The sequence below is a fragment of the Nicotiana tabacum genome, chromosome 1, assembly GCF_000715075.1.
Source record: "Nicotiana tabacum cultivar K326 chromosome 1, ASM71507v2, whole genome shotgun sequence".
NCBI classification, from domain to species: Eukaryota; Viridiplantae; Streptophyta; class Magnoliopsida; order Solanales; family Solanaceae; genus Nicotiana; species Nicotiana tabacum.
Genome location: NC_134080.1, coordinates 89,984,245 through 90,056,333, shown reverse-complemented (window position 1 = coordinate 90,056,333; position 72,089 = coordinate 89,984,245). Strand labels below are relative to the sequence as shown.

At 40.5% G+C, this 72,089-nt stretch overlaps 1 protein-coding gene across 1 annotated transcript; it reads left to right on the top strand.

Annotated features, from left to right (window-relative positions):
* The first annotated feature begins 32,260 nt into the window (after positions 1 to 32,260).
* LOC107763639 (uncharacterized) lies at positions 32,261 to 32,900 on the top strand. Its single transcript, XM_016582127.2, has 2 exons — positions 32,261 to 32,686; positions 32,793 to 32,900. Exons 1-2 carry the CDS (start codon positions 32,261 to 32,263, stop codon positions 32,898 to 32,900), a joined length of 534 nt encoding a protein of 177 aa, XP_016437613.2.
* The last annotated feature ends 39,189 nt before the right edge of the window (positions 32,901 to 72,089 follow it).

The window sequence follows — 72,089 nt, the reverse complement described above, 5'->3', positions numbered from 1 at the left end:
AATCTCAATATTCCTTCCGGATAAATTTTTCCAACTGCGTATTATTTTGAGACCCATGAACAGAAGGAAATAATAATTCTCATGGGGAATCAAGAATATAGTCACCCCTACTATTTCTATGAATAGAATAATTTATAGAAACCGTGTATCTGCTCGTTTCTTTCGCATAATCTAAACCATGCCAAAAGAAAGAAGGGACAGCCTTAACATACCTATTCCTGGAATTATTTAAACGAATCTGCTTCTCCGAAATTTACATTTGGATTCCTTGAATTCTTGGACGAATTTGTTCTGCTCCTAGCGTTTTTTGTACTGGGTTTAATCTCAGTTGTGGAACTTTAAAAGATTGCTTGTCCTTGTGTATTAAAGGCAGAAGCTTAAGACTTGTGACCAAATCTTGGACGTACTACTCATTTCTTGCCCACAAGAGACCAAGCACTTAAATGTTGAGCAAGCTTTTAGAAGATGACTCATTCTTATGAGTTATGTAATTTACACGTTAGTTAGTATGAAGCATATATGACCATGAGTCATATGCTTAAGTGGTAGTCTACTGCCACGTTTTTAGAGTAAGTTTTTGTTAATTTTTTTTATCCACTTATTAGTTAACCGAGTAATGTTTCGTTACTAAATAATTAATCTATTACCCGCATCATTTAAGAATTATCACAAATTACTTAAAATTCTATTTATTTTCAAAATACTTCATATATATACATTATATATTACACTACCGTGGTCATATGGTACCTTGCATGGTACTAGTTTATAATTTTCGGGTATTATCGCTCGACCCGTATTTTATTCCAAATTGTCCACTTTCAACGAAACTTGTTTTCGTTAATCCGTGTACCCGTTTATCCCTCATAACACTTATTTATTGCTTGTTAATACGTTAACTTCAAGATGATCTCCTCCCCGATTCTACGTTAGTTGGCCGAAGACGAAACTTTTAACGTACGAAAATGCGAGATGTAACAAACAGCAATTGCAAAACCAAGACCAAAATCTCCAAGATTTCAGAGCACAAATCCATGATTTGGCCGTTTTTACTTCTCAAAGTTATGTGAACTGCCAGGGGATGGATTATGAAAGGTTCTTGGAGCATGCGCCTACTTTTGCCCGTCATCTTGTAGTAGAGTTAGAGAGGATGTACTGTACATTAGGGGGTCAGCCGGGTCAAGCTCCACCGTGAGCAGATGTTCCAGTGATTGAAATCAAAAGATTGTGGAGTGAAGCATAGTCATAGTTGTTGAAACTTTTCATATAATAGTCATATTTTAGTTTGAGTACATGTCAAGTCTTTTAAACCATTTTCTTAAAGTGTTTTCCAAATGTAATGTCATTTTTGTCTTTGTACTATTTTGTTTGTTAAAATAAATAAAAATAATAATAATAATTGTTTCCACCAGAACTACGCTCGGTCTGATTCATGCAGGGTCATGATACATACACAATCTTCATAAGATTCGACCACAACCAAAAGAAAGAATAAAATAAAAAAGGGAAGGGAATAAAAGATAGGCGTGAGTGACAATAAAAGGGAAAGGTCAGGAAAAGCTGGGATGACACAAGCAACCGAGCAAATACATGGTAGAAATGACTAATTGCCTAGGTGCATTTCATCCCTATGTGTGGTTGTTTATTTGTTAAAACTCTAATCACTAACAAGTTTGGTTGTTGTTCCAGAATTCAAGCAGTTAGTACACCTAAGCATACTGGCAACCCACCCCTACCAAACCAGATCCAAGGAAGAAATAATCATGTCTATCCCAGATGTAGACACCAGTGTCATTGAAGGAGAAGAGTTGGACATTAACGCCATAAATGAAGAGATGTACAAACTAAAATAACAAATGGTCGAAATGTATCAGGCCTGGGCTAAAGGACAACCGCCATCCGCCTACCTGGCTAACCTTACCTTCACTCCACCACCGGCTCAAACTCAGGATCATCCTGCCACCGATTTATCCCTGAGCTTTCCCATTTACCAACACTACCGGGGCACCACTTCTCATACACCACAATCTCCACCCCCTAAACCAATTCCATACCCTCATCCACCAGTAACTCCTGTCTTCGTAGCACCTCCACCAGCTACAGTCCACAAATCTCCTAGCGAGCCTATATTCCAGGCCCAGGACAACCAATACTACCCCTCGGAGCCCACTTTCAAAGCTCCAGAAACCCATTCCTATACTCCTCGCTTTGACCTCCCGATAGAAGCTGATAAACCAGTCAAAAATACCGAACAAGAGGAGATGTTCGGGAAAGTTAAAAGCTTAGAACAATCATTAAGAGACATTCAGGGGTTGGGAGGGCAAGTCAGCGTGGCCTACAAGGACCTATGTCTGTTCCCGAATGTGCAATTACCAGCAGGTTTCAAGATGCCCAAGTTCGATCTATACAACGGGCACGGTGATCCAGTAGCCCACTTGAGGGGTTTTTGCAGCAAGATGAGGGGAGCTGGAGGAAAAGATGAACTGTTAATGGCTTACTTCAGTCAGAGTTTGAGTGGATCAGCATTGGAATGGTATACCCGCCAAGACCATGGAAGATGGTACACATGGGATGATCTGGCGCAAGCATTTGCTTGTCACTTCCAATACAATCTTGAGATCATTCCAGATCGATTGTCCTTGACTAAACTGGAGAATAAGCACAGTGAAAGCTTCAAAGAATATGGTTTCCGATGGAGAGAGCAAGCAGCAAGAGTAGATCCCCCAATGAAGGAAAGTGAGATGGTAGATTATTTCCTACAGGCTTTGGAACCTACTTACTATGGTCATTTGGTCTCATCTGTAGGAAAGTCATTCAACGAAGTGGTAAAGATGGGGGGCCATGGTAGAAGAAGGCCTCAAGTCGAATAAAATCATGAGCTATTCGGCTATCAAAGCGACTACTTAGGCTATTCAGGGCGGCATAGAAGGGATTGGGAAGAAGAAGAGAGAGGAAGCAGCAATGGTTGATTCAGGAACTTGGTCCGGATCCAGAGGTTTACCTTACCACTAAAATCAACCTCGACCCCACCAACAAACTTATCACCACAATCCACCCCAACACTACTATCCCCCACCAGAACCTCATTTTTCCGTCCACCATGCACAAGAATACAACCAACCTCCTTCCCACACTCTATGGCGTACTCCCATCCTACAAAATACTTATCCGCATCCACGAGCCTACCAAAGCACTCCCGAACCAAGTTTCCGGCCTAGTCAAGCATTTAAGGGTGAAAGGTTGCAGAAAAAGAAAACCTTTGCTCCATTGGAGAATCATACACTAGTCTGTTCCACAGGCTAAAACAGCTAGATATGCTAAGGCCAATACAATCCAAACTGCCAAATCCTCCTCCAAAGAATCTTGACTATACTGTTAGCTGTGAGTATTGTTCTGGTACTCCGGGTCATGATACAAAAAAGTGCTGGCACTTGAAAAGTGCGATACAGGAGCTTATTGATACCAATAGAATTGAAGTTCAAGTTCCCGAGGCGCCCAATATTAACAGGAATCCAATGCCAGCCCACCAGGAGGAAAATATGATCAAAATAGTGCATGCGGAGGGAGAGCCCAAGAAGCCATCACAGACCGTCATGATGATTCACTCTAGTGGAGTCAAGATAGATGAACAATCAACAGGTGAGAAGTTGGTGATCAAGCCGAGCAAAAAGAGTGTTGAGCCATCTGTGGCAGTTGAGAAGGGGTCTTTAAGAAAAGTTGCAACAAAACAGGAAGGGGTGAAGGTGATTGTACCAGAAGCGTCCAACAAACCCGTCATAATCGTGGAAGGTGCCCGCACAGATTAGGTTATTATCAAGCCGGTAACACAGTTACCAATAATCAACAACAAGGCTATTCCATGGAATTACGAACGGGTAACAGTGATGTACAAAGTCAAGGAAGTCAAAGAAGAAATATGTGAAGTACAGGGTTTGACTCGCTCGGGAAGGTGTTTTACTCCCGATGAGTTAAGAAGAGTTAAAGATAATCCAGCGCTAGTGAAGAAAGCCGTAACTAAAGAAGAAACAGAAGAATTCTTGAGGAAGATGAAGCTACAAGACTACTCTATTGTGGAACAATTAAGAAAGACGCCTGCTCAAATTTCCCTATTGTCATTATTGATCTATTCAGATGAGCACCGTCAAGCTTTAATGAAGATCTTGAATGAGGCGCACATTCCTGATAAGATCTCCATGAATCACTTGGAAAAAATAACCAACAAAATCTTCGAAGCAAACAGAGTCACGTTTTCCGATGATGAATTGCCTGTAGAAGGTACTGAGCACAACAGAGCTCTTTACCTCACAGTAAAATGTGAGAACTCTGTGGTGACCCGGGTATTGGTTGACAACGGGTCAAGCGCAAACATCTGTCCCCTCTCCACTCTAAGCAAGTTGAAAATAGAAGATGAGAGGATCTATAAGAACAATATTTGCATGCGGGAATTTGACGGCGGAGGTAAAGATTCAGTTGGGGACATAGTGCTGGAGCTAACGATAGGGCCAGTTGAGTTCACAATGGAGTTTCAGGTGCTAGATATAGTTGTTTCCTATAATTTGCTGTTGGGTCGACCGTGGATCCACGCCACTAAAGCAGTCCCATCAACACTACACCAGGTAGTCAAATTTGAATGGGGTAGACTAGAAATAGTTGTGCATGAGGAAGACAGTTTATGTGCTCGCAGCAATGCCATTGTACCGGTCATTGAAGTGGAAGATGACCAGGGACCATGGGTCTACCAGGTTTCTGACACGATGTTGGTAGAGAAAGTTCCTAAGGGGAAATACATTCCAAATCCAAAGATAACTGCCGCATAAGTCATGGTAGCCTATGAGATGTTGAAGAATGGTTTTGTACTTGGTAAAGGTTTGGGATCATCTTTGCAAGGCATCATACAGCCGGTGTCCCTTCCTGAAAACTTGGGAACATTTGGTTTGGGATTTAAGCCCACTGCCACAGACATAAGAAATGCCAGAAAGTTAAAATAGAAGGCATGGGTCCTTTCAAATCCAGTCTCACGTCTTTCCAAATCATTTGTCAAGTCCGATACCAGAAGTCGCCCAGTAACAACAATTCCCAGTTCTGTGATTGATCCTGACAAGGAGTTAATTGAAAGATTTCAGAAGTTGTTCGACAGTGTGAACATGGTGGAAATTGGAGAGGGTTCTAGCAACGTGGAAGTGCAATTTGTCGGGCCAAAAACAAAGCTTAACAATTGGAAGGCTACTCCTCTCCCCACTCGGAAGGAGTCTTGGTAGTTTATTTTGAGTTTTCTTTAGTTTGTCTGGGTTATTCCAGGGTTGTAATCCAGATTGTTTATCTTTCAGTCTGTTTAAAGTGTGCAAACCTTGTTATCTTTTATCATTCAATGAAATGAAGTTTCCCTTTCTTTATCATTCCTGATAATTTTCTTTTTGTCTTTCTTTTCTTTTCTGTACAGTTCTTTTTACGCTGGCTCCAATGACATGGCATGCATAAGGAATCCTCAGCCCAGTCTTAAAAATCAATCTGATTCTGAAATAATAGTTTAAGAAGTAGATTGTGACTATGAATCAGAATACGATGAGGATGAAGCCTTCGTAGAGATTAGTAAGGAGTTAATTCATTTCGAAGAAAAACCCAAACCCAACCTGAATGAAACAGAAGTCGTCAATTTAGGGGACACAGATAATATCAAAGAGACTAAAATAAGTGTCCATCTCGAGCCAAAGATCCGGGAAGAGTTAATCAAAGCACTCATCGAATACAAAGATGTTTTTGCATGGTCGTATGACGACATGTCGGGTTTGAACACTGATTTAGTGGTCCACAAATTGCCCACTGATCCAGCATTTCCTCCCGTCAAGCAAACGTTGAGGAAATTCAAAACTGATATGAGTGTGAAGATTAAAGAAGAAATCACCAAGCAGTTGGATGCAAAGGTTATTCGGGTCACTCGATATCCTGTTTGGTTGTCTAATGTTGTGCCTGTGCCGAAGAAGGACGGCAAGATCTGAGTATGCGTCGATTACCGCAATCTCAACAAAGCAAGTCCGAAGGATAACTTCCCACTACCCAATATCCACATTTTGATCGATAATTGTGCCAAGCATGAGATTGGATCTTTTGTGGATTGCTATGCAGGGTATCATCAGATTCTAATGGATGAAGAAGATGCAGAAAAGATGGCATTCATCACACCATGGGGGACTTACTGCTATCGGGTAATGCCATTTGGTTTGAAGAACGCCGGGGCAACTTACATGAGAGCAATGACTACTGTGTTTCATGATATGATACACAAAGAGATTGAGTATACGTGGATGATGTGATCATAAAATCAAAGCATCAGGACGACCACGTTGGGGATTTGAGGAAATCTTCCTGAGACTTCGCAGGTACAACCTCAAGCTTAACCCTGCCAAGTGTGCATTTGGTGTTCCATTCGAAAAGTTGTTGGGATTCATAGTCAGCCAGCGAGACATAGAGTTGGACCCATCAAAAATCAAAGACATACAAGAATTGCCACCTCCGAGGAACAAGACTGAAGTGATGAGTCTGTTAGGGAGGTTGAACTACATCAGCAGGTTTAATGCTCAGCTCACAACAACTTATGAGCCTATTTTCAAATTGCTGAAGAAGGATGCTGCGGTCAAATGGACTGATGAGTGTCAAGAAGCATTCGATAAGATAAAAGGATACTTGTCAAACCCACATGTGCTGGTTCAGCCAAAACTAGTGAGACCTTTGATTCTTTACTTGACAGTCTTGGAAAATTCATTTGGCTGTGTACTGGGGCAGCATGATATCACCGGCAGAAAGGAACAGGCCATCTACTTACCTCATTTCGCGCTTGGATCCATTGAAGTATATCTTTCAAAAGCCTATGCCGACAGGGAGACTTGCAAAGTGGCAGATCTTGTTCACAGAGTTTGACATCATCTATGTGACTCGGACTGCGATGAAAGCCCAAGCATTGGCCGATAATTTAGCCGAGAACCCGGTTGATGAAGATTACGAGCCATTTAGAACTTATTTTCCCGATGAAGAAGTGATGCATATTGATGAACTGGAACAAATTGAAAAACCAGGCTGGAAACTTTTCTTTGATGGGGCTGCCAACATGAAAGGAGTCGGAATAGGAGCTGTGCTTATTTCTAAAACAAGGCATCACTATCCTGTTACGGCTCAACTTCGATTTTATTGCACCAACAATATGGCTGAGTATGAAGCCTATATTTTGGGTCTAAGGCTAGCTGAAGACATGGATATCCAGGAAGTCTTGGTCTAGGGAGACTCAAATCTTCTGGTACATCAAATTCAAGAGAATGGGAAACATGAGATTTGAAGCTCATACCGTACAGACAATGTTTGCATGGGATTTGTCAACGGTTTCGATCAGTGGAGTTCAGGCATATTCCCAGGGTCCATAATGAGGTCGCCGATGCTTTGGCTACCATGGCGTCAATGTTGCACCATCTGAACAAAGCTTATGTCGATCCTCTGCATATTCAAGTCCGAGATCAGCATGCTTATTGTAACATGATTGAAGAGGAACTTGATGGCAAACCATGGTTCCATGATATCAAGGAGTACATCAGAATGGGGATATATCCAGTGCAAGCCATGGGGGATCAAAAGAGAACAATTCGACGGTTGGCAAGTGGATGCTTCTTAAGTGGATGAGTTTTGTATAAAAGAACACCAGACCTTGGATTATTAAGATGTATAGATTCTAGACAAGCTACAGATGTCATGTCCGAAGTACATTCGGGTGTCTGCGGACCACATATGAGCGGATATGTGCTGGCAAAGAAAATTCTCCAAGAAGGTTATTATTGGTTCACCATGGAGCGAGATTGTATTAGTTTTGTGCGCAAATGTCATTAGTTCCAAGTACATGGAGATTTGATTCATTCTCCACCATCGGAATTGCACACAATGTCAGCACCATGGCCCTTTGTTGCTTGGGGCATGGATGTCATTGGACCAATTAAGCCAGCAACATCTAACGGACACAGGTTCATTCTGGTAGCCATTGATTATTTCACCAAGTGGGTTGAGGCCAAAACTTTCAAATCGGTGACCAAGAAAGTAGTGGTCGATTTTGTTCACTCAAATATCATCTGTCAATTCGGAATCCCAAAGGTGATCATCACAGATAATGGTGCTAATCTTAACAGTAACTTGATGGTAGAGGTATGTCAACAGTTTAAGATTACACATCGCAATTCTACCCCATATCGTCCCAAGGCAAATGAAGCAGTCAAGGCAACCAACAAAAACATAAATAAGATACTTCGGAAAATGGTAGAAGGTTCGAGGCAATGGTACGAAAAATTACCATTTACATTGTTGGGATATCGCACTACTGTCCGTACTTCGGTAGGTACAACTCCTTATTTGTTGGTATATGGAACTGAAGCAGTAATACCTGCAGAAGTTGAAATCCCTTCCCTTCAGATTGTCGCTGCGGTTGAGATTGCTGATGATGAGTGGGTCAAAACCTGTTTGGAGCAGTTGAACTTGATTGATGAAAAAAGATTGGCAGCAGTATGTCATGGCCAGTTATATCAAAAGAGAATGGCAAGAGCATATGACAAAAGGGTGCCTCCCCAAAAGTTTGAAGTGGGTCAGCTAGTACTGAAACGTATCCTTCCACATCAGGTTGAAGAAAAAGGCAAGTTCGCCCCGAATTGGCAAGGGCCATTTATTGTAACCAGAGTATTGTCCAATGGTGCTTTATGTTTAACAGATATCGAAGGAAAATGCATAGACATGGCTATCAATTCCGATGCAGTCAAGAGATATTATGTATGATTTCTTTGTTATAATTGTTGATTGTCTGTACTTGGCATTGTTTCGAAGAATGAAATGACGAAGATAATTTGTTCCGCTATCTAAACACTCTACCCTTTTTTGTTCCCCTTTTTGAGCCTCATTTATTTCTTTCATACCCCTCTTTTGGAATCAATAACGAAAAAGAGAGAAAAGAAATAAAAGAAAAAAGAGAAAAGAAAAGAAGTGAAAAAGAGAAAGCACAAGAAAACAAAGAAATTCAGGTGTGAACTACGTTTGACCTGATTACTATTAAGGATATGTAGGCAGCCTCACGGCTCGGTCATAGTAAAATAAAAGCCAAAAGATCCCCAAGCAAGAAGCTGGGACAGAAGTTGTGATTGTAATAAGAAATGTGATTCCAAAAGTTGTAATTCTAACCCATTTTGAAGTGGTTTTGAGCCCGTTTTATACCCTTTTCTTTCCAAACACATTCCAAGAACCCATAATGCTGTCCAAAGAAAGATCTTCCGATTAGTCTTCGAGAGATGCCAAGTCAAGCAATGTAAAAAGAATTCATATCAGGGGCAACACTCCAGTTTAAGCAAGAGAAATCAAAAAATGAGAGAGTCTTATTGGTAAAAACCCTCAAGGGCACCATGAGGCAACGAAAGCCGAGAGAAAATAAATGAGAGAGTCTTATTGGTGAAAACCTTTGCGGGCACCATAAGGCGACATGGAATTGAGAAACAAACAAATGAGAGAGGTTTGTCGGTGAAAACCCTTCAGGGCACTGCAAGTCGAACAAGGTCCGTAAGTTGGCAGAAAGTAAAATTGGGTTGTGGAAATCTTGGAGAACAAAGTAAAACAATTGGAAAGGAGATTAGTTAAATAGACTGGGCTGATTAATCCAAAATGCATACCATGATCATTGGTGCCAGTGAATCCACTCAGATAAGTTTCTTTTCTTATCTCCAACAGTCATCCAAATTTGGATTTTCCTCTTTATTCTTAATTCTCAAAATCGTTGCATTTCATTATTGTTAATTTTACTCCGCTAAAGCTCTTCCAAGGTTAGCCTTGTTTCAACAAATAAGAAGGAATGTCAGAGTGTACTACCAGATTCAAAATTGCACTAAGCAAAATGCGGCTAAAACATGCCGAAGATAATATGATGAAAAGTGGGACATAGGGTGTAAGCAAAGGTTATATCGGTGGAATGATTCAGTAATGTCGTGGGAGATGTACGGGTTCAGGCAGAAAGGTCAGGAGGGGAGAATAACAGTTGGGGGATCCTGCAATCAAGGATCAGTCAGAAGGTCAAAACAGTCTTTTCGACCAGTTCAAGGCAGACGAAGCAAAGCATGGCAAAGAGAAAACCACCCCCAGCAAGAATGCCACAACTAACTGCCACATTTTAAACTGACGAGATTTTCTTTGATTTGAAACAGGAGAAAAGATGGCATTTGTTTTAGGAAGCACCCTGTAAGGAAAACAAGTACCATGTAGGTTTGATCGCAGAATTCTCAGGACCCTCCTGGAAAATGGGACTTAGCTTTAATTCAAAACATGCATGAGTATAAGATCTAGCATAAGCTCTACTTCGTGAAAATATAAATTGGTATGAAGTTTTCATTCTTAAGACAAGACTCAATTCGAAATCTCAGGACCCTCCTAGAAAATGGGACCTAAGTTAAAATCCAAAACAAACATAAGTAGTGAATACCGGACAAATGTGCACCAAAAGGAATAAGTTGTCTTCAAAGTTCGCATAAGAGTTTTCAGGACGCACCTGAATAATGGGACGTAAGATTAAGCATTCCATTAGATAAGTAAGTGTTGTTATAAGAGAGTACAATTTAGCGTTGAAATTGTCATTCGTAAGATAAGCTTTAAATTGAAATTTTAGGACCCTCCTGGATAATGGGAAGTAGTTTAAGACCTTCTTAGATGACAAGATTCAGCGGAAGCCATACCTTTAAAAGGTATAGCTTAGATTTAAAATTGTCATTTAGTTAAGAGTTGTCAGGCCCCCCTGGATAATGGGACCTAACTTTCAAATTCTTAGTAATATTTGATAATATGGTTCAGTTTAACAATCACAGATGCGCCCAGCTACAAAACTGGGGCAGAAAGTTTTCTTTTGTTTTGTCTATTTTTGTTGAAGTCAGGTGCCCATATAAAGAACAGGGAGAACAACACGGATGTTAAAGACAAGAGTGTGACCAAGTACTAGAAATCAGGTGTCCACCTGGAGAACAAGGAAAGACAGTTGAAGTATCAGCAATCAGGCGTCCACCTGGAGAACAAGGAAGAACAGTTGAAGTATTAGCAATCAGGCGTCCACCTGGAGAAGAAGGAACGACAGTTGAAGTATCAGCAATCAGGCGTCCACCTGGATAATAAGGAACGACAGTTGAAGTATCAGCAATCAGGCGTCCACTTGAAGAACAAGGAACAACAGTTGAAGTATCAACAATCAGGCGTCCACCTGGAGAACAAGGAACGGCAGTTGAAGTATCAGCAATCAGGCGTCCACCTGGAGAACAAGGAAGAACAGTTGAAGTATCAGCAATAAGGCGTCCACCTGGAGAACAAGGAACAACAGTTCAAGTTTCAGCAATCAGGCTCCCACCCGGAGAGCAAGGGAATACACTTCAAGTTTCGGCAATCAGGCGCCCACCTGGAGAGCAAGGGAATACAATTCAAATTTCAAGTAATCAGGCGCCCGCCTGGAGAATAGAGGAAAGGAAATAATATTTAAAGGAAGACATTTAAAAGGTTCAGCAATCAGGTACCCGCCTGGAAGAGAGGAAAAGCATCTCAAAAATACAATTCAAGTCAGCAACAAAGGAACTTTTGAAGAAAATACAAGTCAACAAGGCAACAACAGTCACAAGACCAAGTTTGAAAATAAATCTTTGTAAAGCATATATTATAGCTTAGTCTAGCTTCTTCATTTTGTCATGGTGTAATAAGGAGATCAGTAAGCAGTATCAGCAGCAACATCAGTAATAGTGAAATCACAGCTTCATGGTAGTCCCAGCTACCGAAACTTCCCGAACTACATTGACCTGATTCCTTTATAGCCAAGGATATGTAGGAAACCTTTGAAGCAGATGTTCGGTCAAATCTTTCAAAAAATGCTTCCCACGGAGTATTCAAACGGGCAAAAATCGCTCGTATCCGCACACTTTATCTTTGCACGAAAACTCTTCATGTTTCCGGGCAAAGAGGGAAGCTGTGAGCACGTGATTTTTGCCTCACACGAATTACTCCAAAAGAATTCCCAAAATAAGGTTTTTTTCTTTAATTATGTGTTATTCTAGGAATTAATATGCGATTTTCCTGATTGTTTGCATATCTTTGTGTGCATATTTAATTTTATTAATGAATTAAAAAATACAAATAACAAATATAGTATCTGCACTTAGGATTTTATTTTAATTTTTTTTTTGGTTAATTTAGTATAATGTTGTTTTACAAAAATAAAAAATTTCACAAAAAAATAACGTATTTTTGCATTTTTAGTGTTTAATGTCAAAATTTTGCGATTTTTCTTCTAATTTGGTATTAATTATGTGTAATAATTATTATTTAGAATTAATTAGTATTTTTGATAGGATGATTTGGTTTTATAATTTAATTTAGGATTTTAGTCTTAATTTTCTGAAAAAAAGGAAGAAAAGAAAAGAAAAAGAATTAAAGAGAAGGAAATCAGAAGTTGGGCCAATTTAATTTAAAATCCCAGGCCCAAATCAAATACACCTGAAACCCGCCCCAGTCCAGCCCAAACACGTCCCAACCCGGTCCAGCCCTGTTGTCACCTAAACAACGTCGTTTGGATAAGTTTTGATCAGGACCGTCGATCTCCTATGATCGAACGGTCCCGAGCTTCACCCTTTAGCCGACCCAACACGTCTTCTCCAACCTGGTCCGCCCCAGTTGCTACACCAAACGACCCCGTTTCATTAAAGGATCAATCATGGCCGTTGGATTCTCATCATCCAACGGCCCTAATCTAATTACCCCTTTAATATACCCAAAACCCCTTACCCCTCTCAGAACCCCCCCTCCTCTTTCGTCTCTCTTTAGAGACCAACCGACACACCACCATCTTCCGCCCGTCGGAAATTGCCCACGGCGGTGGACGGTGCCCAAACAACCCCAAATTAACACCATCGACTCTCCTTCATCTCCCCGTCCCGAATCCACAAACCTTATCCCTGGAATCCCTCGAATTTCGGATCAAAGGGATGAACCCTAGCGCCGCCTTAACTTTCTCCGGTGGCAGCACCAGCTCCTACCCACCTGAAAATAACACCCCAAGACCCTCTACGTCCCCTCGTCCCCAAACTGTAGTTAGTTTCCCTCGAATCACCCTAGTACTTCTCGAATCTTCAATCGAAGCAGTCCGGTCCCAAAATCCCCGAACCCTAGCTCACCCAATCGGCCCCAAACTCACACTGTAGAACCCCCTCACTCCTCTCTTCCCTAATCCATAACCAGTTTCCTTCGAATGAGGCCCAATCTACTCCAATCTTAAATTGAAGAGCCAAACCTGAACTCAAGACTGATGATAATTTTAGAGCTGAGTTCATCACAAAATAGTGTTACTCACTTTTTTTGACAAAGAACAAGTGACTAACATTATTTGGCGATGGAATCGGAAAGTCAGGGTACCAAGCTTTTCCAGTTTAATCGGTAAGTTCTTTCATATTTTTGTGTTTGTTTGATTAATTTTATTCCAATGGTCATTTACCTCTTCTCATTTTCTTTGGTCAATTTCAATTGAAATTCGATCAGTACTCTGGTATAATTATTTCTGTTCACTGGTTATTTCTTTAAGATTGGTTTTGTGGATTTGTTTCGTATAATTAGGACATCAGCTTGTTTTAAGACTGTGAAATTGTATCTCGTTTAATCACTTAGTCAGAATAATTAGGATTAGTTCAATAGTTTGGCTTAACTTTTTGTTTAATTATATTGATAAGAACTGATTAATATAAGTATAATTTAAGTGTTTACCTACTTAAGAAGCTTCTAATAGTGGTAGGGTTGGGATTGCAATAGCTGTTTAAATTACGAAAGCACTAAGCTAGTGAGTAGTTAAAAATGAAAAGATGAATTGATAATGGAGGATACACTAAAATGAATGCCTATAAAAAGGCTAAACTTGAGAGGTGTTAAAAGACGGACAAGAGAACATTTTGAGAATACTGAAAAATACAGAGTGGAAAGAAAGGAAGAATTTCTGAAAATATTGAAAAAGACAGAGATTTTAAGATTGAAACACGCAGAGATAGATATAGAGAGAAATTCTGAAAAAAAATACCAGGCAGCTGTAGAAATTACTATTTCATTAAGTTACCTTGGCGATTTCTTAGATTTCGAATTCCTGAAATGAATCCTAGTTTACTGTTTCATTGATCTCTCTTGTTTCGATTTTCAAATTTTCAATATGTCAAATCTATTTTGGTTCATTTGAGTGTTTGAAGTGGATTGGATTTGGTTTTGAGTGGGGTGTGAAGTTTGCTGAACAAGTCAATACTCTACTGGTTTCTGGGTTGATCTCAACACTTGGTTGTTTGAATCTGAGGCTTATTTGTTGTATTGCTGTCGCTTGAGCTTGCTGAATCTCATTTCTTCTTTGTTTATCCTCTTTTCCAGGTATATGATCCTGAACTCTATTGTTTTTGTGAAGTAAATTTGAAGAAATGAAATGAGAATGAGATCTAAAGCATGACTCTCATTTAGTTATTTAACAGCACTGTTTCAATTTGTCTCTTTTCAATAGGTTCTTCATTTAACCTTAGTTTGAATAAGTTAATTTTTCATTCTGTATCAGCTTTGGGACTGTTACAAAGCTTGGAAAACAAATTGTCAATTGAATTAGACCCTAGATTAGGTGTTTGAATATAAGTAAACTTGTATTGTGAATAGTATTGGGTCTAGTTAATTCGGTAGTTCATTCGAGCTTTGATAGCATGATCCGTTATCTGGGATGATTATATATTCAGGTGATGGTTTGAGTTGAATGTGTACTAACTGTGGCAAGAATGAATGAACCCCAATAGAATAGAGTGAAGGCAATTAAGTTTTGTTTTGTGTTTGTAAATGGTCCTTAAGTTTATTGTTAAACTTGCTGTAAAAAATACTTAGAATTGATATGGCTTGGGTGTTTGCCTTTATTCTTACTTGAAATGGCCTTTTGAGTGTACAATAGTACTAATTTCTGGAATTTGCTAGTATAAGAACTAGAATGGGGTTGAATCAAACTATGGTTCAAATGGATTATAGAATCTGTCTTTAATGTAATAGGAAATTCAGGCTATGTTACATATATCTCTTATATTATGGAATCAGTGTTTGCATTTCCTGTTTTGTGTTAAATTTGTTGGAATTATTGCCCAAGCATGTAATCAGAATGGTCTTGTGGGGATATCTATATTAGCAAAGGCTTGTCCTTTACTTGGGGAATCCTGATTACTGTGGTGTCCTTTGCTAGATTCCAGGAGTTAAAATCATTGTGTTAAAATGGATGTGATTAAGAACTGCATTAGATAAATTTAGCACCATGAATAGGCTTGTTTGAAATTGTAATTATATTGTTAAACATGTTGATCAGCAAAAATTTCCTTTTTTAAAGGTGATTTGGACTCATTTACTAAAACTGGGTTGTGGTTTCAGCCCAGCTATTAAAGGTCGTTTTGTGTGCTATGGGATGGTTTGGGCTTCACTCGACCCCAATGGTTTATTCCAAGGTTAAGATGTTAAGTGTCCCATGTAGGCAGTTGGATCAATTTTGTGGTTTGTTCACTCGCATATATAAGCTAAAAATTTCATTCTCTTAGACTCCTCCGCTAAAATTTCATAAAATTGGAATTGTGGAGCCTCTTAGATAAGTTATCATTCTTGGGCTTTTCCTTTATTTCTATGCAAATGTTGTCATGGGCCCAAGTCGTTTTCTTTAAGCATTAAAAATAAAAATAAAAAATTTTGAATTCCGCTTAAGGTTCAAGTAATTAGATTGCTTAAAATAAGTTGGATGAGCGCCATGTTAGATCATATAAATAGTTTACAGTCCTCCGAAGATTAGTTTGAATACCCTTTTATATTATAATTGATGTGTGCCATGCCAAAATCACAATTGCATGGCCTTCATTTAATTAATTTTAGTCTTATCCTTAGAACTCAGGGCGAGCCATTCAGCGAAATTTCCCTGGCCTTCAAAGATGTGGTTTTTTTTTATGAATCAAATAATCATAGTTTGCTTTAGGCCCGATTTAGATTAGTATTGTGATTATGTATACGTTCGCGTAACACAATTACAAATTAAATTCTTAAAAGATTTGAGGTATGCGTTCGCGCAACTTCAACCAAAATTTTAATAATAATAAAGCATTGTTAATTGTGAAAAAATATATATAGTATCCCTAAGTCATAAATAGGTTAACTTTTTCTAATTATCCTTGCGAATAGACCTTAAACTATAATAAATTTTCTTTATAAGATTATAGTAAGTTTCTTTTACATAAAGAAAAGATTTCCTCTCTGAGTGTACAATTTTTAAACTGCTTAGCCATGAAAGTTGAAAATTTCTAAGTAGGAATATTTTTTTTAAAAAAAGGAGAGAAGAAAGATTATGTGTTTAAGATATATAATTCATAAAGTGCGTTAGGTAGCTTGTTTGAAGTTTTATTTTAATATCAGAAGACTATAAAGTATCATTTTTTTTATGTTTTGCTTAGTTTTCTATATTAGCCAGATTTGTTGCTTTGTGTGATAATATTTTTTGTTTTCTATAAACTTAGTTCTTAAGAATGCAAATATTTAATTTTGAAATTTTAATCCTAAAATGCGAGAGTGAGGAAGGCTCACTGTTGAGCCATGAAAATCTTGCTTCCATATATTTACCTCAAAACCAAATCGATAGTATGCTTTTAGGTATGTTCTTAACAAATCAATCATCGTGATTGTGTACACGTTCGCGTGACATAATTACGATTTTCAAAATAAATCAAGTTACGCGTCCGCGCGACTTTGACCAAACTTTTTCTTAAATAAACTAAGTGTTGTGAATTGTGTACACATACACGTGACATGACTCTTGACACGCCAAACCATACGAGTATACGTACGCGTAACACGATAATTTTTTAAGTACGAATAAATCACGCAATTAAAAACGGTAAAGGTAAAATGCATGTAGGTTCTAAACACGTAATTAAATAATTTAAGCCAAGTATAAATTGTTAAGCGACCGTGCTAGAACCACGGAATTCGGGAGTGCCTAACACCTTCTCACAGGTTAACAGAATTCCTTACCTGAATTTCTGGCTCGCTGACTGTAATACAGAGTCAATATTTTCCTCGATTCGGAATTGTAACCGGTGACTTGGGACACCATAAATTATCCCAAGCGGCGACTCTGATTTTAAATAAAATAATCCCGTTTTGATTGTTACTTAAATTGGAAAAAACTCTCATATACCCCTCGGGGTGTAGGTAAAAAAGAGGTGTGACAAATGTGTATAGCTCGTTACTAGACTGAGACTTCCCAGTCTTGACGGGAAGATTCAGAAACTTGTGGAAATGTAACCTGAAAAGCTATGCTCTGGCTTGGAACCTTCTCTACTGCAACTCATTTTTTTGGATATAGTTATATGCTGCCCATGACAAGGTGAAATACAGAACGCTTGACTTGATTATACTGTTAATTGACAATTGTTTTATGGTTCGTGGTTGACTGCTAATAACTACTTGTGAATTTTCTGATGCGATTTTGACAATATATATCAAGCAAAACTGCAAAACGCATATGAACTTGCATTAAGAACAAATGTGCAACTACTCCAGGATGAGTATTAGGGTCTGAATTGTTGTGCCTAGGTACAAAAGGTTACTGATTTAGGAGCTGTCTCTGCCACCTCCAGAGTATCGTGTCCCAACTGATAACGCTTCCCCTTCTTCACCTCCTCGAGGAGATAATTACTAAGATTCGTTGTTGGACTCAGCATCAGACTTATGACCAGATGATTCAAAACTATAGTGAATATCTTTCAAAGGATTGATCTAGTATGTTATCGGTTCATCCTTGGGATTATTTATGCCAACTATAACTTTGTGTTTTTCTTTTTTTGAAACGTGGATTCTGTTCTGATAGCAATTGGTGTCTTTACTACTGTATTGGTAAAAATAGAAATTACACGTGGACCACTAAAAAAGTGAGAACTTGAGAGATGCATTAAAAGAGGCACGAGTCGTAATAGGTACGAGCAAATCACCCACGAGATAAAAAGGGTATGGTCGCTCGAGTCTGAATTGTTATATGAAGAGACACCGTCATAATGAATCAATACAGTAAAGAAGGAAGATTTATGAATCACCAATTAATGTGCATGAATGATCATAGACGTTACAGAATCTTCATGAACAATTACGATTGCCAATTATAATGCCTTATTAATATTATTAATGTTCATAATGATTCAGTCATAAAAGAGAATAAACATTGTACTTATAGATTCCTATATAAGGGAAGGAGATTTCACTTGTAAGGACATGTTCTGATTATTATTGGAATACAATTAATTTGTTTTGCTTTCTATTGATCACTTTGCTATTTCACATTCTAATTTCCTTTCTTATCATTGAGAGAATATTGAATTTCTTGATTATCAGTAGTCCGAGTACTTCTTAAAATAGGCTTTGACTGAGAATCTAATTCTTTGGTTAAACAAATTGGTTTCGTTGCCGGGAATCTGATAATCTTTTTACTATCCAAATTCATTTTTCTGTCAAAAAGTCACGTCGACCGCTAACAACAAAAACCAACAAAACCAACAAAATCAGCTGAACCAACAGAATCAACAAGAGAATGAAACTCCAATCCCTTCGCCCCAAAATTCTCCTCAACATTTCCGAGAAGGGCCACCTGACAGATCAACATCACATGTGAATGACCAACAAGGGGAAGGTCAAACTGCTGATGATGCATTGAAGCAACTAATTGTAGAATAGGTCAACATCACTCTTCAAGCTTTTGTTAGTGGGTTGCCAACTGTACCACCAACTCCACCTCGAAATAACACTGCAACCATAGAGAATCCACGCTCGGGACTTGCTAATTCAGGCAGTGGAGGAACTTCCAGCGAATCTCACGATGGAAGGTCAGGTATTCCAAATAATTCTGATTTACAAAGTTTAGTACTAACTTTGCAGAAACAGCTCAAGGAGATGAATGATCGTATAAAGCAGATACCTAGTGTGCCACTCGTGATTAAAGCAGTGGATATCGATGAATATTCTCAACAGCCCTGGAAGCCAAGTGTCGCTCCCTTGCCTATTCCAAAAAAGTTTAAGATGCCCGATATTCTGAAGTATGATGGGACAACTGACCCACGAGATCATGTAACTGCATTTACAACTGGCGTGAAGGGCAACGACTTGACCAAGCAAGAAATTGAGTTGGTGCTGGTCAAAAAATTTGGCGAAACACTCACAAAAGGAGAACTAACATGGTATTCTCTTTTACCAGAAAATATTATTGATTCTTTTGCTGAGCTTGCAGATTCATTTATAAGAGCACACTCGGGAGCTCAAAAAGTTGAAAAGAGGATGGAAGACATCTTCAAAATAAAACAAGGAGATACAGAGCTACTAATGGAATTTGTGGATAGATTTCAGCGTGAAAGGATGATGTTACCGCGTGTACCGGATAATTGGGCGGCCATGACGTTTGCAAGTAACCTAAATGAAAAAAGCTCAAAAGCCACGAGGAGACTCAAAGAAAGTTTACGAGAGTTCCCTGCAACAACTTGGAATGATGTTTACAACAGGTATAGCACGAAACTGCGGATAGAAGAATAAACTATCACACAACCACGAGGAAATGAAAGAACAAGTTCAAGGCGCCTAGAAACTAAAAAAAGGTCCAGTAAGAACAGGTACGAACCTTTCATGGGACTAGCTGGAATGGATTCACGTTCAAAACAAGAGAACCCAAGGTACGATTCCAGATCAAGGGACAAAGATGCGGTTTTGTCACAAGTTTAGAAAGGAGCGAGATACGCGGAACAACGACATTAGTTCAAAAGCAAAGTTTGGTGGTTACAGTTTCGATGTTAGCACATCTGAATTGGTAGCTTGTATACATCCAAAATCGGAGAGTTCAACTTTGGGGCTACTGAGGCAGTCCATGCCCGACCTCGAGGAGCTCGAAGCAGAATTTGAAGTGTGACCCCGAGGTGCGTCCTCGAGGTAATGTATCGAAGGTTCACTATGCTCAATGTCGGGGCAGTACAAATTGATGATCGTCATGGAAAGACGGGAAAGCTCCCAAGGACACGTGGTTAGAGCTGACCAGGTCTGCAAGAATAGTACAAATCCGTACTGAGTTATTATACAGCTATACCAATAGATTTCCTCGTCATTATTAGACACGTACTATGTTGGGATTCCCTTCTCCTATATAAAGGGTACTCTTGTCTTTTTGTAAAGGGGAACACAGATTATTGAATACACCACTACATTCTATGTCTTTCTTGCCCGAACGTGCTCAACGATTATTCTACACATTTATTGCTTGTTCACTCATTGTTCATTTATTGTTCCTCCTTTGTTGCCCATTATTAACCGCATAAGGCTGTCTTTAAGGCCTTCATTAACATTGTGTTTTCACCAATCGTTCGTTGCTAGCTGCCCTAGCTAGACCTTGAGGCCTAGCCTTGTGACAATATTGGTTTGCATATCTTATTCTCTTTACTTACACGGAGCATCTATTGCCTAACAATTGCATAACAACTAATATTAAATAAATCGCATCTTTTAATCAAATATAATTGTCAATACCATTTTCAAGGTAAACAGTTTGGCACCCACCGTGGGGATAAAAATAATAGTGATTGTTTTGGTGCTAGTTTTCTGAAAACACAAGTTATCCTTCACACTTTTTCTTGACCAAGAATATCTGATTTCAGGTCAAAAAAATGTCTAACTCGGCTTACACACCAGAAAACAACGGTACAGGGCTTCACGGAGAGAACAGTGCAGACACCGGTATACCACCGCAAAACCCAGGGGTGGAACCAGCACAAATCCCCATCGACGTCAACTCACACAATGATGTGCATGTCGATGTAAGCTTTCATACTGATGGAAGTGTGCACGGGGAGGAAAGAGAAGTTAGCCTTCAAGTAATTTTTGAGATGTTGCAAGCACAACAAGTGGCCATTCCTTAGCTGCAGAGTCAACAAAAAACTCCTAGCACAGCAGCACCGGAAACGGCTCCTCAAGTCTAGCAGGCACTAGAGAGATCGAGTAACAATGGGTCAGCAATGGACCCCATATTGTGAAGATGATCAAGGACCTCACTAAAAGGATTGAATCAGGAGAAAAGAAGATAGAGTCTAACGATGAAAAGGTGGAGACTTATATCTCGAGGGTCGATCAGATCCCGGGCACACCCCCGATTCTGAAGGGCGTAGATTCAAAGAAGTTCATACAGAAACCATTCCCACCAAGTGCGGCTTCGAAGTCCATCCCAAAGAAATTCAGAATGCCCGATGTCCTGAAGTATAACGGGGCCATAGACCCCATGAGCATGTTACCGCTTATACTTGTGTTGTAAAAGGGAACAACTTGAAGGATGACGAAATTGAGTCTGTCTTATTGAAGAAATTTGGACAAACACTGTCAAAGGGGGATATGATGTGTTATCATAACCTACCCCCAAATTCAGTAAATTCATTTGCCATGTTGGCAGACTCTTTTGTGAGGGCACACGCTGATGCCATCAAGGTCGCCACCAGGAAGTTCGATGTCTTCAAAATTCAAACAGAGAGAAAACGAGATGCTAAGGGAATTTGTATCTTGCTTTCAGATGGTGCGGATGGAATTACCACCAGTCTCATATGACTGGGTAGTGTAGGCCTTCACTCAGGGCTTGAACGAACGAAGCTCGATAGCTTCGAAGCCACTAAAGCAGATTTGGTTTAGCATCCCACCGTGACTTGGGCAGATATACACAATAGATACCAATCGAAGATCAGGGTCGAGGATGACCAGTTGGGAGCCCCCTCTAGCTCAGTATATCCAAGAAGGCTCCTAGCAAAGGAATCATAGTCTACAGAAAGGGAGTCGAGATCATGCAAATAAAGGTATCAGCCATACTTCAAAGATTGAAGAGACACTACAAGACGGGATATAATTCGAAATGATCGAGGAGTAGGTAAAGGCCGAAATTCCCAGGAAATTATGAGCAAGACTGGGTTCGACGGGCATTCGAGGCCAGTGGAGGCACCCTGATTGTCAAAATACAACTTCAACATTGATGTTTCGGACATCGTATCAGCCATGAGTAGAATCAGGGATACCAGATGGCCAAAGCCCGCGCAGTCAGATCCTTCCCGAAGGAACCCCAACCTGATGTGCGAATACCATGGCATTCACGTCATAAGACCGAGGATTATAGAGAGCTTCGAGAGGAGGTGGCCCGGCTGATCAACGAAGGGCACCTTCGAGAATTCCTTAGCAATCGAGCCAAGAATCACTTTTGAGAAAGAGAGGCGAACGGAAAGAATGTACTAGAAGAATCACAACAAGTCATCCACATGATCGTTTGAGGGGTCGATTCCCCACATGGACCCGTTGTCAAACGGACGCAAATATCCATCCCCAAGGAAAAGCAAACACGGAGTTACATATCATAGGATGCTCTCACATTCAGCGAAGAGGACATCAAGACCTTGTCTCAGCCTCATAATGACGCACTGGTAATTTCTTTTCTTTTGAATAAATTTCAAATTAAACGTGTGCTCGTGGATCTAGGTAGCTCGGCAAACATAATTAGGTCAAAGGTGGTGGAGCATCTCGGACTGCTCGACCAGATCGTACCCGCCTCTTGAATCCTCAATGGATTCAACATGGCAAGCGAGGCGAAGAAAGGGGAGATCATCCTCCCAGTTGACGTGGCCGTTACAATCCAAGATACCAAGTTTCATGTCATCGAAGGTGACATGAGATACAATGCCTTACTTGGAAGGCCGTGGATACACAGTATGAGGGCAGTGCCATCAACCCTTCATCAAATGATGAAATTTCCAACCAAGGATGGAGTAAAAGTAGTGTACGGGGAGCGGCACGCAGCAAGAGAGATGTTCGCGGTGCACGACGGCACCGACATTGACGCAAAAAGACAAGCAATTAGAAAGGTAGTAGCCACAACCGACATTCTCGGCTACATCCAAATGAGTGAATAAAGGATCGTGCCGCCTCCTCGGAGCAAGCAATTGAAATGTATCGAGGCTCAAATGCTATCATTACTAAGGTGCAACCCTCTCCCTTTTCATTTATGTTTTATACTAACTTATTGCAGGTGTTCGATTGAGAGGAATCGAGGCACCCTCCAGCTCAAAGACCTTGGGTTTTAAAGCATGTGTTGCGCTCTTTTTCCCTCAGACCGGGTTTTATCCCAAACAGGTTTTTCTGGCGAGGTTTTTAGCGAGGCAACATCCATATGCTACCTAAGGGGAACTCACCAAATATTCGAGGCTTCTCTTCGATCAACCTCAAATACTGGGGGCATCACCCTGGGGGGTCACCTCTTCTAAGAAATTGAACTATTCCTAGGAGAACCTCGACAGGAGAATGTTGTATTATGTAGAATAATCGAGCCTCCAAAGGCAAAGGACAGTACACATATATCAAGTAATCAAAGAAGCCTCTTTGATTATCAAAACATTTTGTGCCTCGAAGAATTTCACTACTTTCTCATAGGACAGCACAAGGGCCAGAAACTCTCGAATACTCGGGGACTGTCATGGACAGTCAACTCTTCGAGCCGTCGAAAAACTCAAATATGTAAGACCTTGATCAGGCAACTTCGAGCTTGTAAGCCCTCAGTGAGGCAACATCAAATATGTAAGACCTCAACAAGGCGTGCTCAAATTTATAAGACTTTAAAAAGGCATAACACCAATATTAAGGCCAAGTCTATATGTTTTAACTTGTAAGACCCCTAAAAAGACATAACCTCAATATAGACGCCAAGGTCACAGCACACGAGGACTAAAGGCTACGGCCAAACATAAAGACTACGGTCGAACTAAAAGGCTACGGCCAAATTAACGCGGCTCGGAGACGTCTGACTGCCGCCACAAAATTAAAGGCCTCCAAATACTTCAAAAATTCTTCGAAAAGAACCGGTTAATCAGGCTACCCTTGGCTTAAGCAAAGGATCTTCGATAATGTTAGCCCCGAACAATAAAAAGGCTTCGAAAACAATCAGCCTCCGATGAAAAAGTTTCGAAAATTTAGCCTTCAAGCAAACCTCCCAAGGTATTCAGCTATCGTCACATATCGACAAATAATCGAGGTTCTCATTTGAGCCATCGAAGAGTCGGGCGAACATAAAACATGCTAAGGCATAATCAAAACTTCAAAAAGTCTTTAGCCAAAATGAGGGAAAACTATAGCCATATTAGAGGTCGCATCGATCCAATCTAAAAAGAGCCTAAGGGACGATGCGTAAGAGCCTAAGGGCCAATGCATAAGAGCCTAAGGGCCAGCCTAAAGAGCCTAAGGGCCAATGCGTAAGAGCCTAAGGGCTAGCCTAAAAGAGCCTGAGGGCCACTACGTAAGAGCCTAAGGGCTAGCCCAAAAAGCCCAAAGGCCAATCTAAAGAGCCTAAGGGCCAACATGTTAAAAACTTGAGGGTCGATAGCCCCAGGTCGAAATTTGACTCGAGGACCGAACCCCAAATGGTTAACTATTATCAATCATTCATCGAGCATGAAAACCTGAGGGGTTTATATCATAAGTCCGACACACCAGACTGGTTATTGACAAGCATCAAAATTTATTCCAAAAGGCGAAGGGAAGACAAGAAATGATGAAAAGCAAAGATCCATATATATATATGATAAAGTTTCACGAAGACATATTTTCAAGGCTCACACTTGGAGCCATTACACAAAAAGGAACAAATGAAAACCTAATCTACCACCGGGGTCACTTGACCAGACGATGCTCCCTCAGAAGTTGTGACTTCAACGGCCTGGCCCTTGACCCCCGGAACATCAACGACCTCCTCCCCCTCAGGGACTTCACCTTCGTCTTCATCATCCTCCGAGCCGTTGGTCGAACCACCGGCTGAACCATCATTGGAAGAAAGCAGAGTTGCCGATTTTTCCTCTAGGGCCTTCACCCTCTCGATCTCGGTAGGCAAATCGATACCCCTGCATATACATCCTCAAGAGCCTGCCTCCGAGATCTTAATCGGGCATGCTCCAGGGTTAGTTCAAGCTCAGCCTCTTTGGATACCTTCTTGGCTCTAGCATTTGCAGCAGCATCATCTTCTCAGTACGAGGATATGAGCGCAACAACTTTGGACTTAGCTACAAATAGCTCAGTAACTAATTTGTCATGAAGATCATTTTACTTACGGCTTTCTCCCCTCGCCCCTTGGAGTTGATGCTCAACCGAGGTCAGCTTCTCTCAAAGAGTTTCTTTATCGGAGGACACCTCATCCATGCATTGCTTCAGCCCAAGGATTTCAGTATCTTTGACTTTAAGCTCCTCTCGCATTAGATCATCTTTTTGCTTGAGTTGAAAGAATCAAATTAATATATCAAATGCTCAATTGCCTAAAGCGAAAAAATAAGCCCACGAAGGTCGTAGTACCTGCTCATTAAGATCGACCCGCTCTCAAGACATCCTCTCCAAATGAGCTCGAAGGTCACCTAGCTCCCCCTCCTTTTGGGCATAAAGGGCCTTAAGCTCGTTCAATTCAGAAGTGAGCTTCCTAAATTCGTCCTCACAATGAGCCAACTCAGCTTGTGACTTGAAAAAAGCCTGGTTGAAGAGCATCAAGGCCTAAAAACACAGAGGAAATGAGTCAGAAAAGCAAGAATCAAAACTTAGAATACAATGATCAAGTCAAGATTACCTGTTTTCAAAGCTTCTCGGCTTCTTCAAAGATCAATGAGGCATCGATATCAGGGCCTTCCTCAACCCCAGCAAAATATCCTTCAAACATACTATTCTCTCTAGGGGATGCCCCCACGACGGTAGTTTTCTTATCTTGGGCATCCCATATTTGCCTAGGAGAGAATGATGGTCCCAGCAGAGGTTCATCTACATCAATCACCCCAAACGGTTCAATTGGGGCCCTCTCCCCCCTTCGAGGGGCTTCGTTATTGGTTTCTTCGAGTTCATCAACTAGACGCCTTTCGGCACTCGATGTATTTTGGTCGTTGGTCGGCCCGAGGAATTCGTTTGAGACCCCTTTAATAATTCCCTTAGCTCGGGTCGGGACCACCTCGGTGGCCTCCATTCCAGCAGCCTCCTTCTTAGCCACCTTCGGCTCGGTAGACTTCGAGGCAACAACACTTCTTTTCCCCCTAAATGCCAGCAGACAATCATCATCGTTTTCGCCCTCGGCCTAAAGACTTTCGGTCTCTTCCCGAGTTAAGGCCACTGAATCGGCCTCGAGCTTTTGAACTTTAGCCATTTTTGGCTTCGGGGACCCAGCGGGTGATTTCTTCTTTATCTTTTTCTCCTTAGCAGGCTTCGAGGTATCTTCTTCCCTAGGTGGGGGTTCCCTCATCAAAACGACCCCTCTAAGGCCTGCATAGGCACAAAGGATGTGAGTACTAGCGAGAGATATCCTTTCTAAGGAGCTCAAGTATGATAGAAATAAAAACTCGCCATGTTTTTTGGCCTCCCAACGGGTCTTATCCAGATCATGCCACACACACTTAGCATAAGGGCAAGTCAAATCGAGTTGTCAGACCTAGCTCGAAATATCCTTGACAGCACAGTGGTACCACTCGACAATTATATCACTAAAGGGAGTTAATTCAAAGGCAAGAAAATATATTTGATTAGCTAAACAATTTACTTATGATTCATATTCCATTTCTCGGGGAATGGCATTCTCTCAGCGGGGATTAGGTACGAGGTCCTGACTCAAACAAAGTGGCTCATCCACGCTCGGTCCTTGACTTCGTCGATGCTAGCAAAAAAGGCCTTCGGGGATCGACGTTTTAACTTAATCAAGACACCATGATAAAGTTGGGGGCTATACTGTCTAATCAAATGATAAAGGGTAAAAGGCATCCCCTAGACCATGTTTAAGAAATACCTAATCAGATAAACGATGGGCCAGAATGATGGATAGATTTGTCCAGGCATCACCAGATACTGACTGCAGAAATTGAGGATCACTGGGTCTATCGGTGTTGAAGAGGCTCCTACCGGGCCTAAGGTGAAAGGATATGTGTATACACTGAGGAAACCGGCTTTGTGCTTGATTATGTCTTCTCCAAGTGAAGGAATCTCTACTTGCACCACCTTCCCCCAATGACAGTTAACTTTCACTTCCTCAATTTCAGTTATTAGGCTGATGTATCGAGACACGGGTTCGCATCATCTTGGAATGGAGGAACAATTTTTGATCTGGAAATCAGAAGACATATCACAAGGCCCGGGAGTACACTCCTTGATGCTAGGAGGAACTACCAGTTTACCTTTGGTCGTTCGTGAAGATGATGAAGCATTTTCCTTTTGAGGAATAGATTTAGAAGTTCTGGCCATCTCTAAAGATCCGAGAAAATGGAAAATGTTGTTAGAAAAGAGAAGGGAGAGTTCAAGGAAATTGAAAAGGGCTAAATGAAAATTTTGAAGCATTGAGAGAGTAGAATCTGCGAGGTTATGGGGTTTTGTCTATTTATAAAGTTTGTTTAAACGTGTTGAGGAAGCCAAAAGGTCGACCGTCAGCTGCCTACAATTAATGATTTTGGGAATCGTACAAAAAGCAACCCTTCATTCATTTCAAGCACTTGTGTCATGATGTTAACGTCAGGGCCCAGGCATAGGGAATAAACTTGTTAGAAATTATTAAGAACAATCTACGAGTCGGGTTTGAGTAAACCTTCACTCGGTTACTAAGCCCAGGGGATACCCGAGTTCGAGCAAGTTCTTACTTGGGGACCATTTATAAAGCCTCAGGTCTATCTCTATTTCGAGTTCGAGTGAACGCTCGATCGACTATTTAAGCCCAAGAGCTACCTAAGTTTGAGCAAGTTCTCACTCGGGGACAATTTATAAAGCCTTAGGGCTATCTCCCTTTCGAGTTCGAGCAAACACTCACTCGATTATTTAACCCAAGGGCTACCCGAGTTCGAGCAAGTTCTCACTCGGGGACTATTTATAAAAGCCTTAGGGCTATCTTCATTTAAAGTTCGAGCAAACGCTCACTCGACTCTTAAGCCTAAGGGCTACCCGAGTTCGAGCAAGTTCTCACTCAGGGACTATTTATAAAGCCTCAGGGCTATCTTTATTTCGAGTTCGAGCGAACGCTCGCTCGAATATTAAGCCCAAGGGCTACCCGAGTTCGAGTACGTTCTCACTCGGGGACTATCTATAAAACCTTAGGGCCATCTTTATTTCAAAGTTTCAACAAATTTTTGCTGAATTAGGGGCTACCCGAGTTTGAGCAAACTCTCACTCGGGGACTATTTGCAAAGCCTCAGGGCTATCTGTATTTCGAGTTCGAGCTAATGCTCACATGACTGTTAATCCCAAGGGCTACCCAAGTTTGAGCGAGTCCTCACTCAGGGACTATTTACAAAGCCTCATGGCTATCTTTATTTCAAGTTCGAGCAAACGCTCACTCGACTATTAAGTCTAAAGGCCACTTGAGTTCGAGAAAATTCTCACTCGAGGGCTATCAACAGGCTGGTTTTATTTCAAAAATCAAGGCCCAGCTCCCACTCAACTCGGACTCAGAAGTCTCGGTGACCTAAGTTCGCATCAAATCAATCCAACCTTAGTCCAAGGGATAGTAAAAGACTTTACGAAGCATCATATTAATCAACTAAAAACCTAAGGGTTTACTATTCCCGAGGCCCAATATTCGGACTAATCATTAGGGTCATACACTTGCATTTATCACAAACGAAAGCAAAATGAAGTTCAATACAAATCGAAAGCAAAATGAAGAAATTCTTATATGAATAAGAGATGTTTACGAAGCCCACGAGGGGCCCTTACACAGAAATAAAGAAGCAAAAAACAGCAGCCAAAGCCCTAATCTACTTTTGAGGGTGTATCCTCAAGAGAAACATCTTCAAGAACCTCTTCCCCGGGGACTCCATTTCGAACTTTAAAGTGGATTCTTTGAGAACTTCCTCCGAAACAGCAATAAATCAAGAAAATGCTATAGCCTGCCAAAGAGCAGAAGCTTTTAACAAGCGAAGAAAATTGTGGTAGGGTGAGAAACTTGGCGAGTACGGATCTCGTCAGCACTACTATTGTGAAGCCACTTCTTGAGATATTGTACCGGTGTAGGATGCAAAAGTTAGTAGATAGTGCCACCTCACTCCACGGAAAGCAGCAGGAATGAAGCGTCACACCAGGATGAAGTTAAGAGAGATGAGCAACAGTGTAAGGACCACATATCTTCTGATACAAAAAATATTCGATGACCCTCTCATTATTTTGGGCCAATAACAACAACGACAACAACAACTCAGTATAATCCCACTCAGTGGGGAAAAGCTTTGAAAAAGAGCCATGGCATAACTGACAAAGTTGCTGCCGTATGACCTTATGGTCACAAGTTAGAACCATAAAAATAGGAGTTTGGAGGAGGATATAGAGAAGGGAAAGGGCTAAAGGCCGTTGAAGAAAGAATGAGTGAAGTTTCGGTTCAAGCAATCCCTTATATATAGAGGGACAGTAACGAATCGATGATGTAATCAATGCTTTTGGGGATACGGATCGGCGGTGCAATCAGCGCTCTTGGTAAAATGGACTGGCGGTATATTCAATGCTTCTAGGGAGACGAACCGATGGGATGTTTCAATTACTTCGAGCGCTTACGTCACGAGCATGGAGTCATCATGAGAGGATCGAGAAAATCGAGGTCAAAGTCATTCATATCATTCTATTCTATGAAATGCGGGGACTATCTGTATACGGCCAAAATCAAAGAGTTCCACTTTGGGGCTACTGAGGCACTCCATGCCCGACCTCGAGGAGCTCGAAGTAAAATTTGAAGTGTGACCCCGAGGTGTGTCCTCGAGGGAACGTATCGAAGGTTCACTGTGGTCAACCTCGAGAGCAGTACAAATCGATGATCATCATAGAAAGGCGGGAAAGCTCCCAAGGACACGTGGTTAAAGCTGACCAGGTCTGCAAGAATAGTACAAATTTGTACTGAGTCATTATACAGCTGTACCAATAGCATTTCCTCGCTATTATTAGACATGTATTATGTTGTGATTCTCCTCTCCTATATAAAGGGGACTCTTGTCATTTTTTAAAGGGGAACACAAATTATTGAACGCAACACTACATTCTTTGTTTTCTTGCCTGAACGTGCTCAACGAATATTCTATACATTTATTGCTTGTTCACTCACTGTTCATTTATTGTTCTTCATTTATTGCCCATTATTAACCGCAAAAGGTTGTCTTCATTCATTACCATTGTTTCTTCACCAATCGTTCGTTGCTAGCTGCCCTAGCTGAACCTCGAGGCCCAACCTTGTGACAATATTGGTTTGCATATCTTATTCTTTTTACTTACACGGGGCATCTATTGCTTAACAACTAATATTAATATAAATCACATATTTATAGAACCACAAAATTAAATATAATTGTAAATAGCATTTTCAAGGTAAATATAACTGTTTTAAGAAGTATGGGAGATAAGGTGCGGTGGCCAAAAAAAATGTGATCGAACCCTAGCAGAAGAAACCCAGATTTCTGGTGTGAGTTTCATAATGATCACGGTCACAAAACAGCAGAGTGCAGGTTCCTACAAAGTGAAGTAAAGCAATTGTTAAAACAAAATTATTTAACCAATTTATTTAGTGAGAAGGGTAAGCAAGCATATATAAAGAATAGACAGGAGCCACCAAAACCTCTGTCACTGAAAAGAACGGTTAACGTGATAAGAGGAGGAGATGAGGTCAACGGTGTGACATATACGGCTGCAAAAAAGGTGTCGAAAGTCACAATTACCCACAGAAAGCGAGTTCGCCAAGCTTTGGAAGAAGACAATATAACATTTGATGATGTAGATGCAGATGGCGTGTTTATCCCACACAATGATGCACTGGTAATATCTTTACTTGTACATGATAATAATGTCGAACGAGTTTTGATTGATCCAGGTAGCTCTGTAAATATCATTCTTTTAAGAGTGATAAATGAGATGCAAGCTGATGACAAATTGGTACCCAAAGCACGTATATCTGGATTCTTTGAGGCCTTCATTACCATTGTTTCTTCACCAATTGTTCGTTGCTAGCTGCCCTAGCTAGACCTCGAGGCCCAACCTTGTGACAATATTAGTTTGCATATCTTATTCTTTTACTTACACTAAGCATCTATTGCTTAACTACTAATATTAATATAAATCATATATTTTTAGAACAACAAAATCAAATATAATTGTAAATAGCATTTTCGAGATAAACATAACTATTTTAAAAAGTATGGGAGATAAGGTGCGGTGGCCAAAAAAATGTGATCGAACCCTAGCAGAAGAAACCCAGATTTCTGGTGCGAGTTTCATAATGATCACGGTCACAAAACAGCAGAGTGCAGGTTCCTACAAAGTGAAGTAGAGCAATTGTTAAAACAAAATTATTTAACCAATTTGTTTAGTGAGAAGGGTAAACAAGCATATATGAAGAATAGACAGGAGCCACCAAAACCTCCGTCACTGAAAAGAATGGTTAACGTGAGAAGCGGAGAAGATGAGGTCAATAGTGTGACATATACGACTGCAAAAAAGGTGTCGAAAGTCACAGTTACCCACAGAAAGCGAGTTCGCCAAGCTTTGGAAGAAGACAATATAACATTTGATGATGTAGATGCAGATGGCGTGTTTATCCCACACAATGATACACTGGTAATATCTTTACTTGTACATGATAATAATGTCGAACGAGTTTTGATTTATCCAGGTAGCTCTGTAAATATCATTCTTTTAAGAGTGATAAATGAGATGCAAGCTGATGACAAATTGGTACCCAAAGCACGTATATCTGGATTCTTTGAGGCCTTCATTACCATTGTTTCTTCACCAATCGTTCGTTGCTAGCTGCCCTAGCTAGACCTCGAGGCCCAACCTTGTGACAATATTGGTTTGCATATCTTATTCTTTTTACTTACACTGAGCATCTATTGCTTAACAACTAATATTAATATAAATCACATATTTTTAGAACCACAAAATCAAATATAATTGTAAATAGCATTTTCAAGGTAAACATAACTATTTTAAGAAGTATGGGAGATAAGGTGCGGTGGCAAAAAAAATGTGATGGAACCCTAGCAGAAGAAACCCAGATTTCTGGTGCGAGTTTCATAATGATCACGGTCACAAAACAGTAGAGTGCAGGTTCCTACAAAGTGAAGTAGAGCAATTGCTAAAACAAAATTATTTAACCAATTTGTTTAGTTAGAAGGGTAAGCAAGCATATATGAAGAATAGACAGGAGCCACCAAAACCTCCATCACTGAAAATAACGGTTAACATGATAAGCGGAGGAGATGAGGTCAACAGTGTGACATATACAGCTGCAAAAAAGGTGTCGAAAGTCACAGTTACCCACAGAAAGCGAGTTCGCCAAGCTTTGGAAGAAGACAATATAACATTTGATGATGTAGATGCAAATGGCGTGTTGATCCCACACAATGATGCACTGGTAATATCTTTACTTGTACATGATAATAATGTCGAACAAGTTTTGATTGATCCAGGTAGCTCTATAAATATCATTCTTTTAAGAGTGATAAATGAGATGCAAGCTAATGACAAATTGGTACCCAAAGCACGTATATCTGGATTTGACTATTCAAGCATCGTTATTAAAGGGGAGATAGTGCTCACCACATTCGCAGAAGGAGTAATCTACGAAATTTCAAGTGATAGATATGGACATGGCGTACAATATGATCCTCGATAGACCTTGGATTCACGAGATGAATGTTTTTCCATCTACTTTACATCAGGTTATTAAGTTCCCTTCCCAATGGGGAATTAGACAAATCTGTGGTGATAAACATGCTTCTAGAAGTATCAATTCAGTGGCAGATTCAAGCATAAAAATGACGTTGTAGACGAAAAATAGCAATTATAGAATTCAGTTGAGGGTTTAACAACTTAAACCTCAACTGGAGATAAACAAACGGTTGTAGACTCAAGGCTGGTACTGTTCAAGAGTTATAAAAGAACAAAAACATCAAAACAACAATTGAAGAACTCGAAGTTGTGGTGCTGTTTATACATTGGCCGGAAAGAAAATTTTACATCGGAACCAACCTGAGCCTAGAAATGAAAGGTAAGTTAATTAAATTTTTAAAAGCTAACGCAGATTGCTTTGCTTAGTCGCATTCAGATATGACAGGTATACCACCGGAGTTGATGACCCATAAGCTGAATGAAGATCCAAGTACCCACCTGTCAAATAGATAAAAAGGAAGCAAGGATCTTTCAAAAACCAGGTGATTTAGAATGATGTACAAAAGCTTTTAAAAATCGGGTCTATCCGAGAGGCAAAATATCCTAATTGGCTAGCTAATACTATAGTGGTGCCCTAAAAGAATGGTAAGTGGCGAGTTTGTGTAAACTATACTGACTTGAACAAAGCTTGCCCTAAAGATTCCTTTCCTTTACCACATATAGATCAACTAATTGATGCTACTGCAGGACATGAATTGTTGAGTTTTTTAGATGCCTACTCAGGATATAATCAAATAAAAATGGATCCTTTAGATGAGGAAAAAACTTCCTTTATTACAGACAGGGGGACTTACTGTTATAAAGTCATGCCTTTCGGCCTAAAGAATGCTGGAACCATGTACCAGAGGTTAGTAACGAAGATGTTTCAAGAACATCTGGAAAAAACCATGGAAGTCTATATTGATGACATGCTAGCCAAGTCAACACATGCGGGGGATCACATCAACCTTTTGACAGATACATTTCAAATTCTCCGCAAATTCAATATGAAGTAAAATCCTAAAAAATGTGCATTTGGCGTATCTTCAGGTAAGTTTTTAGGTTTCCTTATTTGTAATCGAGGAATTGAAGTAAATCCAGCACAGATTAAAGCCATTGAAGAAATACCGGATATACTCACGAGCAAAAAAGAGGTGCAGAGGTTAACAGGTAGGATAGCAGCATTGGGAAGGTTATTTCTAAATCTTCGGAGAAATTTTTTAAGTTCTTTTCAATGTTGAAAAAACAAAGCCAATTTGAGTGGACTGAGGAATGGCAACAAGCATTCAAAAATCTAAAAACATACTTGTCAAACCCATCGTTGCTGGCCAAACCGAAGGATGGAGAAAGGTTACTCATCTACCTCACTATGTTAGAAATAGCGATAAGTGCAGTATTAGTTTGAGAAGACAAAGGTAAACAATCTCCAATTTATTATGTTAGCAAATCCTTATTGGATGCTGAAACTCGATATCCTCATTTGAAAAACTTGCTTTAGAATTAATAATGATATCTAGAAAGTTGAGGCCTTATTTTTAATGTCACCCTATCTCTGTAGTGACCGCTTACCCCTTACAAAATATATTGCGTAAGCAAGAATTATCAGGTAGATTAGCCAAGTGGGCTATAGAGTTAAGTGAATATGATATCACATATCAACCTAAAACTACAATAAAATCACAGGTCTTAGCAGATTTTGTGGCAGACTTCAGCCCAGGAATAGTAATAGAAGCAGAAAAGGAACCGTAGGTATTCAATGGATCTAATCCAGGTACTTGGACCCTATTTACTGATGGTTCCTCAAATGTTAAAAGAGCGGGTTTAGGAATTATTCTAATCCCTCCTTCAGGAGAAACTATAAGGCAAGCCATAAAGTGCCATCCCACCACTAATAATGAACCAGGATATGAAGCTGTAATTGCAGCTCTTGAATAGGAACGAGAGCTCGGAATAGAACAGGTTGTAATCAAGAGCGACTCGCAACTTGTAGTTAATCAAATGTAGGGGACTTATATAGATAGAGAGGCGAGGATGCAACAATATTTGAAAAAGGCAAGAGATTTAATCAGACAATTCCAATCTTGGAAAATCGTGCAAATACCTAGGGAGGAAAATGTTGAAGCAGACGCGTTGGGTAATATTGCATCCGCTGCAGAAGTGACAAATGAAAAAAATCCTTTCGTAAGACATTTTTTCATTCGGCACTGGATCAAGATAAAAATAAGGTAAATTTCAGTAATTTAACTTAGGATTGGAGAAATGAGATCGTTAATTTTTTGCAGTACGGGATTCTACCTGAAGATAAGAAAAAGGCTCAGGCACTTCGACAAAAAGCTGCCCGTTATTATTTGGATCGAGGCAACTTATATCGAAAGATGTTTGGTAGACCTTTAGCAAGATGTCTTGGACCTTCACAAACAGAGTATGTGATGAGAGAAGTACATGAGGGACATTGTGGAAATCACGCAGGAGGAAGATCCTTGGTGAAAACTCTAATTAGAGCAAGATATTATTGGCCAAAAATGAAGAAGATGCAGAAAACTTTGTTGCCAAATGTGACAAATGCCAACAATATGGTAACAATATGCATCGCCCAACAGAGTTATTACATCCGGTGAAGAAAAGTTTTGACTTTGCTGAGTTTTCTCAATAGTTTCTTTAGTTTTAGCAATTTCAGCAGCTAAGTCAAAACCTTCCTGGCTTGACTCTATTAAAGTTTTGAGGTGCATGTTCAAGAAAGCCCAACTAACATCAACAGTAGCTTTGTCCTCAAGGTCTTCATAATTCCTCTCCCACTGTTCAATTTCGAAAATTAGCTCTTCCTTTTCAGTCAAAGTAGCATCATAAGAAGCTTGTAAGGGAGCAAGTGACCTCTCTAAGAACTGAACTTTGTCAAAAGAAACACGAAGATCTTTTTGAGCTTGGCTGCTCGGAAAATAAATACTCGAGGAGGACTTTATCCTTGCCCACTTGATTAGAAGATGCCTTTTCAATCGCCAACTTTGTTGCCATTATCTTCACTTGTTGCCTCAAGGTACACTTCTCCTTATCTAAAACTTCTTTCTCAAGCTCAAGGACATCAAAATGTTCCTTCCAGTTGTCCGATTCGGTGCAATAGTCGTTCATTAATTGCTCAGTGTGGACGATCCTCTTCATCAGGTCCGTGCCAATTAGGTTGATATACACGAGGAAAGGGAAAATGCGATTACCAAATACAGATGAAAAGAAAGCCACTTGTAAAATAAAAAGCTAAGGCTTATACCTTTAAAGATGAATAGACAATTTCATTCATCCACGTTAAAGAGTTGTGGCTTTCCAATTTGGACTTCTCAACTGGACTAATCAATGGTTTTAGCCATACATTGGCTTGGCCAGATTTCTTTAGAAGATTACCATCCCCAGGGACTTCGATGGTATCTTTTTTCATTACCCTATCATTACTGGAAGAACTAACTTCAACGTGAGAGGTTGTAACAGTAGGGGTAGTTGAGGGAGTCAAAATAGCCACAGGCGGAGAAGTAGTAGCAGCAATAGGTGCGGGGAACTGTGGATCAACTAGAACAAATACTGGGAAAGAGGCGAGATGCAGTTCCTCAGAAGTGAAGCCGAAATCTTCACTATCAAACCCATGAGAAAAAATTGTTCTGTATAGTCATGAGGTAGTGCGGCAGGTATCTCTTCATCATAGCTCACCAAAGTGGCACTTTCGGGCTCGTGCATGGGAACTGAACTTGGAGGAGGAATGGCTTCGCCATTCGAGATGACACGTCTCCTAGCTCGAGACCTACGAACTAATGAGCCCTCCTCATGATCCTCTTCACCCTCGGAACCGTGTGCGCTATTAGCTTTTCTCTTTGATGAGGAACTCAAAATCATCTCTTGAGTCATAGATAGATAAAGTTTTGAAGCAACAATAGATGCGATGCTAATACCCACCCCGAATGTATAACCCTAACGAAGAAAGAAGTTAGTAAATTTTCAAGTAAATGTGGAAGCGAGGTAAAAAAATTGAAAGGAAGGATACCATGAGTCTTCACTTTCGAACCAAGCCTATTAGAAAGGTACTTCCAAGACCTTCCTTCCATAGTAGAAACATTCAACAATTTTCCTACCCAAAAACGGAAGTCTGGAATCTCCTCAACAGCTTCCATAGTTGCTAAAAAAAGGAAAATGTATACTGTCACGAGATTGTAAGTTCTTGTTTCTTCAATAGAAAAAGAAGAAGAAGGTTAAAAAAAACTTACGTGCAAAGTTCCATTTTTCTTAAAAACTCATGTTCTCATCACCCACTAAACTTTTTGTGGGAGCAGCAACGAAACGAGCACACCAGCCATGATCCTTATCATCTTCAGGGCTAACCAAAACCTTTTTACTCCTAGTCATGAGAGTAAATACCCAGAACGAAACAACTTAGGGGAATATAGATGGATCAAGTGATAAAGGGTAAAGGGTAAAGAGGCCAAATTCTACAACTATCTTAAGCATGCCATGACTCTCCATACAATAGGACCAATCTGTCCTAAGCAAACATTAAAGAAACGTCAAAATTCTATAAAGACTGGATCACTAGGTGGTCTGAAGCGTAATGTAAAGGGATATGTATAAATAAAGGAATAACCAACTTTGTATGATATGATCCTTTGATTTGCATTAGGGACTAAAATTGGAAAATCAGATTTCCAATGGCATTCACTTCACACAAGAGAAATCAACCCTCAGTAATCTGGGAAGGGTAAACATCAGCACGATCATGGGAAGTCATAGATGTAACTTGATTTCTAATCGATTCTCGATTAGTAGAGAAGGAAAGTTTAGCGGGGACAATATCATCAATAGTGGGTTATCGAAGAGGTTCACTAGAATCCCTACTTCTAGCAGAAGATCTACGAGAAGATCAAGCCCTAGTTTTTGGGTTAGAGGACGACGGGGTAGTAACACTAGGTTGAGAAGAAGAACCACGAATAGATACAGACCCTAAACTACATAATCTACCACCACTTCTACATCTGATAGGAGCAGATGAAGGGGGAAGTTCATCTACTATAACTACTCTACGCAGATCGGGATTTGGAGAAGACATGATTGCATAAGAAAATAATACAAGCTGATGAACAAGAACTATTATGGAAGAAGAATATTGTAGATTGAAGGTTTTCGTGAAAGCAAAGGCATAAGGAGGTATTTATATGAAAAAAGCAACCGTCATATGAAGGGGTTCATGATGGAAATGTCATAATGAAAGAGAAGTGACTGATGCAGTCACAGAAAAGACCTAAAAACCGCTGAAGAGTTGCAGAACCAATCAATGAATGCCATGTGTCACAAACATTAAATGGATGTGACATACATCGATGGTTCTGAAGAAGACGCAATGATACATGAGAAACGGCCGCAAAAAGTTCTTGCCATAAATGTGATCCACTACCAAAATATTCAATTACTGAATAATTGGAAAGTGTGTGTGTGTGGGGGGGGGGGGGGGTGGTGGACTATAATTATTGGTAAAAATAAATATTACACATGGATTTATATATGTGGCTGATGTGGCAAGACACGTGGATCACTAAGAAAGCAACATTTGGAGAGATGCATTAAAAGAGGCACAAGTCGTAATAGGTACGAGCAAATCACCCACGAGATAAAAGGGGTATGGTCGCTCGAGTCTGAATTGTTATATGAAGAGACACCGACATAATGAATCAACACAGTAAAGAAGGAAGATTCATGAATCGCCAATTAATGTGCATGAATGATCATATACGTTACAAAATCTTCATGAACAGTTACGATTGCCAATTATAACGTCTCATTAATATCATTAATGTTCATAATTATTCAGTCATAAAAGGGAATAAACATTGTACTTATAGATTCCTATATAAGGGAAGGAGATTTCACTTGTAAGGACGCGTTCTGATTATTATTGGAATACAATTAATTTCTTTTGCTTTCTATTGATCACTTTGCTATTTCACATTTTAATTTCCTTTCTTATCATTGAGAGAATATTGAAGTACTACTCAAAATAGGCTTTGACTGAGAATCTAATTCTTTGGTTAAACAACTACTAGGATCAAACTTGACCGGTTTTGTGGTCACATGACAGTTCCCTTTTTATTATAATTCCTTGTTCTTTTCAATATCCTTGAGCGCATTTGTGCAACGTACGCTGCTCACCGCATGGAGTGATATCATCAATATGAGTCACATGTTTAGCTTCTGCCACATCATCCTGCAACCTTATTTATTGTGTAATAGAGCCACAAGCAATCGAGTTAAACAAATGGAATGAATCTTTGCTAGTAGAAAATAATGAAATAGATAGAAGAACAATCAACGCAAACAATTGAAAGAAGAATATTGTAGTAAAATCAATATAGCAACAGTATGTGATATTGAATCAGAATGGGTACAATCGTAGGGAAGAGAAATATCTATAGTAAAAACTAATTATAACTGTCCCCTAGAATCTTGCCCACATGTTGTATCCATTATCTGGAGGTCAATGTGTATCCTGTCAGTTATGTTATCTGGGGCGTAAATGTAGGAACTGATTAATGGTGGATCCCAATTATTCCTTGGTCCGTTGATTCTGAGATGGTACCTAGACACTCACGACATTCGAGTTTGCTGGTTCGTAGAACATGTCCATCTGCATGTCTTTGACCATCTGGGCTTGAAATGGCTTGGTTGGCGGATGATCTCGGGTCTGGGTTCTTGATACTCAATCTTTCATCTAACTATCTGCAGATGACCTTAAGCTTACTAGGTAATGCTTTCCATATGTTATCTCTTGCCATGCACATATTTTACCAATATAGTCCACTCACTTTTTGGGCAGTACTCTAGAATAGCACGGGAAATAAAAATATTTTGGCGGGAAATGAGATGTCTAACACCACTAACTCTGAACCTGAAGCAATGTGTGTCCTCTCTATTTAATGCTCGGGACACATGACGGCTTTTAACTGGAAATGATATTATTGTTTGATACTGAGGCAATGATTATTCCGTGTCTATAAGTATGAAACCCTTTTTCTTTGTCTTTTACTACGTTTATCTTTTTTTAGTTTTTCCTAGTATAGCAAATCTACCATTTCTTTGAAACCCTTTCCTTTTGTTCCTATATTCCTTCAATTTTAAACTCTCTTTTACAAAATCTATCATAGAATGTCAAAATAATGACCTTGACTAGAACTTTTGCTCCTCCAAGTTCTAGTACTGCTAAAAGGCAAGTTTCGGTGACTACCGTCCTTGAAGTATCAGAAGTCGACGCAGCGATGTTGGCTGATCTCCAAGTCACACTTTTATTTGAGGTTATGAAACGGTTGATTGCAATAATAATACTCAACAAGGAGTCGGGATCGAATCTAAAAGGAGCTGGGATGGGAATTAGTAGTATATATTTGGATAGAGCACATGAAGTATTTAGATTGCACTTCCACAAATATGGTTTTGTTTTTACTTTCTAAAATTACGCTAAGGACTACAATTCTAAAGATATAAAACTAGAGAATATTATTTTTGGATGTTTTTCAAATAATATAAAAGGCCTAGGGTTATGACCTTCACCTAGGTGCTTGCCTAACGGGTTGTAAACTTTAAAGCTTGTTTCGTTGGTCGGGGTGTATTATAGCTATCAACACTCAAGTACCCACTTAATACCTCTAGGTAAGAGAGTGATTTTGCTCAATTTGGCTTTCTCAAGTCCAAATAGGTATTTAACAAAACAGTTGATAAAATGGTCAAGTCGGATTTTACTATCTCTAGGTTCAACCCTTTATTTGAAACTATCAATCTCTTGATTTTATCCCAAGTTCTTGTTACCCAAGTTTACCTAGACTAAGTCTCTCTTTCTCAAGTAGAGACCAAGTTAAATAGGCATGAACTAATGTTTGCAACCATTAATTCTACAGTTAAAAGTAAGAACAAGGCTAAATAATAAATACCCAACCATAAACAAGCCATAAATCAAACACCCATTATGATAATAGGGCACAATAAACAGACAGAAACCCCTGCAAACATCCTCCCAAAAATTGCACACAAACCCTAATTGAATTTCTCTCCTTTTCAAGTTCTAGTTGGAGGAAAACCCTTGAGTTTGAAGAACCAAGATAGGAGCTGAGTTATTCAATAAATAAGGTAAGTTTACTGCTCTTTTCATCTATTTTTCTGTTGGATATGTGTTGAAAGTCATTTTATAATTGTAAGAAATCACGGGACGGTGATCGAAATCCGCGAGTTCGAGATATTCACTTGTAGCAGATCATTTTGTGGATTGTATTATGTTGCTATTGGATTGCGTGTTTTACTACTATTTTATGGAGTTTTGAAGGAGGAAGGGCGTGGATAAACACCACATAAATTCAGTGTGGTGGACTGGTCGTTCATCGTAACATTTTTAGGTCATTTGACACTACCACGATGGTCATTTTGTGTATGAAGAGATTGGGGTATATTGGGCTGTTTTGTAGTATTTTATGGTGTATATAAGGTTGAAAATTGATGAATATATGTTGTTATTATTTTGTTCTTGTGTTGTTGGTGTTATCTTTAATTTGGAGGAAGTAAGGATTACAGAGGAGATGCTGCCCGTTTTAATACAAAATAAGATTGTCGTTCGTTGTGCGATAGTTGTACCTTTCATAACTTAATGATAATATAATTATCGTTGTTGTAGATTAAGGTGAGAAGATAAGTTCAACTTGGTGATTGGAAAGATTGTGATAAGGTATGTTAAGGCTAAACCTTTTCTTTATTTTTGCATGATCCTGTAACTACATACCTTTTTTAAAGAGGCAAAAAGAGAAGTTCTTATTCCTGAATTTATGTACATTATCCTAGTTTCATAAGCTACAGTATTCTCCCTTATCGGGACTTCATGTTCAATTTAGTTTTGTCTTCTTTCATCCAAGAGAGCAGAGAGTCTATATATATACAATATTACAATATTTTCACTGCTATCGAGCTATAATCGATGGGCAGGCCTCTATTGGGCAACCTATGATCAGATGGTAAGTTATATACCGAGCCTACTGTGGCCGAGCACCTATGAGAGAGCCTAAAATGGTCGAGATCAGAGCCTAGTATGGCCGAGCACCATGAACGAGCCTACTACGACAGACCAGTTACAGATACCAAGCCTTATCGGGCCGGACAACTATTTTACTTACTATATTGAGAGAGATGAGTCAGTATTAGCATGTAAGCATATTTTACAAATTATATTTGACTTCCAGGTACTTTCATTTATTATATTATCAGTTTAGTTTTAGTTTTCAGTTATTCTGTTGCTTTACATACTCGGTACATTATTTAGTACTGACGTCCCTTTTGATGGGGACTCTGCATTTCATGCCTGCAGGTCCTGATAGACAACTGGATAGGCCTTCCTAGTAGACAAAGTCAAATATCAGCTTGATTGGTAAGCTCCACTTCCTCGGAGTTACCAGGTCTATACCTTGGATCCATTTTATATACACAAGTTTGATGGGTTGGTCGAGGCCCTGTCCCGACCATGATATAGTTCAGTTATCCCTAGATGCTTGTTAACGAGTCCTGCACATTTTTTATATCAGTATTGTGGCTTTACTAGCCCTATATAGATGTTTAGTTTGGTATTGGTGATTGTAGATGTTATTTTGAGATGATTCAGAATATGGCCTCATCGGCCTAAGTTGAGGGTTACCTTTCCAGAGTTCACAGTTATAGAGTGGTACGCTCAGGCCGAGTATGGCACCGGGTGACAACGACGCCTCTTTACATTTGGGGTGTGACAAACTTGGTATCAGAGTAGTTCTATTCTAGGGAGTCTACAAGCCGTGTCTAGTAGAATCTTGTTTGTGGGTGTGTTGTTCATCACACTTATAAGCAAGAGGCTACAAAGCATTTAGGACTATAATTCTTTCTTCTTACTCTAGATCGTGTGGTAGAGCTCAATTGTAAGATTCAAAGTCCTAACTTTTATTTTATTCATAATACAATGATACCTACATCCAGAATAACAGTTGGTAAAAGATTGAATGTGGCTGTAGAAGAGTTGAGTCAGAAGAACTCGATTTTGCATCATGCTTACGATGAGTAAATGTGAGGTATTTAATAGATCATGTGTGTACTAAGACGTGTAAACTTCTTGGTAGGGATCCCTAATGCATGAATATTTATCCACCAAATGGTAAAAAGAAAGGAGAGAATCAGAAGGTAGATACAGGTTTCAATAAGTAAAATAAGCAAGGTGGCAAAGGGTACGAGGTACAAAGTTGGTGCATATTATTAGTATTTAAAATTCAGGTAGAGAAATATAAGTATTTGAGTTACCGTCAACAGTAATAGAAGTATGTACAATTGGCCACACCCATATTAGTTATGCCCTATGATAGCTAATAAATATTATTTAAGAGAACGATGAGATATAATGATCCAGATGAGCTTAGAGTAAACCAAGATGGGGGATAGATTATTATCATTAGCTAATATTTCTGAAGGATATTGCAAACGTGGTAATAGTTCTCCGTGTGAGATACCCCCATGGTGCACTCTAGAATAGTATTTTTAGATATGAATACTAGAATGTCCAGAAATTGTTTAGAAGATAGGCAGTGGAATCCTAGAAGGGATAAATATTTACTTTTGTATGGCTCCCGTCCCTAGTAAAGAGAGAATGCTAGGCGACCCGAAGAGCCAGTGGATAGATCAAGGGGAGCTAAAAGCGAAGGAATGTTTGTTGAAGATTTCAGAATAAGGTAATAGACAAAAATATTAGCAGGAGAATAAGAAGAGAGTAAATAAAGTATTATGAGTAAGATGTGATAAATGAGTGATAACGGTAAATCAAAATATGATATGATTATAGAGTCTATAGTGAAGTGAGGGAAAAGACAAGAGGTGACAGGCCTTGAGAAAATAAAAGAGTATAGGCCAAAAGTCATATCCTCATTTCGAGAAATGAGTTGGTGAGTCCAATATGATTACCAAAACAAAAATTTAGACCCCGGACAATGAGAAATCAACATGGGCTAGTGAACAAGATAAATTGAACATCAATTCGGGATCGAATGATGTGATAATAGTCGACATCAAGAAAATTTTGAAGATCCCATTCCAGCAATAATAAAATGGACAACATAAGAATAACCTTTAAAGGTCATTCATGAAGACGCTCCGCCAAATCAAAAACTTTGAGCAAAGTTAAGCTTAAGGGACTAAGTGTGCCAGTTACACTAGGTGTCACCCCCGTGCATAATGAATTTAGTTATCCCTGGTAGAGAAGGGTTACTGCAAGGCGAGTAACAGTTAGTGAAGACGTGAAAAGACGCTAAAGATGAAGAGGTAAACCATATACATGTAAATCTTCATAGCATTAAATGCTAGTACTCCCCTAAAGGGGGGAAAACAGTGTGATATGGTAGTAAGTTGGAATTATGTAGTTCAAGTAACTTTGGAATAGTAAAGAAAGAATGTGGTAAAAAGGCGAAAGGAATGAGATTGTATTTATTCAGATCCTATAGATATATTATGTTACACCCCATATTTTCGTACGTTGAAGTTTCATCGTATGTTAATCGATATAAGTTTGGGAATGAGATTTATTTTGGGATTATAAGTATGACGCTATTTCAAACAAGTGATAAGTTAGTTCGTGAAGGTGAAATGGTGAGAGAATTAAAGAAAATGAATTTTGCCGAAATTTGATATTTTGGGATAAAATACGGCACGAGCTAAAATACCTGATATTTATGGACTAGTACCATACAAGGTACCATATCACCATGATAGTATGGTGTATAAAGTGTATTAAAAATGAGTAGAATTTTAAGTAATTTGATATAATTCTTAATTATATGGATAATTGGTTAATTATCGGGTAGCGGGATCTTATCTAATTAATAAATTAGTGGATAAAGATTTAAAACCTCCACTCCACCCCCACGTGGCAGCAATCCACTTCCTAAGAGATATGAGTCTTAGTCAATTGTAATTAGGTGACAAGATAATGTCTTCTAACAGGATACCTCCATTTTGCAAAAGTTAGCAACCAAAAATTCGTACAAGATTTCTACAAACAACCCTACGACCAGAAATGATTTCTTACCAAAAATTCCTACACATTTCTTACAGTACACCACAATTAAGCGTTAGAGATTCCTATAAATTTTTCAACAAAATGTCTTGCAATCAAACAATTCCAACAAAAAATATTAGCACATTAGCAACGTAAAATTTTGCAGTTCTAAAAGAGTACGGTGTAATCTTTTCTAAGAACATCATACGGATTTTTTCTTACTCCAGGTATGTTAAGGCTATCCCTTATTTCTTTTGGCATGATCTATACGTCACAAACGAAACGAGCAAATGCACAATTTCCATAAATGACTCTATTCATAGAAATACTAGGGGTGTCTATATTCTTGATTCCCCATGTGAATTATTATTATATCTTCTGTTCATGGGTCTCAGAAAAATATGTATTTGATAAGGTTTATCCGAAAGGCATATTGATTTTTATGACATTCCAAGAAAATCTTATTAACGTATTTCTTATGCATTTCATGCATTTATACATATACATTGACTCATGACCAGATGGCGTTATATACGCGTATATATGTATATTATATGTATATGGGATATGGAAATAGGTTATGGAAAAAAGGTTATGACATTATATACGCACCACCACCTGATCAGCAGGTATACGTTGATGATTTTGCCCACAGTGGCCGAGATGATATGATGGGATGCCCTCAGAGGCTGATGATATTATCAAACATGTACCTATGCACGACATGACATTCATACGCATATTTGTGGCACCATGATTATTTCATGATTTTCAGAGTTATCTAGATTTACATGTTGAGTCATTTACTCTATATTTCTTACATGTCTGTTATGTACTTATTTATGTGCCTTACATACTCGGTACATTATTCATAGTAACATCCATTTTACCTAGGGACGCTGCGTTTCATGCCCGCAGGTCCTGATAGATAGGTCGAGAGCCCTCCAAGTAGGCTATCAGCTCAGCGTGAGATATTGGTGCGCTCTATTTGCTTCAGAGTTGCTTGTTTGGTTAGTATGATTTAGGCGTGTATTGTTTGGTATGGCGGGACTCTATCCTGACCTTTATGATATTATGTATTCTTAGAGTCTTGTAGACAGATATCGTGTATACAGATACTTGTATGGCCTTGTCGGTCTATGTTTTGAGTATATAAAGGATCATGTCGACCTTATAGGCCCGTACGACATATATAAGTTTGGATTATATGTTGGAGCATCCAATGATGAGTATTTCTCCATGTTTTATAGTACTTATATCACGATAGCCTCTCTGGCTCATTGACATATGATAGTATGATACGAAAGATATGTTGCATTGGTACTCGCTTGAGTAAGGTACCGGGTGCCCAATGCGGCCTATTGGTTTGGGTCGTGACATATTAGGACCCCAAAACATTATTCAAGCATGATTTCGGGAGAGGCAGTAAGGGTTCCCACACTAGATTTTATTGATAAATAAGTGCAAATGAACATTTGATACATTAGGAGACAGTGCAAAAGGTAAGTTAAGACAAAAGACATAACCCAAGAGAGGTAACGTAGAATATAAATATGAGCATGGACTTACGAGTAGTTAGTAGTTGATTCAGGAAGAGCTTAGTTATGGCTAGACAAGAGGTCTCAGATAAATTGGTAGATCATGCAAGATAAACGTAGTGAAACCCAGCATTAGAAATTAAGTCTCGCAAATACGACATCGTAATCCTTGAGAAATATTTATATAGGAGTTGGGGTAGTAGAAAGTATAGTATAAGTGCTACGAAAATAAAAGACAGTGCCACCAGAGAGACAATCAAAATTTCAATTCAGAAGCAACCCTACGAGCACAAGAGTGTTGAGGTAAGTAACTAAGAATAATGATAGGCGAGTAAGAACATCAGAAATTCCGTGGGGGTATACAATGTAATAAGCTCGGAGCTTTACAAGAGTTCGAGTGTCTTCCCTAAGCACTGCAATGAAAGACTAACTGAGAAAATAAGGAAGGAGGCTTCAAGTTAAGCATAGTGACCTAAAAAGGAAATGATCTTATAAAAACAGTCTCATTACAACATTGTATACACTCCATAAAAAAGTGGCACCTATCGTGGCTAATGAACGGAAAAAAGTAATATTCGAGATCATATAAGTTGCACGAAATTCCAATAGGTGTGAGCACTAAGATAAGCTAAGTACTTATGCAACAAATGACAGAACGACCCGGAAAAGTAATTGCTTACTTTTTAAACAAAGCTAGAAGGCACGAATAGAATTATTCAATCAATGACCCAGAGTTAGCTTAGAAGGCATGAATAGAATTATTCAATCACTGACCCAGAGTTAGTTACATTATGAACACACTTTAGATTTTGGAGTATTATCCATGCAATATATATGTTGACATTCCTACAGCTATAGGAGACTCCGGTATAAGTTAAAAGAAAGAATTGAGTCCACCTCACAAAAAAGGCTTGAATTGTTAGAAGATTTTATTATGGATGTTTCATAGCTTCCACCAAAGGTGAAAGTAATAACTAATACCTTGAGCCACAGATCGGAAGATAGCTTAATCCTACTTAAAGGCTAAGAGAGGAGAGGAAACTAAAGAGTTACATCAACTAAATGAATCAGGAGTGTTATTACTAGAGCCAAATAAATATAGAAATCGTGATTCAAAACACTACAAAATCACTCTTAATATTAGAGGTACAAGAGAGATAGTACAACAACCATATTCTATAATGGCTCTACGATAAAGCCAGTTATAAAGGTGCCAGCCTCATAAGGAGTAAATATAAAGCTCCTACTAGATTGTATATGTCCCAGAGGTTCAAGTATTATAGTAGAGCTTTAAGGTGTGGATGTGTATTCCACTAATGTGGAAGGGAGGTTATGAAAGCCACAAAGGATACAATGCGAGATTTAAAGGTAAGAAAGGTGTGCACGGTGAAATCGGAGGACCAATTTTTCGTTGACAAATTACTTTAGTAGGTCGCCTGGGAGGCTCGGGACCTCAAGCCAGTCACTTCCCTCAAGATCTGTCGATACCCAGCCGAGGATAACATCGGCCGAAACCCCAACGAACACGGGAAGCCTCCGAAGAATACATCCGGAGTCGATTAAGTTTATTTGGGCAGCCTAACATTGGCCCACGCATACGTTATAGAGCTAGTTATCTGTACCATCCCGTTTCCTTTATCACTCAATGTATCTTGTACTAAGTTTGGACTCCCCCCTCTTATAAAAGGGGAGTAGTTAACACCTTGTAAGGTAGAGCTCCAACTATTCTCCACAAGATCAATAATATCTCTCTCTCTCTCTCTCTCTCTCTCTTTTCGCTCTAACTCATATGCTCGAGGCTACTCTTCCATTTATTACTTTCATATCTGTTCTTCATCTATTGCTTGATATTGGCCGTAAAGAGCCTTCTTTAATTATATTCTAACTACTATCCCATTCTCCACTATCCCCGATAGCTGGAACTCGGGCCAGATATCGACACCGAGGCCTTCATTGACCAGTCCAAAGCTCGGGCAGCAAGCCCCTCGGTTTGATTACTGCTCCGTTTTAGCTTGCATCTCATCGTTAAACTTTATAATCTTAACATCAACTGCTCTAAACAACTAGCATAAAAATAGATCACGTATTTTTAGAATCCTATTTACAAATTTAATTGTTATAACCATTTTCATGGTAAACAGTTTGGCGCTCACCGTGGGGTTAATAATAATAGTGATTATTTTCTTGCCAGTTTCATTACACAAGCACAAGTCATCTTTCATGTCTTTTCTTGTTCAAGATCTTTGATTTCAGGTCAAAATGTCTGGCTCGGTAAACAGAGTCGAGAATGACAACCTCGAAAACCACGGGGAAAATGGCGTAGCTGTTCCGAATGTCGGTGCACCACCACAGAATCCCGATAATGCACTAGGACCGATTCTAGCAGACGCGGATTCACAGGACGCACAACAGGTCGACGAAGCCTCACACACAACGACCGACAAAAAGCCCAAAGAACCCCAGCCCGGGAAGAACATGAAGTTAGTCTTCATGTTATTTTTGAAATGTTGCAGGCACAATAGTTGGCCATCACTCAGTTACAAAGCCATCCGAAGACTCTTAGCACAACAACGCCGAAAATAGCTACCCCCACCGAACAAGTACTCGAGAGATCAAGCAATAACGGATCGGTAGCTGAACCTGCCATTGTAAAGATGCTTGAGGACCTCACCAAAAGGATCGAATCGGGTGAGAAAATGATAGAAGCCAACGATACGAAGGTCGAGACCTACAACTCTAGGGTCGACCAGATCCCGGGTGAGCCCCCGGTCCTCAAGGGCGTGGATTCGAAGAAGTTCATACAAAGGTCGTTTCCCAAGGAGGTGACCCCGAAGCCCATTCCAAAGAAGTTCAGAATGCCGGAACTCCCTAAGTATAACGGGACCACTAACCCTAATGAACACGTTACTGCGTACACATGGCGGTAAAAGGAAACAATATAAAGAATGACGAGATCGAGTCCGTATTGCTGAAAAAATTCGAGGAAACACTCTCGAAGGGGGCCATGATGTGGTATCACAACTTAGCTCCTAGTTCCATAGATTCATTCTCCATGCTAGCGGACTCCTTCGTAATGGCACATTCCAGAGCTATCAAGGTAGCGACAAGGAAGTCCTACATCTTCAAAATCAAGCAAAGAGAAAACAAGATACTGCGGGAATTCGTGTCTCACTTTCAGATGGAACGGATGGAGCTACTACCGATATCCGATGACTGGGCAGTACAGGCCTTCACCCAAGGCCTGAACGAACGAAGCTCGGTGGCTTCAAAACAGCTGAAACAGAACTTGATCGAGTATCCAGCCATGACCTGGTCAGACGTCAACAAATGGTACCAGTCGAAGATTAGGGCCGAGGATGACTAGTTGGGAGCCCCTTCAGGTTCAGTATACCCAAGCAGGCTCCTAGAAAAGGAACCGAAACCAAACAAAGAAAGGTATCAGCCATACCTCAAAGATAGGAGGAACGCTCCGAGGCACAACCTACCCCGCAATGATCGAAGAATGGATCAGGGGTAGGACCCTTGAGGTCTCATCAACAGGACTAGGTTCGATTGAAATGTAGTGCCAACGGGTGCTCCCCACCTATCAGAATACAACTTCAACGTCGATATGTCAGACATCGTATTTGTTATCAGTAAAATCAGAGATGCCAAGTGGCCCAAACCTATACAGTCAGATCCTTCGCAAAGGAATTACAACTTAGTATGCAAGGTTCACAACACGCACAGCCACAGGACCAAGGATTGTCATCAGCTACGAGAAGAGGTAGCTCGCCTGCTTAACAAAGGACATCTCCGGGAATTCTTTAGCGATCGAGCCTAAAACCAGTCCCGAAAAAGGGAGGCATCCAAGAAGAACGAGATAAACGAGCTGCAACACGTCATCCACATGATCATGGGGGGCGCCAATGCACCGCAGGAGCCCTTAATGAGAAGAACAAAAATATCCATCACCAGAGAAAAGCGGACTCGGGGATATATCCCCGAAGACGCCCTCACGTTCAGCAAAGAGGACACCGAGACCCTGTCTCAACCCCACAACGACGCACTAGTAATCTCCTTTCTTGTAAGTTCTTTTCAAATAAAGCGTGTACTCGTTGATCTAGGTAGCTCGGCCAATATTGTCAGGTCGAGGGTAATAGAGCAGCTTGGATTGCTCAACCAAGTTGTGCCCGCCACTCGGATCCTCAACGAATTCAATATGGCAAGCGAAACAATGAAAGGAGAAATCACCCTCCTGGTTACCATGGCCGGCACGACCCAAGACACAAAATTCCATGTCATCGAAGGAGACATGAGATATAACGCCTTATTCGGGCGGCCGTGGATACACCAGATGAGAGCAGTGCCATCCACCCTTCACTAGATGATAAAATTCCCAACAAAGGATAGATTTAAAACCGTCTATGGGGTGCAGCACACGGCGAGGGAAATGTTTGCAATACTCGATGTGATACTAATGTTCGTACCTCCGCCCCCGAGTAAACCAAAGGGCAAATCGGGCCTCACCCTCGATCGAACTTGACAAAATGAAGTAAAAACCCATATCGCATCTTCGCCTCAGGAAGTTGTAACAAATCAATCCTGAGGCATCGCTAGCATATCCCACTTCAAGGAACAACCATCTCCCTTTTCGTTTCGAATTCAGAACTAACCCTTATGCAGGCACTCGACCGGAGCTGTCATAATGCTAACACTGCCTGAAAACCTTGAGGCTTCAAAAGCGCATCTGTTGCACTCTTTTCCTTTGACCGAGTTTTTGTCCCAAAAGAAGAGTTTTACCGGCAAGGTTTTTAACAAGGCAACGTCTGCGGGCTGCCTAAGGAAAACTCCGCAAATGCTCAAAACTTCTCTTGCAGACAACTTTTGAACGGTGAGGGGCATTCCCCCAGAAATCTACCCGCTCGAAAAGGTCATGGAATGCCAAATGGGGTTCCTATAAGAAAGCAATGAATCGGGACAAACGGTCGAACGAACTGTGTCTATACAGTCAGGCTCTAGTCGGAAAATATGTGTACTATTGTACAAATAGAGCTGATGGTTTCTGTAAGTAATAAAAACAACTCAGTACACCTTGAATGAACTCGGAGAAGTTTAAGACTATTATCATTTAGAATAGAAGGAGTGCTGCCCTAGCAGTAAAATAAGGGTGTAATTGCGATAAATGTTAAGAGGATGACATTTAGGCTTTTGATTGAGTAATTATTCAAAGAAAAGGGATTTCATGAATTGTATGAGATTAGAATACCCCCATAATATGAATCACGTTGGGATGCGATGAAATATGGTTATTGAAGTGTAGTATCGTCCTTAGGTGGATAAGGAAAATAACTTTAGATGTTCCCCTGTGAGACGTGAGCCTAGTGGTAATGTATTACGTAAGAGGTTTCAAGATATCAGTGGTAGATTATAGATCAACATTAAGGTGAATCAATAATAGGCAAAAAAAAGTTCCAAAGTATGAGATGAGATTAGGCTGTCATTCTTAAGATGAACAGTAATGAGGAAGAACTAAAGGACTTAGATTTATACATATAGGATAAACAGTGAGAGAGTAACCTGGAGTTAGGTAGCAAATCCCGATAATAATAAACCGACGTAAGTTCTATGCTATAGTATAACCTACCTAGATGTAGTAAATCTATAAGGATATATATACAAGGCTACAAAACTAGATATAGAAACAGTAGTAAGTTTAACAAAGTACCGAGCAAGGAACTTTAGTACACCTATATATACTGGGAGGAACAACTTGTCAAAGTTCTGTATGTGTTGCCAAAGTGAGGCATAGAGATTGGATAAAAACTGGAGGAAAAAGGACAGAAGAGTCACATAGGCGCACATACAAGGACAAAGTCGTACAGGCTCCATGACAGAAGGTCGCAACCGATAGAAAGAGTCCTAAAGTGGGGAATGCCTTAGCCTTTGGATTTATTCACATAATAGTTGCCAAGATGGAAAGGACAATATTAAAATATTTATAACATCTATGGTTTATGAGACTGATAATCGCTTCAGCCAACATTCGAGGACGAATAGTCCAAAGGGGGGAATGCTGTTACACCCCATATTCTTGTACGTATAAGTGCATCGTAAGTAAACTACTGTAAGACCAAAAATGAGATCATCTTTGAAAGTATATAAAGTAAGTTATCATATGTGATGACCCAAAAGGTCATCACTTATTTTCAAAGTAAATTCTGTGTTCCGAGACCTTAAAAACCTATTTTTGTTTCACCTCGATTTGCGTGCATAGTCTGAGCACGTTTCCGAAAAGCTTTTATGTGTAAATTAAGTGAAATAAGGAAATTTGCTTTTAAAATTGAATAAAGTTGACTTTGGTCAACATTCTTGGTAAACGGACCCGGACCCGTGATCCGACAGTCTCGTAGGGTTCGTAGTAAAATTTGGGACTTGGGCATATGCCCGGAATCGAATTCCGAGGTCCCAAGCACGAGGAATGAATTTTTAAAGAAAATTATTTTCTAGAAAAATATAAAGGTTTATAGAAGTGAATTGATGTAATTCTTGATGTTATCGGGTCTGTATCTTGGTTCCGGTGCCCAGTACAAGTTTGAAATAATAAATAAGTTGAATCTGTGAAATTTGGTAAAGATCGAAATTGGTTTGGTATAAAATGGAACTGTGGTTGAGAAGATAGTAATTTTGATGTTCTTGAGTGATTTCATGAATTTGAGGTTCAATTCATAGTTGTTGATGTTAATTCGATGATTTGATCACACGAGCAAGTGCGTAGGATGTTTTTAGACTTGTGTGCATGTTTGGTTTGGAGCCCCGAGGGCTTGGGTGAGTTTTGGATATGTCACAGAGTAAAATTTGACTTAGGAGCAAGTGCTGGTATCTAGTATTTTTGCCCAGCCCTATGATCTCGCAATTGCGAGATCAGGCTTCGCAACTGCGAAGTGGACATGATTGGTAAGTGCGACCCCAGGGTCGCAAATGTGAACGAAGCATGGGCAGGCCCTTTTCGCAAATGCGAACACAGGGTGGGAATTGCTAAGCCCCTCTTTCGCAAATGTGATGTTACCTTCGGGTTTTGACCATGTGGGCCCGGGGTCGATATTTTTGACTTTTTGGTGAAATCATTAGAAAACCTATTTTCATGCAATAGAATTGATTCATTTAGCATTTATTGATATCGTTAAGTAAATTGTGGCTAGATACAAGCAAATTGGCGGTGGAAAGAAGAGGTAAAACAATAGTTGAGGCTTGAATTGTTTTCGTGGCATTGAGGTAAGTGTTTGGTCTAACCTTAGCCTGAGGCATTAGGAGTCGTGTCTTATTTGCTATGTGTTAATTGTTGAGTACGACGTATAGGCATGGTGAAGAGTATCTATACGTCGGTGTCAAGCATGCCCCTTAGTCTCATATTGTAATTGTTGTGATGCCGTTGTGATTTATTCATGCTTAATATGATGATTATCATTGTTGATTCCCTTGTCGGGATGTTATTGTTTATAGTATTGTCTCCCTTGCCAGGATGTTGTTGTTATACCCTTGTTCCCTTGCCGGGATTCTTTTATGATTGATGATGAGTTGGATATGAGATCGGGTTGCACGCCGCAATGGTGTTATATGATTTGGGATCAGCTTGCATGCCGCAACGGAATTATATGATTTGGTATAGGGTTGCACGCCGCAACGGTATTATATGATTTGGGATCGGGTTGCACGCCGCAACAAGATATAATGAAAGTGAATATTGTGTTTGATTTCCTTATTCTTGTTGACAATTGAATTATGGTTTTTCTTTACATTCCTCTATTTGTATTATGTTGTTACGTGATACTCCCCGCAACATGCTTTCCCCCTCCAATCTTTAACTGTAAATATATGCCTTTATTTTTCCACTGTATATGATTTAGCTGCACAAGTTTATGTTGTAGTTTGGTCCTAGCCTCGTCACTACTTCGCCGAGGTTAGGCTAGGCACTTACCAGCACATGTGGTCGGTTGTGTTGATACTACATTCTGCACTGTGTGCAGATCCCGGTGCTGTAGCTTTTGGACCATAGTGAGGTTGCTGCCTTCAGTCCATCAGGCAACCCAAGGTAGTCCTACAGGTGTCTGCTGGCCTTGGCGTCCCCTTCCTATCTAGTTTTTCTTCTGTTCTTTACTATTTCAGAGACAGACATGTATCTATCTTTCAAACCTCTGTTTGTAGTATCCGTAGATAGTTCGTGACGTTGTGACACAAAATTCTGGGTAGAGTTGTATTTCGGATTCATGTATCAGTGTTTGGTTCAACTATTAAGTTTTCGTCTTCTGCATTTCTAGTTATTTTTAATTATTCTGTTGTTGATTACCTATTATATTAAACTGTTAATAAGGCTAAGTAAAAAGGGGCAATGAATCTATAATACTCGGCTTGCCTAACTTTCACAAGTAGGTACCATCACGACTCCCGAGGGTGGGAAATCCGCGTCGTGACAAGTTGGTATCAAAGCTCTAGTTTTCTTAGGTGTCACAGTTCACGGACAAGCTTAGTAGAGTCTGAGGGATCGGTATAGAGAAGTTTGTATTTATCCTAGAGGCTACAAGTTAGGAAAAAAAAACTTCACATTTATTCTTTCCTGTCGTGCGACTTGATTTCTCAATGCTGATTGAACTTTCACTCTATTCTTTCACAGATTGTGAGAACACGTATCGCTTCATCAGCTTACTAGTAGCTCGAGCCCCTGGTAGCAGCTCCTGTAAGGGGCAGAGGCAAAGGCCGTGCTAGGGCCCGAGGTAGAGGTAGAGCTCAGCCTAGAGCTCGAGCAGAAGCACCAGTGGAGGAGCCTAAAGTTTAGTTTGACGATGAGGTTCCAGCCCAGTCAGTTCCAACGAGACCAGCTCAGGTCCTAGAGGGGTTCATTGCCACCCCGGTACTTCAGGATGCTCTGGTCCTTCTAGTGTGCCTTATGGAGAGTGTCGCCCAAGCAGGCTTTCTTCCTGTAGCACCAGCCATCTCTCAGGCTGGAGGAGGAGCCTAGATTTCTGCTACTGGCACTTCGGAGTAGATGTCTCCCCAGTTTCAGACACAACAACCCAGCCAGTTGGGGTAGTTCGGCCGGGTGTTGTGGCGCAGACTGGTGATGGGTCAGCTATGTCTGCTGATGCTTTGTGGAGGTTGGACAAGTTTACCAAGCTCTTCACTACCACTTATAACGATGCATCTTCTGAGGATCCCTAGTATTATTTAGACAACTATCATGAGGTTCTCAAGAACATGGGTACAGTGGAGACCAATGGGGTCGACTTTATTGCTTTTCGTCTGTTAAGATCCGCCAAGGCTTGGTGGAGAGATTAGCTGGGTCACCAGTTTTGACTTGGGATCAGTTTACTCAGCTATTTCTGGAGAAGTTTCTTCCTATCACTCAGAGGGAGAACTATTGGAGGAAGTTTGAGCATCTCCAGCAGGGTTCTATGACTGTTACTCAGTACGAGACCAGATTTAATGATTTGGCCCGCCATGCTCTTCTTATAGTTCCCACTGAGAGAGAGAGAGTGAGGAGGTTCATTGAGGGACTTGTTTAGCCTATTCGACATCAGATGGCTAAGGAGACAGGGAGCAAGATTTCCTTTTAGGATGCAGCCAATGTGGCTAGGAGAGTTGAGATGGTTCTATCACAGGGGGGTTGGTCAGGGGTCTGACAAGAGACCTCGTCATTCTGGTAGGTTCAGTAGTGCCTCATCTGGAGGCAGGGATTCTTTTGGTAGGGGCCATCCTTCCAGGCTGTTTCATTCGGCACTACAGGCTTCTCATAGTGCCTCGGCTGGCCGTGGTTCTCACATATAGTATTCTGATCAGCAGTCTTATAGTGCATCACTAGCTCCTATCAGTGCACCTCCACTCTAGAGTTTCCAGGGTCGTCAGTTACAGCAGTCGAAGGCTTGTTTTACTTGTGGAAACACGAGGCATATTGTTAGATTTTTCCCTCGAGCACCGAGCAGTTCTCAGCACCAGGGTTCCTGTGCCATGGTTCAGGCATTGAGTGTTCCACCGCCTGCCCAGCTAGCTAGAGGTGGAGGTAGGAGTGCTAGAGGTGGAGGTAGAGGTGTTAGAGGTGGAGCTCAGGCCATTAGAGGTGGAGGCCAACTAGCATGAGGTCGTCCCAGGGATGTAGTTCAGAGTGGTAGGGCCCAACCCCGATGTTATGCTCTTCCAGTTAGGCCTGAGGCTGAGGCTTCTGATGCAGTTATCACAGTTACTATTTTGGTTTTAGTAAGGATGCTTCAGTACTATTTGATCCAAGGTCTACATACTCCTATATGTAATCTTATTTTGCACAATATTTGATCATGCCTAGTGATTCTTTGAGTGCTCCTGTTTATGTGTCTACACCGGTGGGTGGTTCTATTATGGTAGATCGTGTTCATCATTCTTGTATAGTTGTGATTGAGGTTCTCGATACCCGAGTAGACTTGTTACTATTGGATATGGTGGATTTTGACGTCATATTGCGGATGGATTGGTTATCACCTTACCATGCTATCTTGGACTATCATGCCAAGACTGTGACCTTAGCCTTGCCGAGGATTCCTCATTTAGAGTAGAGAGGGACTCTTGGTAATTTTACCCATAGTGTTCTCTCATATATGAAGGCTCAGCGTATAGTCGGGATGGAATGTTTGGCCTATTTGGCATATGTTAGTGATTCTAGTGATGAGGTTCCTTCTATGGATTCTGTGCCTATTGTTCGTGAGTTTCCTAAGGTGTTCCCTTCAGTCCTGCCTGAGATGCTACCCGACAGGGATATTGACTTCTGCATTGATTTGGCTCCGGGAACTCAGCCCATTTCTATTTTGCCATATCGTATGGCCCCACCAGAGTTGAAAGAACTGAAGGAGCAGCTGCAAGACTTGCTTGATAAAGGCTTTATTAGACCTAGTGTCTCGCCCTGGGGTGCGCCGGTGTTATTTGTGAAGAAGAATGATGGGTCTATGAGGATATGTATAGATTACCGACAGTTGAAAAAGGTTACAATCAAGAATAAATATCCATTGTCGAGGATTGATGATTTGTTTGATCAGTTTCAGGGAGCCAAGGTATTCTCGAAGATTCACTTGAGATCTAGCTACCATCAGTTAAGGATTAGGGCATCTGCCTAAGACAGCTTTCCGCACTCGGTATGAGCATTATGAGTCCTTGGTGATGTCATTTGGGTTGACAAATGCCCCAGCAACTTTTATGGATTTGATGAATTGAGTGTTCAAGCCTTACTTGGATTGGTTCGTGATAGTATTCATTGATGGTATTTTAATTTATTCCCACAGTCGGGAGGAGCATGAGCAGCATCTGAGAGTTGTTCTTCAGACTTTGAGAGATAGTCAATTGTATGCTAAGTTTTGAAGTGTGAGTTTTGGATGGGATCAATTGCTTTCTTGGGTTATGTTGTATTAGCAGAGGGTATTTAGGTGGATCCGAAGAAAATAGAGGCAGTCAAGGACTGGCCTAGACCCACATCAGCTACAGAGATCCAGAGTTTCTTGGGTTTGGCGGGCTATTACCTTCAGTTTGTGGAGGGGTTTTCATCTATTGCAGCCCCGATGACTAGGTTGACATAGAAGGGTGCCCAGTTCAGGTGGTCGGACAAGTGTGAGGTGATCTTTCAGAAGCTCAAGACAACTTTGACTACAGTGCCGGTATTGGTTTTGCCCATAGGTTCAGGGCCATATATAGTTTATTGTGACGCATCTCGTATTGGACTTGGTGCGATATTGATGCAGGATGGCAAGGTCATTGCTTTTACTTCGCGATAGTTGAAGATTCATGAGAAGAATTATCCAGTTCATGAATTGGAGTTAGCAACCATTGTTCATGCGCTAAAGATTTGGAGGCACTATTTATGCGACAAGTCATGTGAGGTGTTCACGGATCACAAGAATTTACAATACTTGTTCAAGTAGAAGGAGCTAAATTTGAGGTAGAGAAGGTGGTTAGAGCTATTGAAAGACTACGATATCACCATCTTATACCATCCGGGGAAGGCCAATGTAGTGGCTGATTCTTTGAGTAGGAAGTCAGCCAGTATGGCCAGTCTTGCATATATTTCGGTTTGTTAGAGATTGCTTGCTTTGGATGTTCAGGCTTTGGCCAATCAGTTCGTGAGGTTGAATGTCTCTAAGCCTAGCCGTGTGTTAGCTTGCACAATGGCTCGTTCTTCATTATTGGAGCATATTTGAGATTGGCAGTATGATGATCCCCATTTGTGTGTCCTAAAGGACATGGTGCGGCATGGTGGTGTCAAGCAGGTCACAGTTGGGGATGATGGAGTTTTGAGGATGCAGGGTCGTATTTGCGCACCTAATGTAGATGGACTTCGAGAGTTGATTCTAGAAGAGGCCCATAGTTCCCGGTACCCTATTCATCCGGGCGCCTCTAAGATGTATTAGGATTTGCGGTAGCATTATTGGTGGAGGATGATGAAGAAGGATATTGTTGCATATGTGGCTCGATGTTTGAATTGTCAGCAGATAAAGTACGAACATCAGAGACCTAGTGGTTTGTTTCTCGAGGATTGAGCTTCCCAAGTGGAAGTGGGAGCGTATCACTATGGACTTTGTTGTTGGACTTCCATGGACTTAGAGGAAGTTCAATGCAGTGTGTGTTATTTGTAATAGGCTGACCAAGTCAGCACATTTTATTCCTGTGGTAGTCTCATATTCTTATGAGAGGTTAGCTGAGATCTATATCCGAGAGATTGTTCGTCTTTATGGTGTGCCCATTTCTATCATTTCTGACCGACATACGTAGTTTACCTCGCATTTTTGGAGGGAAGTTCAGTGTGAGTTGGGCACACGAGTCGAGTTGAGCACAACATTTCATCCTTAGACGGACGGGTAGTTCGAGCGTACTATTCAGATTTTGGAGGATATGCTACGAGCTTGTGTTATTGACTTTGGAGGCTCGTGGGACCAATATTTACCTTTAGCGGAGTTTGCCTACAACAACAGTTACCAGTCGAGAATCCAGATGGCTCCTTATGAGGCTTTATATGGTAGCCAATGTCGATCGCCGGTTGGATGGTTTGAGCCGAGAGAGGCTCGGTTGTTGGATACAGATCTAGTACAGGATGCCTTGGACAAGGTCAGGATCATTTAGGATAGGCTTCATATAGCTCAGTCTAGGAAAATGAGTTATGCCGAGCATAAGGTTCGTGTTGTGGCATCCATGGTCAGCGAGCAGGTGTTGCTTCGGGTGTCGCCTATGAAGGGCGTGATGAGATTTGGAAAGAAGGGCAAGCTTAGCCCTAGATTCATTGGCCCATTTGAGATTCTTGATCGAGTGGGAAAGGTGGCTTACAGACTTGCATTACCGCCGGGTTTATTAACTGCGCATCCAGTATTTCATGTGTCCATGCTTCGGAAGTATCACGGCGATCCATCCCACGTGTTAGACTTCAGCACTGTCCAGTTGGACAAGGACTTGTCCTATGAGGAGGAGCTGGTAGCTATTCTAGATTGGCAGGATCGTCAGTTGAGATCGAAGAGTTTCCCCTCTGTTCGTGCTCAGTGGAGAGGTCAGTCTGTTGAGACAACGACCTGGGAGTCTAAGTCAGATATGCGAAGACGATATCCCCATCTTTTCTCCTACTCAGGTAATTTTCTTATGTCCGTTCGAGGATGAATAATTATTTTAGACGTGGAGAATGTGATGACCCAAAAGGTTATCACTTGTATTGAAAGTAAATTCTATGTTTCGAGGCCTTAAAACCCTCTTTTTTGTCTCACCTCGATTTGTGTGCGCAGTCCGGGAGCATTTCCGAAAAGCTTTTATGTGAAAATGAAGTGAAATAAAGAAATTGGCTTTTAAAATTGAATAAAGTTGACTTTGGTCAACATTCTTTGTAAACGGACCCAGACCCGTGATCCGACGGTCTCGTCGAGTCCGTAGTAAAATTTCGGACTTGGGCGTATGCCCGAAACAGAATTCCGAGGTCCCAAACCCGAGGAATGAATTTTTAAAGAAAATTATTTTCTTGAAAAATATAAAGGTTTTTGAAGTGAATTGATGTAATTATTGATGTTATCGGGCCCGTATCTTGGTTCCGGAGCCCGATACAAGCTTGAAATAATAAATAAGTTGAATCTGTGAAATTTGGTAAAGATCGGAATTGGTTTGGTATAAAAATGACCTGTGGTTGAGAAGATCGTAATTTTGATGTTCTTGAGTGATTTCATAAATATGAGGTTCAATTCATAGTTGTTGATGTTAATTCGATGATTTGATCGCACGAGCAAGTCGGTAGGATGTTTTTAGACTTACGTGCATGTTTGGTTTGGAGCCCCAAAGGCTCGGGTGGGTTTTGGATAGGCCATAGAGTGAAATTGGACTTAGGAGCAAATGCTGGTATCTGGTATTTTTGCCCAGGCCTCTGATCTCGTAATTGTGAGATCAGGCTTCGCAATGAAGTGGACAAGCTTGGTAAATGCGACCCCAGGGTCGCAGCCTGGGCAGGCTCTTTTCGCAAATGCGAACCCAGGGTGGGAATTGCGAAGCCCCCCTTTTGCAAATGCGAAGGTGACCGGATTCTTCATTGGTCACAAATGCGACAGATTCTTCGCATTTGGGAAGATAGCAGGTTCCAAAGGGGTTCGCAATTGCGAACCCTGGTCGTAATTGTGACGTCTGCGACCTGCTAAATCATAACTTAGCCGAAAATTTCTCATTTTTCAAACTCTCTCAAACCTAAAACATCTTTGGGCGGTTTTTCAAAGGCAACTACTCCTCTAAATCATTAGTAAGTCATTTCTAACTCATTTCTTTCAATTTAATCCATCTTTTTACATAATTTCATTTCAAAATCAAGGGTTTTCATGGGGGAAATTGAGTGCTTTGGATAGAACTTAGGATATTTGAATTTTGGGGATTTGGACCTCAATTTGAAGTCCGATTTCAAAACAAATTATATATTTGAGTTCGTGGGTGAATGGGTAATCGGATTTTGGTTCGAACCTCGGGTTTCGACCATGTGGGTCCGGGATTGATTTTTTGACTTTTTGGGGAAATCATTGGAAAACCTATTTTCATGCGTTAGAATTGATTCATATAGTATTTATTGATATTGTTATGTAAATTGTGGCTAGATACAAGCGAATTGGTGGTGGAAATAAGAGGTAAAGCAATAGTTGAGGCTTGAATTGTGTTCGTGGCATTGAGGTAAGTGTTTGGTCTAACTTTAGCTTGAGGGATTAGGAGTCGTGTCTTATTTTCTATGTTTTAACTGCCGAGTATGACGTATAAGCATGGTGATGAGTATCTATACATCAGTGTCAAGCATGCCCGTGAGTCTCGTATTGTAATTGTTGTGACTCCGTTGTGATTTATTCAAGCTTAATATGATGATTATCATTGTTGATTCCCTTGCCGGGATGTTATTGTTTATGTTATTGTCTCCTTGCCGGGATGTTGTTGTTATACCCTTGTTCCCTTGCCGGGATTCTTTTATGATTGATGTTGAGTTATTTATGGGATCGGGTTGCACTCCGCAACAGTATTATATGATTTGGGATCGAGTTGCTCACCACAACGGTATTATATGATTTGGGATCGGGTTGCACGCCACAATGGTATTATATGATTTGGAATATGGTTGCACGCTGCAACGGTATTATATGATTTGGGATTGGGTTACATGCCGCAATGGTATTATATGATTTGGGATCGGGTTGCACGCTGCAACGGTATTATATGTTTTGGGATCGGGTTACATGTCGCAAGGGTATTATATGATTTGAGATCGGGTTGCACACCGTAACAAGAAAGAATGAAAGTGAATATTGTGTTTGATTTCCTTGTTCTTGTTGGCAATTGAATTATGGTTTTTCTTTACATTCCTCTAATAGTATTCTGTTGTTACCTGATACTCCCCCCAGCATGCTTTCCCCCTCCTATCTTTATCTATAAATATCTGCCTTTACTTTTCCACTGTATATGATTTAACTACACAGATTTATTTGGTAGTCTAGTCCTAGCCTCGTCACTACTTCGCCGAGGTTAAGCTAGGCACTTACAAGAACATGGGGTCGGTTGTGCTGATACTACACTCTGCACTATGTGTAGATCCCGGTGTTGCAGCATTTGAACCACAGTGAGGTTGCTGCCTTCAGTCCATCGGGCAACCCGAGGTAGTCTTGCAGGCATCCGCAGGCCTTGGTATCTCCTTCTATCTTCTCATTATGTTTCTTTTATGTATTTCAGAGACAACTTTGTATCTATCTTTCAGACCTCTGTTTGTAGTATTCGTAGATAGTCCGTGACGTTGTGACACCAAATTCTGGGTAGAGTTGTATTTCAAATTCATGTATCAGTGTTTGGTTAAACTATTAGGTTTTCGTCTTCCGCATTTCTGGTTATTTTTAATTATTCCTTTGTTGATTACCTATTATATTGAACTGTTAAAAAGGCTAAGTAAAAAGGGTAATGAATCTATAACACTCGGCTTGCCTAGCTTTCACGAGTAGGCGCCATCACGACTCTTGAGGGTGAGAAATCTGGGTCGCGACATCATATTACCTCGGATGTTACATATATTGAAGATCACGAATAACAAGTACAAAGAGGGTTGGAAGGGTTAGAAGCTAAGGATTTGAAGAAAATATTGTTTCGTCAAAAGTCGACAAGTTGGGAATGTTATAACATGTACTTTTAGGGTTACACTAGGGTGTTTAACACTATAAGGAGGTTATGTTATAAGTTATGTTAGTCGTATGATAGCCGTGTGTTATGTTTTGAAGTTAACTGAGTTGTGGAACAAAATTCGATGAAAGTCATCACAAGTTATGTTCATAGGTTTTACAGAAATTTTAGTCAAATTTTACTGCGATTTTCTCCCAATATACTTAGAGTTACGGGGTGTTCCACCCATCAAATTGAATATATACAAGCCTATTTTCTAACGCATTAAAACGTTTGTCAATATGATATTTGAGTTGAGAGATATATGAGTTTTTGTGAGACTGCATAGACTGCTAGGTGACAAGTAGGTGTGTCACCTACTTGCTTAAATGAGAGTCCTAAAATGGGCCAGTTCGGGTATCCAAAGAGACATTTTAAAGGCCTATTTTGTTCATATAATACACCAATAAGAGTGCACAATTACCAAACCTTAACCTCTGCAAACATCCTCCCAAAAATTGAACACAAACCCTAATTGAATTTCTCTCCTTTTCAAGTTCTAGTTGGAGGAAAAACCTTGAGTTTGAAGAACCAAGATAGGAGCTGAGTTATTAAAAAAATAAGGTAAGTTTACTGCTCTCTTTCATCTATTTTTTCTGCTGGGTATGTGTGAAAATTCATTCTATAATTGTAAGAACACACGGGACGGTGATCGGAAGCCTTGAGTTTGAGATATTCACTTGTAGCGGACTGTTTTGTGGACTGTAATGTGTTGCTGTTGGATTGCGTGTATTACTACTGGTTTATGGAGCTTTTGAGGAGGAATGGTATGGAGAAACACCACATAAATTCAGGATGGTGGGATGGTAGTCCGTCATAATATTTTTGGGTCGTTTAACACTACTACGGTGGTCGTTTCGTGTATGAAGAGATTGGGGTGTCTTGGGCTATTTTGTAGTATTTATGGTGTATATAAGGTTGGAAAAATGAAAATATGTTGTTATTGTTGTGTTCTTATGTTGTTGGTGTTATCTTGAATTTGGAGGAAGTAAAGATTATAGGGGAGATGCTGCCCGTTTTGATACAAAATAAGCTTGTCGTTCGTTGTGCAATAGTTTGCACCTTTCGTAACTTAATGATATTATTATTATCATTGTTGTAGATTAAGGTGCGAAGATAAGTTCAACTTGGTGATTGGAAAAATTGTGATAAGGTATGTTAAGGCTAAACCTTTTCTTCATTTTGGCATGATCCCATAACTACATGCGTTTGATAACGAGGCATAAAGAGAAGTTCGTACTCCGGAATTTATATACATTATCCTAGTCTCATAAGCTACAGTATTCTCCCTATCGGGACTTCATATTCAATTTAGTTTTGTCTTCTTTCAGCCAAGAGAGTAGAGAGTCTATATATATGTAGTATTACAGTATTTTCACCAACATCGAGCTATAATCGATGGGCAGGACCCTATTGGGAAACCTCTGATCAGATGGTAAGTTATATACCGAGCCAACTATGGTTGAGCGCCTATGAGTGATCCTAGAATAGCCGAGATACAAAGCCTAGTATGGCCGAGCGCCTATGAGCGAGCCTACTACAACAAAGCAGTTACATATACCGATCCTTATAGGACCGAACAACTATTTTACTTAATATCGAGAGAGGTGAGTCAGTATCAGCAAGTAATCGTATTTACATATTATATTTGACTCCCAGGTACTTTCATTTATTATATTATCAATTTTGTTTTAGCTTTCAATTATTTTGTTGTTACATACTTGGTACATTATTTTGTACTGACGTCCCTTTTGCTGAGGACTCTGCATTTCATGCCTGCAGGTCCTGAAAGACAAGTGGATAGACCTTCTTTGTAGACAAAGTCAAATATTAGCTCTATACCTTAGAGTCCATTTTATATATACATGTTTGATGGGTAGGTCGAGGCCCTTTCCCGACCATGATACAAATCAGTTATCCTTAGAGGCTTGTAGATGAGTCCTGTACATTTTTTATATCAGTATTGTGGCTTTATTAGACCTATGTAGATGTTTAGTTTGGTATTGCTGGTAGTAGACATTATTTTCAAATGATTTAGAATATGGCCTCATCGGCCTAAGTTGAGGGTTACCCCTCCAAAGTTCATAGTTACAGAGTGGTACGCTCGAGCCGAGTATTGTACTAGGTGCGGGCCACCTCTCTTTAGGTTTAGGGCATGATATTTTCATCATGTTTAAATTTCCGAAATAACCCTATATATTTGTGTAAATAGTGTTTTAAGTTTTACAGGTAACTCGGGAGGTAATCGCTCTACAAAAGGAGCAATTATTGCTTTGGTTTCCATTCACAACGTTCACATCCCTTGATTATGGCAAACATAATCGATAATAACCAATTGTTTATTCTTTTTCCCCTAACCGCTCAAACATTTATCTCGAATATCCGTAACATCCAAATTCGCATTAATAGCTCCACCTGAAATTATCCATTACTCATGACACCATCCTATGTAAAAGATCTTTCCTCGAAACATATAACCATTATCATAACAACTCGATTAGTTACATTCATCATTGGATCCAGAACTATACATGACATGATTCCCATAACACCAGGGATATGTATGAATCTCAGGAACCAGGGTTCGACCCCCATTTTTTCAGAAAATACATCAACCTCAATGATTTCTGTTACGCCCCGCAATATTTGTTATACCCCACAATATTACGATGATGTTACGTTCGGCAGTATTGCATTATGGTGATGTTACGCTTCGCAGTATTAAGGTACGACGATGTTGCACCCTGTAGTATTGTACGTTGAATTTGTCATAAGGTAATTGACATCAGTCCAAGTAAAAGATTATTTGGAGAATATAAGGAATATGCTATGTCGCAAGTGATGAGTAAATTCGTGAAGGTGAAAGGGAAAATAAGTCAAAGAAAATGAATTTTCGTCAAAGTTTGGCATTTTGGGGTAAAATATGACCCGAGCTAAAATACCCGGTATTTATGGACTAGTTCCATACAAGGTATCATATGGTTATGATAGTAAGGTGTATAAAGTGTATTAAAAGTGAGTAGTATTTTATGTAATTTGAGATAATTCTTAATTATATGGGTAATTGGTTAATTGTTGGACTAGTGGGTGAATTAATGAATTGTTTAAGGAAAAGTGGTGAATAATTGGGTAAGTGAGTATGCATTAACGTGGCAACCAAGGGATTTGTTTAAAGCACAACTATATGACTCTTGAATCATTTTTGCAAGGTGTCAACATTTAATGAAATGATCACCTTCATTTCATTGGGCTGAAATAATGTTATAAAAAGAATGTTAATCTATACATTCTTGATAATTATAGAATGTATAGTTTAACAATGGAGCTTCTTGGATAAGTCTTTCTAAGGCAGCGTTCTTCCTCCAAATTAGAAAAATGAAAGACTAGCTTTCCATTTGGTATTTGAAACAATGCATATTGGAATCTTGCTTATATCTTGATGCATAGTAACAAATGGAGCTCTCATTTTTAAGGGATCTCTTTACTTCATTAAGGTGTGATGCTAAGCTTTATAAGTAATGGATTTTCTACAAGAAAATTCATACGAAATTATATTGCGTAATAACAATGGTATTTTTCGATTCTAAGAGAGTACAGTGCAATCTTTCTCAAGAAACCATATGTATTTTCCCCTATTCCGATCCACCGTTATGTGTTTCATCGCAATTAACGTGTATCAGAGGATTGTCAAGAGAATTGACTCAGGCATGTTAAGGCTATCCCTTCTTTCTTTTGGCATGGTCAAAATTATACTGAAGAAACGAGCAAATACACAGTTTCTATAAATTACTCTATTCATAGAAATAATAGGGGTGTCTATATTTTTGATTCCCTATGAGAATTATTATTTTCTTCTGTTCATGGGTCTTAGAATAATACGCAGTTGGAAAAATTTATCCGGAAGGAATATTGAGATTATTACGTATTTTTCATACATTTCACTCATTTATACATGTGCATTGACCCATGAGAAGATGGCGTTATATACGCGTATATATGTAAATATATGTATATGGGATATGGGAAAAGGTTACGACGTTGTTTACCGTGAAAATGGTAACAACAATTAAATTTGTAAATGGGATTCTAAAAATATGTGATCTATGAGCTAGTTTTTAGGGCAGTCGATGCCAGAAATGCTAAGTGTAAAGATAAGATACGATAGCAGTAAGGAAACCGAAGGGGGCTGTTGCCCGAGCATGGAGCAGATCGATGGAGGCCTCGAGGCCGAGGCTTTAGCCGGGATCTATCTATTAGGGATAGTTGGGGAAGGGATAACAAGCTGAAATACGATTAAGCAAGGCTTTTTATGGCCAATGTATAGCTAGACAGGCAGAACAAATAAGAAAACAATAGATGCGAGGCGGCCTCGGGCCAATAAGAACAAATGACTTAGAAGAAAAGAGAGAGAGAAAGATATTATTGCACTTGTGGGGAAATGGAGCAACCTGCTTTACAAGGTAGGGCGAGCCCCCTTTATATAGGAAGAGAGACTCAATTATAAACATATGGAGACAAAACGTAAAGTGTAGATATGGGATGGCTTGATGTGATGCCTCAGCGCAGGCTCTAGATAGGCCGACCTTTGTCAGGTCGAGTCATGTGATTCGGGAACTTCCCCCTTTCTTGTTACAGCCTGTTGTATTAGTCGAAATGCAACACTTTTCGGATCAGTTTGAGGCGAACCCCGAGGGTGAGTCTTGACCTTATCTTCGAACTTAGAAGGTCATGACCGCGAGATAGCCCTATGTTGGGGAATCCGGACCCCCGAATTTACCGTACACGGATAGACTCCGTGTTTCTTAGAGTAAGGGCGACGCAAAGCGATGAGAAACGGTTCTGAACTCTTGCTTCCTCCGGTGTCCTTGAGAGCGGCTATGGGCTACCAGGGCGTGCAATGTGTGTCATTACTACAGATTTTAACATTGACCACGGTGGTTGGCCTCCTTTAATGTACACACGATGTTCTTATAAATATTCGCCTCTACCCTTTTGAGTCTTATCTTGCATCAAGAACCCTTTATTGAAGTTTGTTTTCCCTTGCCTTTGCTTCTCTTTTTAGGAGCGTGACTCCCCTCCCTTTCTTCTTCTCTTGGACTTTCTCAAGGATGGTGAATACTTCAACTGCTGTTTCTCAGGAGATCGCGGGCTCGTCTTCTTCGTTCCTCTCCTGAGGTGAAGTGGCCGCTCCGCCTCGCGTCGAGGAATGTGTCCCAGGGCCTTTTGCGATGACATCAGATTTCAGGGTTCAGAGACCCTCCTCAAAGTCAGGGAGCCGCGAGCCGGTAGCTCGATATGTTTGCTCCATAACGGATGAAGAGAGAGTGAGGGCCGATTGTTGCTGGGGGGATGCAATGGTTGTGGAGATTCCTTCTCAGGATGAAGACATCACTGCTCACAGGGCCGGTTTTTTGAGCGTGTACACCTATCCATTCACTTTGGGGCCGGTGGGACCGTCTTTGCCATCGATTGACCCGGTGATTCTTTGGGTTAGATTCATCCTTTGGGTTACCAGGTGAATTTGGGTTAGATTCATACTTCGTTCTGACGCGTGGTATATATAATTAGGCATTACTCGGGGAATGGTGGATGGAATGCTCTTCGCTCTGAATCATTTGATCTGGATGTATAGTCCTCATCTCCTTCGCGGGGGATTAATCAAGCTTAGCTGCCGATCCCCGAGATCCCTTTTTGCATGTACCGAGGAATTTGGGGATGGCAGATGGTTGAGTCGGTTCATCCAGGCGAGGATGTCTGATTTGATCCCGGTGCAAGGGATTCCATTCCATGAGAAGTGGAACGCTGGGTGTAAGTGAATGTGAGGCCTTTATTTCCCTTTGATGTTTTCTCTTTATGTCCTTGATTCCATTGTTTCTTTCCCTTTGTTTTTTCAGCCGTAACGATCTATCCTGGAGCGGTGCCGGATCTTTAGAGTTAGGTTGGTCGTTTGTACTCGATCTTCACGTACAACGATTGCACGTGGCAGGATTTATCTCAGGCCCGGTGGGAAGCAAAAGACCATGGTGAGTTCCGAGCTTTGATGCATCCACGGTTTTAGCGCAGCGTGCTTCTAGTGTCTCTGTCCTTTCTGTGCCTTTGACCTCCACATCTACGCAGGCCTGGGAGGAATGTTACTGACAAAGGAGGTACCGCCTGATGGAGGGGACGTCCCAGTACCTGGAGAGGAGAAGAAAAGGCAAATGGGCATGTTGGCCGAGCCACCGAAGATCAAAAGGTCCAAAGTGGAGAAGTCCAAAGTTGATTAACCAGTCCCATCCTTTGAGGCGGTAAAAAATCCCCGTGCTGAAAGTGAGAGGGAAAGCAGCTTCTCGACACCCCTCGAAGGTAATTCGAGATTGGTTGCCCCTCGGGTTGAAGGGACAAATGCTTCTGGACAGGAGTCTGATGCTGACGCGACCCGTCCTTATGGTGGAGAGGCAATGGACGGGCTATCAGGCACTGTCCTTGACTCGATAATTGACTAGAATCCTTCTCAAGCTAGGATGCCCTGAGTAGGCGATCTGGAGGAGCCTCTATTGGAGAACTGGGATGAACGAGGGGTGGAAATTATGCCTGACCCTGCAAGCCCAGTGGTTATTGTTGATTCTTTAGAAGGGGAAGTGCTTCCATCCCCCGGATTGCAAGATGAGCCTCGCCGGGGTCTTTCTCGAGGAGGGAGCACTGATCGAAGGTAGAGACGCCCTCAGGAGACCGACGACCATTGTAGAGGGTAGCTTAGGTGTCACTGCCTCCTTTATTTTTGGCGAGATGGGCAGTCTTTGTGAGCGGGTAACTTCTCCTGTAACTTCACTTGTCTTTATTTGTTGTTCCAAGCCACTCCGATCTTCATTCTCTTGACCTTTCACGTGATTTTAGGCCGAAACACTTTAGAATCAGGCCTTCGCCCAGTATCAAGATGAGGTGAGCCGCTGGGAACATGAAAAAGCCTTCTTAATCGAAAAGGTTATTCATCCCCTGTTCTAATTATTGTTTGAGTTTCTGCTGGATTTTATTGTTTCTAACCCCTTGGGACCTGATTCATGCAGTTTGAGAAGGAGAGGCTTTTACTGAGGGGGGAGATTCGGGCCAAGGATGCTGAAATCTTCGAGCTCGGTCGTCGTGCGGACGGGGTCGTCTCGGAAAGGGACAACCTTAGGAGGAGAGTCACCTCGATTGAGCGTCATCTTCAGGATGCAATAGAGGATAGTGGCAAGTATAGGAGTCTTCGTTCCAGGCTGGTGGCTGCACTGCTTCGGATCTGAGCTGAGGCCGAGGCTCTTGTATCTTTACATGGAGAGGGAGCGGTCGCTGAAGATTCTTGTGTTGAGAGGACCCTTGAGGGGGAAGACCTAGTTTTTCCTCGAGCTATGGACCATGTTCGTCCGGACCTTCGAAGGTTAACCATCGAGGGCACATTGGAAGGCAACTCGAGTGGCGTTAAAAATGGGGGTGAGTCCCCAGAGAGAGGGGATTCTGTCGAGAAGGGACCGATAGAGGATCTATGACCGCTTGGATACAACCTTTGAGGCTACCGATCTGGCGATAGATTTAGACTGTGTTGTTTTTTCCTGTTGATCTCCCTGTTGATCTCCCTATCTGTATAGAAAACTTTTATTTTGGCGTATTTATAGGGAAGAACCTTGTGGCTTTATCCTCCCTTTTTGGCGAGTGAATATTGGACTCATCCTGTTACTTTGCGGCATGCTTAGGCCAGTCGATATGGAATTTATGCCGTGCCCTTAGGCTTTTTGTAGCTCAATTATTTTCGGGTCGAGTCTTCAAGTCGCGTCATGATTCGAGCTGTAATCGACCCTTGAGTTTTCTTGATTCCCTGGTCGGCAATAGTGGCATTTATGTTGTGCCCTTAGGAATATTACAATTTTCAGTCCCAGTCTCTGGGTCGCGTTGCGATCCAAGCTGTAATTGGTCCTCGAATTACCTTAAATTTCTGGTTGGCGATAGTGTCTTCTCATTTCCCGCCCTTGGGTGTTTGGCAATTTTCAGGCCCAGTCTCCGAGTCGCGCTGCGATCCGAGCTGTAATTGACCCTCGAATTACCTTAAATTTCTGGTTAGGGATAGTGTCTTCTCATTTCCCACCCTTGGGCGTTTGGCAATTTTTAGGCCCGGTATCCGGGTCGCGTTGCAATCTGAGCTATAATTGACCCTCGAATTACCTTAAATTTCTGATTGGCGATAATGTCTTCTCTTTTCTCGTCCTTGGGCGTTTGGCAATTTTCGGGCCCAGTCTTCGGGCGGTGACAATGGTACTTACGCCGTGCCCTTAGGCATGCTGCATTTTTCGCGTCCAGTCTCCGAGTCGCGTTGCGATTCGAGCTGTAATCGACCGTAAATTTTAATTGAGTTTCTGGCGACGGTGGTACTTATTTTGTTTGGTCGTAGATACCTTTTAATACGTTGCCCATAGGCTTGCATAGTTAACTATCTTGGATCCGGTCTCCGAATCGGGTTACGATTTAAGCTCATTTTAATCCTCAAGTTGTCAATATTCTTTAGCTGGTGACAATGGCTGTTATGCTGTTTGGCCGTAGAGACCTTTCAATATGTGGCCCGTAGGCTTGCTTAGTTGGCGACAATGGCTCTTACACTATTTTTTGCTCGTGGGATTTATGTAGGCTTTGTATCCGCTCATTAAGGCCTTTTTGTAGTATTTTTTCCTGACCCGTCGTCGGTTTAGAAGGAATCTCGATTTCAAGTTGTTGTCGGTGGTGTTTCGAGCCCCTCATAAGGTTTATAGCTCGTAGGTCGAGTATATCGACACTCTTGCATTTTGGAGCCGACTTTGTCGGAGCTTGTTTTTGCCTGTGGAGAGAATCATCTTTTAACCGGTTCTTTCCGAAGTATATCGGAGTAATGGCCTGCGATTTTTTAGCAACAGTCGGGCATGCACGAGTCGCGTTATTTGGGCTATATTAGCCATTTTAACCGTAGTCGTATGCGTTTGGCTATAGCCATTTTTGATCCCTAGTGATAGTTTAGGCATCTACATCGAGGGTATGTATTT

What these genes read in the sequence shown, in the direction of transcription:
- LOC107763639 (XM_016582127.2), top strand. Translation starts at nt 32,261, where the DNA reads ATGAAGAATAGACAGGAGCCACCAAAACCTCCATCACTGAAAATAACG. An exon ending in TCACCACATTCGCAGAAGGA is followed by an intron (nt 32,687 to 32,792) that starts GTAATCTACGAA and finishes ACTTTACATCAG; the next exon opens with GTTATTAAGTTCCCTTCCCA.